Source organism: Cannabis sativa, chromosome 7 (assembly GCF_029168945.1).
Source record: "Cannabis sativa cultivar Pink pepper isolate KNU-18-1 chromosome 7, ASM2916894v1, whole genome shotgun sequence".
NCBI classification, from domain to species: domain Eukaryota; kingdom Viridiplantae; phylum Streptophyta; class Magnoliopsida; order Rosales; family Cannabaceae; genus Cannabis; species Cannabis sativa.
In genome coordinates, this window is record NC_083607.1 from 12,592,036 (window position 1) to 12,659,118 (window position 67,083).

The 67,083-nt window shown below is 37.3% G+C and overlaps 2 protein-coding genes across 2 annotated transcripts; both read left to right on the top strand.

Annotated features, from left to right (window-relative positions):
• Positions 1-35,898: 35,898 nt before the first annotated feature.
• Positions 35,899-38,619, top strand: LOC115697646 (L-type lectin-domain containing receptor kinase S.4-like). The gene has a single exon (XM_030624730.2). The coding sequence runs from the start codon at positions 36,163-36,165 to the stop codon at positions 38,326-38,328; it is 2,166 nt and encodes a 721-aa protein (XP_030480590.1). The 5' UTR covers positions 35,899-36,162; the 3' UTR covers positions 38,329-38,619.
• A 1,388-nt stretch (positions 38,620-40,007) lies between these two features.
• Positions 40,008-40,679, top strand: LOC133039632 (uncharacterized). The gene has a single exon (XM_061118537.1). The coding sequence runs from the start codon at positions 40,008-40,010 to the stop codon at positions 40,677-40,679; it is 672 nt and encodes a 223-aa protein (XP_060974520.1).
• The last annotated feature ends 26,404 nt before the right edge of the window (positions 40,680-67,083 follow it).

Genomic DNA, 67,083 nt, shown 5'->3' on the forward strand with positions numbered 1-67,083 from the left:
AAACCTGACACCTCGCGGAGACGCCTTAGCGTTATATGAGCTTCCGAGAGCACCTTGAGTTCCATGTGCCTTCTCCGGGACCTACGTCCGGGACGTTTCCTTATGGCATAAAGACTTAGCAAATATTGTGAATTGCTTGATCCACGTGTCCCTGTCTGATTGGTCCACCTATATTGGGCAAAATTAGGGGCAACACTTCTCTACACTTAATTATTTATTTCTTAAATTTAATACATTTAATTAATTTGAAAATTAAATATCTAAGTTGATTTTCATCATGATACTTAAATGTTTCTTTTTCATGACACTTAATTAATAGAAAATTATTTTTAGTTGAAATTTATTTTTTCAACTAAATTTAAATAATTTTCAAAATATATTTTTTCTTTATTTTATTAATCAAATTTCGAAATTGCATTTCTTAAATGCTGAAATTTCGAATTTTATTTGAAGAATAGATTAAAGTTGTAAATTATTTATTTTAATTTTTTTTTGATGAATCAGTGAATATTATTTACTCAAAAACCATTTTTGTACAAACAAATAGCGCCTCAATGGCATAACAAAACTTAAAACTATACACTTAATACTTGTGTAAACTTCCTTGAGCTATACAGACTAAACATCAATACAACCAGTTACAGGTGTTGAGACCAGTTGGTGTCTTCAGTTGATACATTTTTTGGCCATACTGCAGCAGTCCTGTTAAGGACCTCTTTTTTTACTCCTTCAATCAACTTCTCTGCATTCATTTTAGTCATCTCCCACAAACTGAGATTTCGGGCTTTCCACAGATTGTATATCAAACACACAAGAGCAACAACAAAGAAATTCTTCTTAAACTTGCTCATTTTTGATCTCCCAATCCACCTGGTTAGAGTGGAGATGTTATCAGCTGCAACATGCCATGACAGCCAATTCTTTATCTCTTGTAGGCAGGCAGCAGATACACTGCAAGCAAAGAATAAATGGCCTGCATTTTCATTCTGTGTTGAGCATAGCTCACATTGTTCCTCAATGTTCATCCCCATTCTCCTTAATCTATCCTTTGTTCTAAGCCTCCCCTGAATTGCTAACCAAGAAATGAAACAATGTTTTGGGGAATTTAATCGACCCCAGACCTGCTGAGACCAATACATTTTGGTCTAAACTGGACAGAGCAATGAGTATCCTATTTTAACCTGATAATGCTGCAGCTGTGTACCTGTCCCTGGCCCAACCAACTCCTTAAAAAGATCCTTTAAGTTCACAAGACTCCTCCAATACCAGCTTCCCTGGGCAGGGGCCTTGTAACTCCACCACTCTTGATCTTTTAAATAGACACTGCTGATCCATTTTAGCCAAAGACTGTCCTGTTTTTGTGCTACTGCCCATATGTATTTCCCCATGGCCGCTTTATTCCATTCTCTGATTTTCCTAAACCCGAGACCTCCAGAAGCTTTAGGTTGGCAAAGAGACTCCCAAGCGATTAGACCCGGACCTGTTGCACAAGCTTGACCTTTCCAAAGAAATGCTTTGCAAATAGATTCCAAACGTCTAATCACTTTCTTAGGCACGATAAACACTTGGCACCAATATGCATGAATAGCCAAGAGCACAGAATTAATTAAGACTACTCGGGCTGCAAAGGACAGATTCCTAGAGCTCCAAGTTCTTATTCGTGCTGTCATTTTTTCAGCCAAAGCAATGCATTCATTTTCAGAAATTCTTTTAGCACAAATAGGAACGCCTAAATAAGTAAAAGGCATTTCTTTCAGTGAGAAACCAGAAGCTAAAAGGACTCTACTAACCTCCTCCTGTGGCATATTGCTGCAGTATATTGCTGATTTTTGGGGATTCGGTTGAAGACCAGATGTTAATGAAAACAATTTCGGCCCCTGAAGTAAATAGAAAATACTTTTAAAGTCTCCATTGCAAAAGAGCATAACATCATCTGCAAAAGCCAAATGATTGATCTTCAATTCTGAACACCTCTCATGAAAGATGAAATCATTTTTGTCTCCAACTTCCTGCAATATTCGGGATAAGTATTCCATGCCAAGCACAAACAGCAAAGGAGACATAGGATCTCCCTATCTCAATCCCCTTTTTGCTTCAAAGAACCCATGAGTCGAACCATTAAACATGATGGAAAATCTGGGGGATCTAACACAATTCATTACAGTTTGAATGAAGAGGGAAGGAAACTGAAGTCCAATGAGCATCTCCTCTATAAACTCCCATTCCACTGTATCATAAGCTTTCTGAAGATCCAGTTTGAACATACAGTTTTCCTTGTTCGATTTCCTCCCATAGTGCCTCACAATATCCTGACAGATCATAATATTGTGCCCTATAAACCTGCCTTGAATGAATCCTCCTTGAGATGTTGAGATCAGATCAGGGAGAATCCATTTGATTCTAGAGCACAATATCTTAGTTGCAATCTTATAAATAACATTGCAACAAGCTATTGGCCTAAAATCTTTGACAGTGTTAGGACACTTTACTTTAGGTACCATTGTGAGAAATGTTGAGTTTATCTCTTTGAGAATCTTACCAGAAGAGAGAAATGAGGAAACTGCCCAGTACACATCCTCTCCAGCCAGGTCCCAGTTATCTTGGAAGAAAAAACTTGAAAAGCCATCTGGACCTGGGGCTTTATTCCCGGAGATCTCAAAAACAACTTTCTTGACATCCTCCTTAGTGATTGGACTAGTAAGCAATTTAGCTTGTTCAGGAGTAACCTTTGGGCCTCTGTTCAGAATCTTGTTAGAAACTGCCTTCCTGCTTGCCATTTTTGATCCCAGGAGAGACTTGTAGTATGACAAAAATGCCTCTGTAACCTGTTCTGGTTCAAAGACTCTCACCCCAGATTCATTCTCAATTGAGAATACTTGGTTTTGCCTATGTCTTTGCTTGATACTTGCGTGAAATAATGCAGTGTTGCTGTCACCATCTTTAAGCTAGTTAATCTTAGCTTTCTGCTGTAGAAAAGAAGAATAATGCTGTTGAGCTGAGATAAATGAATTTCTAGTAACAAGTTCTTGTTGCTGCAACTCTTCATTTAGTGGATCCACATGTAGTTTGTTCTGAGCTTCATCAAGAGACTGTTTAGCTTGAGTCGAAACTGCTAGTAAATCAGAAAAACCTTTCTGATTAATCTCTCGAAATACATTCTTCAAAATCTTCAACTTTTGCACAATTTAATACATACTGGTACCATTTATTTGCTGTTTCCAAACTGCATTAACTCTGCCATCATACTCAGGGTGTGATTTCCATTTATTTTAATTTTGGACCAACTTAAATCAATGATTTTTTCATTTAATGATTAATTAAAATAAATGAAGTAAAATATATTTTATTAAAAATTTAATTAATTAGTCAAAGAAAAATCTAGATAGGTGATATTTTTGCTTGAAGTATTTTTCTAGTGTATTTAATTAAATAGAAAATTAATATTTAAGTTGATTTTCATCATCATACTTAAATATTTTAAATTTTTCTTATATATATTTAATTAAATAGGAAAATTATATTTTTTGTTGTAAATTAATTTTATTAATTAATTTTGGGCCAACATTAAATTAGAATAATTTTTTCAGGATTTATTTTTATTTTAACATGCATTTTCGAAAATTGTATTCTTAAATACTTTAATTTTTCGAAATGCAATATATATTTATAGAAAATTAAATTTGAGTTGTAAATTAATTTAAACTAATTTTGTAACAACTTAAATTAAATATTTTTCTAAATATTTATTGGAAATTATTACTAAGATGGAAATAATTCATGTTATTTTCATATCCATCTAAGTAAAATTTATAAATATTAAATTAAAATTTATATTTAGAATTTTTCATTCTAAATTGGAAATTTTTATTAAATAAATATATATTTAAAATAAATAGATTAAATAAAGAGAATCAAAGAAAATACAACTCTCTTTAAATAATGAGCTTTATTATTAAGATATTCGATCTCCATTGTTGGTTTTACATCGCGTTTGTTTTAGTGAGTAATCCTCCCTAATGGAGGAACGTTCATTAGCAATTTCGCACCGTTTAATCTCGAAAGATAAGTAGTTTGTAAGTGTTTTATATGGTATGGATCACCCTAATGGTGGCGACCATATTTGACTTGCAAATTATGAAACAATGGTGGAAGCTCATAAGATAGAATTGCCTTGACTCTCGCCTAAACGGGACAATGCTGAATTCCAATCTTGATCGAATAAAAGGTTGCTAGAATGTTTAACATTTTAGATGAGCTGACAACTCTATTCAATGGATGGTAGCTTTGACTCTCGCATAAACGGGACACTGATATCAGTTTGTTGAAAACCTTGGAAATTATTTAGGATTGTATGTTTTAGTATTTTCACTTGTCATTCCTACTTGCTATATGTTTAATAATTTCTGAATTGTGTATGAATTTATATTGAACCATGTTATTTTCTGTTATTAAGTTGTAGTTTAATTTTGAATCTTCATTGTTGGTCTAACTTGGTTTGTTTATCTAATGAGATAAATCCCTAGTGGATTTTCACCATTAGACATACATAATAGTGTTAGATCTTAAAAGATAAATATTGTATATGCGACATCTAGCTGTTCATCAATTGATGACACCTTAGACTAGTATTTTTACGATATGAAACAAGAAGATTATATAAATAAGATTACTTTGACTTTCGCTAATCGAAGCATCGTTTGATTCTTATTTATAAACGAAATTATCCTAATTCCTCTTAGCTTCTTCATTTCGAATTAGCTCAATAACATATCATTGGATGAATGGTCTATATATCATATCATGTCATTGTATATTTTCTCTTAAGAAATTAAATGACGCATATGATTATAATCCCGAAATTCTATTTCCAATTGATATAAATCCTCAATCTTAGAAATCTCCTGCTTGTATAGGCAAATCAGACTTAAATTTAAATTAGTAGTGGTGGTCCAAGATCGAATTACTCATAATATTTGGTATAAATTTAAGTCTTTGACTTTAATTTTAGATTTCAAACAGAAATTTTCTTATATTTCTAATTCCAGAATACAATACAGTTACACTTTCTCAAGTGTTTAATATCCATCTTCTATTAATGGATTCAAACTGTATGGAATATGAGTTTAGTATTTTGTGACCAGGATCCACTTGCAGTATTCTAAGAACTCTTTGATGTAACTATACCTAAGTCATCAAAAGACTCAACCACATTTTTTTTATTAATCTATGGCATTTGTATCTTGATCACAGTGGATTTGACAAGATCAATCTCTGCAAAGAGTTAATATGCCTATATCCACTGAAAGTAGTTCATCTCATTCGCAGATGGATGTACATTCAGGGGTGGATATGAGTTTTTCGTTGTATTCTTAAAACAATAACTCTAGATTATACCTTATGCAAAGAAATTTGAAATGTTTGACAAATTTCATTAATTTCTAGCAATGGTTAATACCATTAAGGTAAGTGGTTAAAGATCTTGCGAACTGATAGGGGTGGAGAAATAGTTAGTAGATATGCCGTTCAAAGATCATTAAATTGATTTTTGAATTATATCCAAACTTACCTCCCCAGAAATTTCGAATCGCATGTTGATGATTAGTTACCAGTCGTTGCCTAAATCATTCTATGGTAATACAAATTCAGAATGATGTAATGGTTGGGTACTTAATGTAAATCATTACTAGATTCATGGATGACCTAATCAAAATCTTAAGAAAAGCTAGAACTGTTAACCATGGTTTGTTAGCTATTCTAAGTGATTAGGGGTGGACCATCCCATTGTCAATAGATAAGAGAGTGTTTGTTCAAACAAATACTACTTTTCTAAGAAAATGATTTAGTCTGAAAATAAAGTAGCAAATAAATGAGATATTTTTCTTGATTCCAAAAGTGTTCTATCATCTTATATGACATATGATGATTCCACTGCCTCTGTTTTCTTGTCACAACCAAAGAGGTTAATACCATTTAGTTTTCTTAGACATAATTCACGGTACCTTGTCGTAGTGGAAGAGTTTCTAGGAACTCACCTTCTTATGACTTGGGAGACACTAGTGATTAAAATCCATTGTGAGTTTAAACAAGTAATGGATTGTCAAGATAAGAAACTAAGAAGAAAAGCCAATAGAACTATGGTTTAATCCATTCACATGGAGTAACCTAAAGTTTTCTATTACAAGGACATAAAAGGAAATTTTCGTGTATAAGTCTATTCAATTGACTTAACAAAACTTCCTGTTCCTAGTATTATAGGTTTGAGTTTATCTAAACCTATGGCTTATGGTATACCTGGTAATTACTTACTCTAATGCAAGCAACTTACTTTAGTAAGATGCTGAAGCATTTTCTTTCTAATGGCAATCTATAGAAGCTTCACAACTTCTTAGGCATAGATTTTATTTATCTAAGGAAAATTCTCAACTATTCCAGAAAAGATAAAGCCATGAAAGAATTTCTTAAATCAACAGTGAGAGGTCTTAGATATGCTTTTGTATGCCTTAGACCAGACACCTGCTGTTGAGTGGGAGTAATGAGTAGGTCTCAGATTAATCCAGGAGAAGAACATTGGAAGACAATCAAGTAAATCCTAAGATTAAGAAGAGGAACTATATGTTAGTCTATAAGGGTGTGTTTAAAACTCTTAGACTACACCACATCAGATTTCGAAATTTGCCTTTGTGCTAGAAAATCTTTCTGATAAGATGGTGATTACTCTGGGGGAGGAATAGTGATTTTGGAGAAGTGTAAAAACCTATCTGAAGTCTCTAGGTCTACCAGGAAGGGACTAAATGTTAAAGTTGCAGGAAAGGTACTTATTCAGTCTAAGGAAAGTTCTATACATTTTTTGGCACCATTCCAAATTGCCTAAACTACTAGTGTTAATTTCCTGATTAACCAAAAGTAGTTGCCAAAGATATAGAATCCAGTATCCCAAAGAGAGTAGACATATGGAGAGGAATTTCACATTATCAATGATTTTGTGATTAAGGAAGAGTAATGGTGGAGAAAAGGTTGTGTTTAATTCAACCTTTCAGATCCTATTACGAGGAGTTTACTGCTACTACACTTGATTTGTATATCAAGGTGTTGAGATTATTTAAAATGCACTTTTTTGTTTTATATTAGTGCAAGTGGGAGTTTGTTGGGTTTTATGCCCTAAATAAAACTCATTTAAATATAATCGGATTTACTTATTAATATAAATCAGAAATAACATTTAATGTTGCATGGTTCACATAATTTATTTCATGATTATATGTACATAATGTATGAATTCATCTGAAACCCTTTTCACATACTTGATCCTGTTTATTGTGCTGTCAACACATTTGAAAGTAAACATGACTATGTGAATATTCCTAGATTTATCAGACACGGGGTTTTACTGATATGATAATCTACAACAGAGTTTACTTGCATTTGGAGAAATGCTATGTTCTTTCCAGAGCATTGGTTAAAGTAAAGCTCAGGTTGGATGCATGGAGTATGCATCGGAAGGGACCGATATTGAACTTTGACTTAGATTTATTAAACTTACCGTAATATCTATTCAAGTCAATATCGCCTAGTTGATCCTAGATCAAATGATCTTAATCCTGTTATGATTAGGCTCGATCTCGAGAGGCTATTCGTGTTCTTTGATTTGTTAGTTAAGCCTACTTTTGGGTCAGGGTGATAAGTACATTTTGGGAACACGGTAGTGCAATTGAGTGGGAGCGCTAACATAAACATGGAATCTATAGCTTCTATCTGGCAAATAGTAACTAAAGGATGATCTCCTTCGAGCTTGACCAAACGAAAATAAATGGTGGAGATCTCATTTCACATAAGCTGAAATATCATTTATACGGGGTTAAGTGTTTTAAGGATTAAATACATTGTAGGGTGTAACGGTAATCTAATCCCTTTACAGTGTAGATCATTCATATAGAGGATCATTGATCAAATTAGGATTATAACAATGGATAACTAATGATGTGTCTATATGGTGGAACATATAGAGCATTCTATATACTGAGAGTGCAATTCTAAGTTCTATGCGTGGATTCAACGAAGAATTAATAAGTCAGTGAATTTAGGTTTATAAATTCTTGATCTGCTTATTGGAAGCTCGGTTATATAGACCCATGGTCCCCGCACTAGTTGAGATAATATTGCTTGTAAGACTCATATAACTGGTTTTGATTAATCAATTATAATTCTCAAATTAGACTATGTCTATTTGTGAATTTTTCACTAAGTAAGGGCGAAATTGTAAAGAAAGAGTTTTAGGGGCATATTTATTAATTATGATACTTTGTATGGTTCAATTAATAAATATGATAAATGACAATATTATTTAATAATTATTTATAGTTATTAAATAGTTGGAATTGGCATTTAAATGGTTAAATTAGAAAATTGGCGTTTTTGAGAAAATCAGATGCAGAAAAGATAAAACTGCAAAATTGCAAAAAGTGAGGCCCAAATCCACTATGCATGGCCGACCACTTTTGTAGGGAATTTAAACTGATATTTTCATTATTTTAATGCCAAATAATTCAAATCTAACCCTAGTGGAATGCTATAAATAGATAGTGAAGGCTTCAGGAAAATTACACACTTAAATTTTCTACTTTTTCCTTCAGGAAAACCTGAGCCTTTCTCTCTCCCTATCTTTAGCGGCCACTTCTTCTCTCTCTTTCTTCATTGAAATTTCGAAATTCTTAGTGTTAGAGTAGTGCCCACACACAGCAAGTGATACCTCAATCATAGTGAGGAAGATCGTGAAGAAAGACTTTCAGCAAGAAGGCGTTTCAGCACTAAAGAATCAGAGAAAGAGATCCAGGTTCAGATATTGATAATGCTCTGCTACAGAAAGGAATCAAGGGCTAGATATCTGAACGGAAGGAGTCATATTATTCCGCTGCACCCAATGTAAGGTTTACTAAACTTTATATGTGTTTATTTCATCGTTTTAGAAAGTTCATATTTAGGGTGTTAATCAACATACTTGTGAGTAGATCTAAGATCCTTGTAAAATAATTTCCAACAGAAGCCCACCAAGCCTTTTGGGACGCGAAAGGCACGAAGCCTTCTAGGTGTGCTAGAGGACACATGGAAGCCAACCGAAGAATAAAAGCTGGATGTTTCCCCTAACATGTTTGCTTCTCTAACACAGGACTAATCTTGTCTCCTATGGCAAACCATGGTAGTGCACGACCTCCTCTACATGCGTTCTTTTTTTATGGCTCATCTGACGACTTTGTCTACCAAGGGTGACTTCCACATGACACTTGCCCTGCACCAAACGTGGTCCTAGATGTACGGAACCATCATCCAACAAAAGGAAATCTCTTATTGGGTAGAAAAGTCATGTATATTGTGCATTTTCCCTCAATAGTGGACTTGCTTTTGCATAAAACCTAAATGGGTCATGGGATGCCTAGATCTGAACTCTAGCCTTTATAAAGTCCATCACACCTTCATGGAAAGGGGTGAAGAAAAACCTAGCCGCAAACTCTGCTACATTATTCTCTAAGCTATCTTCTTTCTCAAGAGAAACCTAAAGATATTTCCTTATAGACTGAGTTAGGGTTTTCACTATAAAACTTATTTGTAATACACTTTCAAGTCTAAAAGGCTAATATACACACACTTGTTCACTAGGGATTTTTAATACCCGAACCACATAAAAATCTTCATGTCATTCATTTAATTTCTTATTTAACTTTTTAAGCTCTCACCTAATTTTATTTTTGAAAATCTCGATAAACATTTTTGTGCTTTCATTGAGAGTTGTAGAAAGAATCTAAGTTGCCTATCATCTTTAACTATGGTGGCTACAAGGAAAACTATTGTCGAAAAACCTCTCCCTACTGGCTAGGACTTTGCCATGGATGACATTAATCCACCCCCTCCAAAACATGATTAGCCAAGCCTGGTGAGTGATGGAGAAGTGTCTGAAACTAATGGCCGGATGCCTGAAACGAACACACGAGAAGAGAAGTTTGTTGAGAAAAACCTTGAAGAAGAGGAAGATGGAGAAGACGATGATGAAGAAAATTATAGGTTTAAATCAAAGACAGAAACTATAAGGATGTATAGTATTATGAGAAGGATCTAGGTCTGCTCTGAGTGTCCAGTGAGTTACTTGCAACTTAGCAAAAGTTAGGACAACAAGAAAATTTCTCTCAAACGATAAGGAAAATGATGGCTCGCCTCCGGTCTAAACTCATTGACCTAGACAAAGACTTTGAGGAAGATGCCTTGAAAGGACCTGTTGATGGAGAAAACAGAGCAAACCCCGCCAACGTTGGAACCTCAGCTCTTACAAAAGATAAGGGGAAGGCAAAGGTGGGCGAGCCTCAGACTAAAACGACCATGTTTTCTCTTCTAAAAAATGTGAACACAACCGACCAGCCCTTACGGACGGAGAAAGAAACCAATACCTCTTGGCTTTGACGCCCTTTTGCTCCACAATGCAAGGTTGCGCCACACAAAAGGCCTAATATGAAAGTACCAAAGCCTAAAGAAAGAGAAAACCACCCTAGTTATTCCATTAACCAGGACGATGGGGTGGAGGAAATTCTTTCTGAAGATAGTTGGTCCACGGTAGACCTTCAGAGGAGTCTCGATGTCAAATATGAGAGGCCAAAGGAGAAAAGGAAAAACCCCAGGAGAATGACTTTAGGAACCATTTAAATGATAAGGTTTGCGGATGCGACCTTCTGGATAGTGACACCAAAAGATTGGAACAACAAATTGCTGCTCTTACCAAGTTGGTCAAGAAGAAGAGTTGTGCCCTCTTGGATTCGAAAGATGAAGATCCGGAGCCATGCGTCAGACGGATCATAGAAGCCCCACTACCTGACAACTTCAAAATGCCACAGATAGAGTTGTATGGTGGCTGGACAGAGCCCAGGATGCACCTATTCAAATACAACTAGATGATGCAAGTGGCAAAAGTAAGTGACGATGTCAAATGCCTTTGTTTTTCACTAACACTAACCATGTCCATGGAAGACAAGTGGAAGAGATTTCCCCCAAATGGGTTCATGGATGGAAAGAGTTGCAGTCAGCCTTCCAAAAATAGTTTATAGTTGTCAGAGACTATGATATGGAGGTCGGATCTCTGACCAACCTCAAACAACAACCTGGTGAAATCCTGAAGAACTTCATCCAGTGGGTGATGGAAGTAGTTTCAAAGACAAAGTTCAGTGACGATATGAAACTGGTAACTTTCGAGTCTGGATTAATAGTAGGTTCCTTCTTGTGGAGTGAAACTCAAGGAAAAAGAGCTGAGACGTTGTCCTAGTTCTTGTCCAAAGCTCAAGGAACTAATAACTAGGAAGACACTTATAAACAAGCTTTTGGAATCCCTCTAACACCTACTCCACCAGTAGTAACGCCAAGTTTTACCCTGCCAGTTCTATCTCCAGTAGTCACACTTCTAGGAACATAATATACTCTGATTATCTACAAACTCGCAGCTTCCGGACAAGCACCCACACAAACCCATTTCTCTAGGTATGGAGCGGTATAGACTTGATGCAATATCTCTCCCAGACACTTGATGCAACATACGTAAGTTCCAAAAAAAAGTGTAAGCCATTCCAAGAGCAAGCTAGGCAGAAGAAGTTAGAATAAGAATGATGCTCCAATTAAACCAAGGAAAGAGTATGAGCCCAAATTTTTCGAGTACACAATTTTGGTTGATACTCGAGAAAATGTATATAATGAAACCTCCAACATGGTCCATTACCGGAAGCCTTCGAGGATGCCCTAAGGAGGAAAATACAAAAGAGATCAAAATAAGAGGTGTGAATATCACAGAGACATGGGGCACACCACCAACGAGTGTGACAACTTAAAATATGAAATCAAAACGCTAGTCAGAGCTTGACACCTAGGCCAATGGATCCGAATCCTGATTATCATTTCTTGACAAGGGATGGTCCATGAACAACTTCTCATTTTGGGACAACAAAGAACTGTAAAATCATTCACAAGGGGTAGGTCTTCCTCAAGCTCCCAAAACACAGCTTCTGATCCTACCTGCTCCGCCAGCACATGTTGTAGTAAAAGTTTTAGCTCTAGGACCAAATAATCCACATCCACTAGGTTTAGCTCCGCCTTTTGTTGATGGTCATGTTGCCACCATTTCTAGAGGGCCACACATTGCAGGAAGCAAACAAAACTCACAAAAGAGATATTTAAAGGAGTTAGAGCCTAAAGGATAAATGTGTGCTTTAGTGCAATTGTAACGCCATAATGATTAGGCATGTTATAGTGATCTTTTGATTACTGTGTATTTCTTCGCTAATCAAAGGGTTTTCTTTAAAATTGTGATAAATTAAAACTTTTTGAATAATATTAAACTTTAATAACTATAACTATATAATCATAGAACTAAGTCAGGATCCTCCTTTTAAACTTGCTTACATATTCAAAATAAACCTTACAACCATGCCGCACAGCAACTTCAAAATAAGCCTAAGTTGTCCCAAGACTGAACTCTCCAGGTCACACCATCATGACATGTACAATCATCTTTGACCTCTAGACTCATTACTAATCAGTGTTAGCCTTTCTTTTACCTACACATGCAAGCAATAACTATGAGTTGACAGACTCAATAAAAAAAGTATATAACATACAATATACTACTGACTTATATTTAGGCGCCCATACACATATCCACAAAGCTTAACAAATGATTAAGAACGTTCGTAACTAAGGCACGACCTCTGTACCACATGCACTACGTACTGCTACTGTAATAGTGTTGGTATGGTTTGAACCATACTCCGAGTACCACTAAGTGTTGTACCACATGCACTATGTACCCAACTGTACTAGTATTGGTAACACTGGATTATACTCTTAAAATTAATATATTGTACCACATGCACTCAATACTGCTACCATGCTAGTGTTGGTAGCAGATGAGTCATATAACAACATGCATATAACATACATACATATATACATATATATTCTATGCTAGTCTTACCTCGTTTCCAAATTCAAGCGTGCCAGTCAACTTGAATAGAAAATCACTTACTGAACGGAGGCCCTATGTCACAATCACGTAAAATGAGTAAACAACTTTCTAAACCTTTTCGGTGATCTAAACTCGAAACTAAAAATTTCCACATCAATAAATAGCATGGCAAAACCCTAAGTATCGAGGAAACACGAGAAAAATAATGAAATGGGGAAACTGCCTGAAAAATGGCAGGCTATTTGTATAAAAATAGGAGGCTTTTTTTTTGGGCTTTACACCAGTACGAAAACGGCCTGCTATTTTTCACTGTAGAAAAACAAAGAGCCTCAAAACATGCTCAAAACAACCCTAAACTCGAATCTAAGCTTTAGAACCCCTAGTATCATCAATATAAACCAAATTCAAGCAACAAAACCAAATATAACCAAAAATTTCACAATTCACCATTATTTAGGAATGTTTTTGACTTCATGAATCAAACTTGCTCAACAACACAACCAGCCCCTAAAAAAACCTAACAAGCTTATATCATTAATTACAAACTGCGAAAACACAAAAAAAAAAAAACCAAACCCTAATTCGTACACAAAAAACTCATCATTTTGCATGCTTAAACCAAAGAATACTTTCCAAAAACTTAAGGAGAAGAGAGGCCTAGTGTTGCGCCCTGATACTTAGGTGCGACACAGTGATTTTCTAATTAACGTACTACCTTTGTTAATCAAAGGGTTTTCCTCAAAAGTTGTGCCTAAATAAATTTTTGATTTAAATTATTAAACTTTATAAACATATATATATATATTTACATAAATTAGGATCCCATGTTTAAACTCTTACAATCTTTATCAAAATACTTTTACAAACGTGTTGCACAGCAACTACAAAATACAGCCCAAGTTATCCCGAGACCGAACACTCCAGGTCGCCACGTCTCGACATGTACAATCATCACCCGAGCTCGGAACTCACTCCTGTTCAGCTTTCACCTTTTCTTTACCTACACACGGAAATAATATTTGTGAGTCAATAGACTCAGTAAGAAAAGCACATAACATACAATATATTCCTGACTTGTAACTAGGTGCCCGTACACCTATTCACAAGGCTTATTAGATAAGTGAGAACGTTCTTTACTAAGGTACGAGTATTATACCACATACACTACGTACCGCTACTGTACGAGTGTTGGTAGGGTTTACTCCGTACCTCGAGTACCCTTAACTATTATACCACATACACTCTACATACTCTTACTAATGTGGGTAACACCGTACTGTACCCTCTAGATCCATCAGACACTATACCAATGCACTCAGTACCTATACCGTACTAGTATTGGTAGTGCACGAATCATAAATAAAATGCATATATCACACATACACATATTCGTATATAAATACGTTCTATGCTAATCTTACTTTGTTTCTGAATTCAAGTGCACTAGCCAACCTAACGGAAAATCACGTGCTAGATGAATGCTCTATGTCACATTTACGCAAATAGTTAAATAACAAGCCAAAACCTAATATGAGAATCTAAACTCACAACTACAAGTTTCGCTATCAATAATTAACATGACAATATCCTAATTATCAAGGAAATAACAAACTATGGCTCTAAAAATAACATGAATTGACAAAATAGATTTTTTTGGGAATCCTGCCCTTGATCCGGTTAATCGGTTCTACAATACCTCTAGAACCGGTCAACCGGTTGATAGCAAGTTCCACAAACAAGTTCGACACTCCCTCAAATCAATTCCAAACTTCATTAAACTTTTCAGAACACTTGTACCAACATCCAATAACAGATACTAACAAAAAACAGCAGCCAAAATGCACAAAAACTCAATATGCCATTGTTGAGCCAAGTTTGAGTTCTTAAACTCAAGTTACTCAACACAAGAATCAAGATCAAGACAACCTCAAACCAACTCTAATCAACTCAAATTAAACCCGGAAAACAAACTTTAATTAAAAAATTTACATGCTAGAACCAACAACTCTACTAGAAAACTATTAAGAAGAATTTAGGGCCATACCTCACTTTCCTCCTTCCAAAGGCTACTAATTTCCCAGCACGAATCAACCACAACAAACTGAATTGAACCCTAATTCCTTAGTTCCTTGTTGGTTCTAAAAGAGAAAGAGAAAGGGAGAGGTTCTAGTTGCTTCTTCTCTTTCTCTAATTTTTTTTATTAATCCATTATATACTACAATAACTTAGGCTGAAAACACCAATGGTCAGCTATCACACAACTAATCATCCACCTAAACTTAATAACGAAATTCCCAAAATTTTGTTCTTCCTTCCAACTTAAGTAGTTTTAAGCTTAGGGATAAAATGGTCCAAAACTATAACCTCGCTTAAACACGGCATTCTAAATATCTCAATAGTTTGTCCCGCTAAAAACAAGGTTCTAAACTTACTCATGTGACTCTAACGACCATCCATCACATTTTCAGCCGTCGCCAAACAAAAATCATAAAAATTGCACAATTCTCATTTAGCATAAATAATACTCTAAAAGTTTAATAAAATCTCTGAAATTGAGAAATTATAACTCTAATGCCTATTTCTAAAAATGGGACCCACAACAAATATAAAATCATATATAATTATAAAATGTCCATAACTAATGCTAATTGTCTTTACTAATCCATGATCTAACATGTGGTCATTAAAATTATCCCCCCATTAAAAGGATTTCGTCCTCAAAATCTAACCTGAATAACTCTGGATATTGAGCCCTCATGCCGGCCTCTAGTTCCCAGGTGGCGTCTTCCAGAGTACCTTGACGAAAGCTATAGTCTTTCTTTTTTCTTTACATTTCGCATACTTCCTCCCTACTTAAGACACTTTTTATTTCTTGCATTTACTCTTTATTAGGTAAGGGGTGACTATCATGGCCCGTCCCCAGGCCTTTTGTTATTTACATTTTGAACAACTTTTATCGTAAGTTTATATCTATTTTTCTTCTCTCTCTTTTTTTTATCTGGCCTGTTGTTGCGCGTACTTTATGCCTTAGTACCCCCATAAGTGACATGGAAAAGAATTTTTCGGGTCACTTAGCTTAAATATATATGGGATAACACGCATATTTAGTCCGTCACGGGTTAACTTATAGAATAAAGAAGAATGTAATTACTGAACTCCTAACTATTGATAGTACTTGCGGTGATGGTCAGCATTCCAGGCTCTAGGTATTGCGAATCCATCCATCCTTTTGAGTTTATAATTCCCAGAGCCTATTTCATCGTCAATCTCGTATGGGGCTTCCTAATTTGGCCCAAGTACCCGAACTCTTGGTTCTTGGGAGGCTGAGAAGACCCTCCTTAGGACTAGATCACCAATGAAAAATTTCTTATTTTTGACCTTGGAGTTAAAATATTTTGCCACCTTCTTCTGGTATGCTCCTATGCGTATTTGAAGAATCCTCTCGGAGCTCGTCTACTATATCTAGCACTTCTTCTAAAAGGGCTTAATTTTTTACCGGATCATAGGTGGCTCTTCTGTGGGACGGGATTATAGCTCCAACCGGGACCATTGCTTCACATCCGTACACCATTGATAATGGGGAGTGTCCGGTTGTAGTTCTTGTAGTGGTCCGGTAGGCCCATAACACATGTGGCAGTTCCTCATGAAAATTATTTTTACAGACTAACAACTTTTTCTTTAGGGTGACCTTTAGTATTTTATTAATAACTTCTGCTTGTCTGTTTTCTTGTAGCCTTGCGACTGTAGAGAAACTTTTGATGACTCTTTGTTGGTCACAAAAATTTGTGAATTCATCACAGTTGAATTTTTTTTCATTGTCTGAGACTATTTTGTGAGGCAGCCCGTATCGACATACAATGCTTTATACGACAAAGTCCAAGGCTTTCTTGGCAGTTATGGTCTTCATGGGTTCGGCTTCTGTCCACTTTTTGTAATAATCCACCGCCACTATGGCATATTTTACCCCACCCTTTCCCGTAGGTAGGGAGCCAATAAGATCTATTCCCCATACCAAAAAGGGTCAGGGGCTAGTCATCAAAGTAATTTCATTGGGTGGGGCCCTTGGGATATTTCCAAACCTCAGGCTTGGATCACACTAAAGGATGTAGTCTATATCTTTCTTCATTGTGGGCTAAAAATACCCTTGTCTTAATATCTTCTTTGAGAGGCTTGGGCCTCCGGTGTGGTCTCAACAAAATCTCTCATAGACCTCTTGCATAATCCGTCTAGCTTCAGGATCCGACACACACCTTATGTATGGCATGCTGAGCCCCTTTCGATAAAGAACATTGTCGATCATTAAATACCAATGAGCTTGGTACTGTAACCTTCTGGACATGATCCTTTCTTGAGGCAGTTCTCTTGTTATTATGTACTTAATGATGGGGTCCGTCCAATCTGACCTTTGTTCATTGGTGGCCATTATTTCTTTAGTCGTGATGCTAGGTTCCGCAAGTTGCTCGACAGGTACCACCCCAACCTTTCTATCTTGCTATCTAAGGCTATCTTGGCTAAGCAGTTTGCATGAGCATTCTTTTCTCGTGGGATTTGCTCCACCTTATATTCCTTCAACTCTTAGAGCAACTGCCTGACAGCTGATACGTAAGCGACCATCTTTTCTCCCCGGGTCTGGTATTCTCCTGACACTTGGTTGACCACCAGTTGTGAATCACTATAAACCTCTACTCTGTTGGCTCCTACAGCCTTGGCCAATCTCAATCATGCTATTAAGGCTTCATACTCGACTTCATTGTTAGAGTGTAGCCTCGGAAAGTTGTGCTCCTGTTACATATCTTGACACTCCTGTTGAAAAATATCCTCTGTAAGCCATTATTTGGGCCTCCTGCAGGTTAATGTATTTCTGGACTCTCTTCTAAAAGTCTTGGAGGCTAGCCGATCCTTCCTGTTGTAACTTGTTCCAAAAGAGGGTTCTGTTCGGATCCCGGCTTGGAGTAGGGCCAACTATTGTCCATCGTCAACCTTTTTTGTTTTTGAGGCCTCCTCCTTGAACCTTTGTATAAAATTCTTCAAAGTCTCCATGGGAAATTGTTTTATATTTGTCAAGGCACTCACTGTTAATCTTCCATGCTACCACAAATTGTCACTGAATACTAACTTGTAACTAGTTCCAACAGTCTACCAATCCTAGCTCCAATTTCTTGAACCATTCCTCGGCAGACCCGTTTAGCGTCAGTGGAAAGCATAGACACTTTGCATCATTGCTAACTCTCATGACGGTCATTACACTATTGAATCGAGATAGATGATCACGGGGCTATGAGTCCCCCGTGTACATTGCCATTTCGCGCATTTTGAAATTTTTGGGAAGTTCCGCTTCCAGGATGTTCCTAATGCAAGGCTCTTTTTCCTCGCAATCAGACCCCGAGTCATCTCCCTTCTGTCTCCACGAGACTCTAGCGATGTCTTTCCGAAAGATTGCCAACTCAGCCAAGATTCCCTCATTCAAGGCATCTCCCGACACCGGTATTTCCTGCTTCTTCCTTTCCAGGTGCTTTCTCAAGTCACCATGTTTATCATTAAGTTTTTGCCTGAAGTCAACGGGGGATGTTTCCAACTTTTCCTCCCTCTTTCCCTGGGTTCCTGATGCACTGATACGCTCTTTTGGTCCTCTCAGTCTTGAGGGCCAATGCTCTCTCGAAGGAGCTTGCCCCTCTGCGGACCTTTCTCTTTCGGGAAATCAGAGCTAACCTTTCACAGATCTTGGGCCTTTTTGTTCTTTTCAGGGAACAAAGTAGGGTTTTTCTTAGGTTTCCCCTCAGAAGGATACAGTATGGTGCTTGGCTCCTTAGTCTTGGGCTTTTGGGTGCTTAGTGAGGACTCTTCTTGTGTTTCCTCTAGTCCTTGAGGCACACCTTGGGATGCACGTGGATTTCAACTGTCTCCATGGCTTTCTGCATGGTGACCATTATTTCTTACATCCTTCTATTTTGCTCTTTTTGAGCAGCCAGTTTGGCCTCATGATCAGCTGCTTTGTGCCTTAGGGCCAGTAACTCGGTATAGCTACCATCGTCATAAACACCATACCCTTATGGGCTTTCTTCATATTCTTTGTAATTTGATTTGTCTCGTTCGTCAGAACCTATATTTACCCGTGAGGCTTCTTCTTCGTCCTCTGGGTTTCAAGATCCAGGGGAACGAGGTTGTCGCGTGTGGTTTCGAGTTTCTACCATTGTAGCTGAGATCTTTTGTTGTCGTGTTTCGAACAATGCTTCCTACAGCTCTCAATGAAAGCACCAAACTTTCGACCGAGATTTTCAGCAACTAATTAAATAAGATAATAATGAGGGCTTAGGGATAATTAATGCAGGTGATTTTTACGTGGTTCGGGCATTAATGAGTCGTAGTCCACGAGTCTCTGTTATTAATGAGAGTATTCCTTACAAAGAATGTTTTTTGGTGGTCTTTTTTTCGATCCCCCTCTCAATTTTTATCAGTGGTATTTATAGAGATTTGTGGGAAGAAGAAAAGGAGAAACTTGTCTTTAAGACCTAACTATGGGCGTGCACAAGTTCCCAGAAGGTACAAAATAGGGCATGCACCACCTATGTAGTAGGTAGCATAGGTGTTAGGTGAGATTAGCCATCATCCCTTCTTCATTGATGTGATTCTTCATGATGGAGCCGTCACTAGCTCCTTCAATTATCGTGTAATCGTCCTAAAGCAGTTTTATGATGTTTGACACGTCTTCTTATGGGCGTTCCCAAACGTTTTCTCCATGCTGCATTAAAAGCAAAGTGACTGTTCAACTCAAGCCTTTCTGGCCCTGAGACGCCCATCTGTGTCTTGACTCTCGGAGGAGAAGATAGATCTTTTATTCATGTCTGAGAGCTAGCATCATGAGCCATACTTGTTGCTTCTTTAGTCCAACTCCCAACTCATCTCCGGATGATTTGCCTATGTCGACCACATGTCACATACAGCAGTTGCCACGTATATTAGGAATAAACTAGGAAAACAACGTCGAATAAGGCAAAACGAGGCTTAAGAGGAAATAAACAAGATTTAAAGGAAAGAAAACAATAATCTTCAAAAATAATGAAAATAGCTAGAAATGACGCGTGTCGACCAAAGACGTCAAAAAGAAATACAAGACGCGTATCATTCGCACAAATTAAAAATGGACGATGCAGTCATACATACAAAGAACGTAATGCAATAAAAGGAAAAAGCCTCACGTAGAAGGAGCATGTATTAAGAAATGGGAGGAAAGAACCCCACTCAAAAAAATTCTTTGACTGAAATTTTGATCAAAGTGGCTTCCCATTTTTGGTCAAAACTACTATCTAGCAAAATTGACTAAATTTTAGAGTTTCAGACCTTACAAACAATTGCGGAAATAATAAAAAAAATTATGTTATGATCAGTTTCAAAATGTTTAGATTAAACTTAAGGTTTAAGTTCTTAATCATAAAAAAAAACTATCATGTGTTGTTGTTTTTTTTGTTGTCTGCATGAAAGTTACATTATCATGTAAGAAACAGAGGAAAGAAAGATATAGAAAAGTATTAGTGAAAGTAAAACTGAATTGTCTTTATTAATGAACAAAGGGTATTTATACAGAGTGAGATGAGGACATCAACAACCAACTAAAAAACAGAGTTGGTTATGAATATAACTAACTGTAGCTAACATGACATCATGATGACTAACAGTGTCTAAAACTTCCCCTCAAGATGGAGTGTAGAGATTAGAGACACTCATCTTGGACAATAAGGTTTTGAATTGAGTAGGGAAGAGAGCTTTGGTCATCATATCTGTAATATTATGCCGAGAAGGGACATAGGAGAGCTTGATGTGATTTTTGTTGACCTGTTCTCGAACTATATGGCAGTCGATATCAACATGCTTAGTACCCTCGTGGAAGACCGCATTCTTAGATATATGGATGGCAGCTTGATTGTCACAATGAATGGTTGTTGGTTGAGATGAGGAGATACTGAAATCAGTCAAGATGTTGTGTAGCCATATGATCTCACAGGTTATATTGGCAAGAGACCGGTACTTAGCTTCGGCAGATGACTTGGAGAGATTAGATTGCTTCTTTGATTTCCAGGAGATGAGAGACTGCCTGAAAAAAATACAAAAACCAGTGATGGGAAGTCGTGTATCCAGGCAGGTGCCCCAATCTGCATCAGAGAAAGCTTGGAGTTGAAAGAGTCTATCTACAGGAAGCTGGGAGATGTTGTTTGAATATAACATGAGTCCTTGGCCAGGGGTGCCTTTGAGGTATTGGATAATTCGGTAAGCGGTCTTGAGATGTGGTTGTCGAGGATCACTATTGTATTGGCTGAGTCTATTCACGGCACAGGCAACATTAGGCTGTGTGATAGTGAAGAATAAGAGCTTGCCAATGAGGCTGCAATAAGAGGTGGCATCATTGACAGGAGGACCAACATCTTTGCTGAGAGAAAGGTTGGCATCCATAGGAGTGGAGATAGCCTTTGAGCCAAGGAGACAAGTTTCATTTAGAATTTGTATTGTAAAATGTCTCTGAGAAGCAGACATTCCTACCTTGGATCTTGCAATCTCGAGACCAAGGAAAAACCTCAAGTTGCCAAGGTCTTTGAGCTTGAATTTTGAGTTGAGAAAAGCTTTAAAAGATGTTGCCTCAGCAGCATTGGTATTTGCAATTACTATGTCATCTACATAGACTAATAAGGCAAGGAAACTTGTGGTAGATTTTTTGATGAATGGGGAGTGATCATAGGCAGATTGATGAAATCCATGCTCAAGGAAAGTGGTGCTTAATTTTGCAAACCACTGTCGATAAGCTTGCTTGAGGCCATAAAGGCTTTTGTGTAGTAGACAAAAAAGATTTGGAGGCAGCTCCCCCTCATGGACATATCCTTTAGGGAGTGTCTTGTAAACTTTTTCATTAAGATCCCCATGTAAAAAGGCATTATCGATGTCCATTTGGCGAAGAGTCTAGTTGTCAATGGCAGCCAATGCTAAGAATAGTTTAAGGGTATTGAATTTTGCAACAGGGGTAAAAGTTTCAATGTAATTAATGCCATGCACTTGAGAATACCCTTTTGCAACCAGACGTGCCTTGTATCTATCAACTTCAGCTTGTTCATTGTATTTTATTTTATAAACCCATTTGTTTCCAATAGGTTGACAACTTGGTGGTAAAGAGACAACAGACCAGGTGTTGTTTTTCTTGAGTGCAAAAAAATTATTATTGATGGCTTTCAACCATTGTGAGAATTTAGATGCTTGTCTGAAAGTAGTAGGCTCAAGTTCTGTGTAAGCATGAAATATGACATTCCTAAAGGCAACACTTAGCTTGTCATAGTTAAGATATTTCACCAGAGGATGATGAGTTGAAGACTGCAGATGTAGTCTTTTAGATGAGCAGGTGGGAGAGATTATCGACCTACTTTGGTGATTGATGAATGTTGTGTGACCTTAGGGAGAGTATCAAGGTCCTGTGTTGATGGAATTGTAGCAGGTGCTGCTACTGGTTTAGGATCAGCAATTACAGTTGTTGGTGTGGTATCAGTAGGAGCATTGGCTGGTATATTTCCATCAGTAGTGTTTGATGGTGTTTGAGGAGTGGTGACAGGTTGTGTTGGAGTATTAGAATTTATGGGAGATTTGGTAATTGAGTAGAAAAGAAAATGTCCAGTTGTTGGGTGTTTAGAGACCCTTTAAGTGGAAAAATTGCTCATAAAAGACAACATCTTGAGAGTGAAAAATTTTGTTAGTGGCTAAATCGAGAAGTGTGTAAGCTTTCATGCCATTAGGATAACCTATGAATATTCAAGCATGAACCCGAGGAGAGAATTTGTGTTTAGTACTAACTATAGATGAAGCATAGGCTAGACAACCAAAATTCCTCAAATGCTCATAAGCTGGTAGTTTATTATGCAGCAATTAATAGGGTGTTAAGTGTTGTAATAAGTGAGTAGGTGTTTGATTGATCAAGTATATTGCAGTATGTATAAGATAGGGCCAATAGGTCAAGGCTATAGATGATTGAAAAGCCAAGGCACAAGCCACATTTAAGATGTGCTGATGTTTTCGCACAACAACTGAATTTTGTTGAGGTCTTTCAACACAAGAATTGTATACTTGAATACCTTTTTGAACATAAAAGGACTTTATATTAAGTTACTTTGCATTAACATACCTTACAACTTTAATATTTTTAGAGAATTGAGTGAAAACAAGGTTATAGAATTGTGGAATTAAATGTTGCACATCAGATTTGGATTGTAACATGTAAACCCAAGTATATCTGCTGTGGTCATCCACAAAAGTTAGAAATATCTATAACCTTCAATGCTATGAACATGAAAGGGACCCCATATGTCAAGATGAATTAAATCAAAACAAGATTCAACAATATGATTTTAAGAATTAAAAAGTAATCTTCTTTATTTAGCTAAATGACATATAGAACATGGGGAAATAACATCATTAGCAGAATGTAATTGTTTATTGAGTAATCTTGTTGCGGACAAGGAAGGATGTCCAAGTCTAGAATGCCATGAAAAGGCATTGTTACAAGTTTTATTAAACTGATTACAAGGAAAAGAAGATGTGGGTTGGCAAATTGCATCAGAAAGTATAAATTGCCAATGCGTTTAGCTATCTCAATCTTCGTGTTCTGAGTACCCTGTAATGTGCAAGAGTTAGTGGTAAAATGAATATTGTTAGATGTACTAGTGAGAAAACTGGAAACACTAAATAGGTTGAATTGAAAGCTAGGGACATAGAGTACATTAGAGATGAAAAGATTCTGTGATATGTTGATGTCACCCGAGTTATGAACTCTAATAATAGAACCATTTGGAAGAGTAATAGTATGAGCAATAGTATTCTTATGCACAATAGAAAATAAAGAAATATGACAACATATGTGGTGTGAAGCACCACTATCAACAATCCATAAACAATTATTAGAAGATTTACCAGAAACATGAGATGCAAAAGGTTTAGATGCATCTATGTAGGTATTGGCTGGAGCTTCTGTGTGAGCAGTGAGATTATGGCCTGAATATCTTCTTGCTTTGTAAGATTAACAAGAACACCATATTGATCGACTTATGCGGAGGCATTATGGACAGAGGGTTGATCAGATTTCTTTTTGTCACCATAACCAGGAGGAAAATTGATTAGGAAAAAAAATTTCTTTTAAATGGCCTGGTTTGTGACAATTAAAGCAGTAGAGTCTCATCTTTTTATTGGGACGTGGATTAGTAGATACTGCAGAAGCAGAGGGATTTTGAGCAAGAGCAGCAGGGGGTTGAGTGGATTCTTGGACAGAGGCCAGTAGTGGGAGTTGAGGATTTTTGAGTTTTCTTTGTCTTTCTTCATGGACAACCATGAAGAAAACTTTCGACAAAGATGGAAACGGATCAATGAGAAGGATTTGTGCACGAATAGGGAAGAAAAATTCATTTAACCCTATGAGAAATCGGAGAACATGTTCTTGATTCAGGAAAGCCAAATGATCAACAGAGGCAGCACAAGTACAAGGAATCTGAGGTCTCAATTCCTGAATGTCATCCCACATACACTTAAGTTTTGTAAAATATGAACTAACAGACCCATTGCCTTGTCAGAGAGTGATAAGAGTTTCTCTAACTTCAAAGATTCTAGGGCCATTACCTTGATCAAAGTAGGATTTGAGCTCAGTCCACATCTCAGCCGAAGTATCAAGAAACATGATACTACTCTTGATTTCAGGGGTGACTGAATGGTGAATCCAAGACATCACTATTTGATTGCAGCGGAGCCAGTGATGATGAAGAGGATCTTCGATTGGAGGTTGAGGTAATGTACCCTTGAGAAACACAGTCTTGTTTCTTAGTCCAACAGAAAGCTTGAAATCACGTCTCCAAGCCTAAAAATTGTGATCAGACAATGGAAGAGTAACCAAGATTAATCTAGGGTGATCTCCTGAACTGAGGTAATAAGGACTCGAACTATCTACATGAGTAGGGCGATGAAGAAGATTCTGATTGTTGTTGTTTTCTCCAATAATTGCAGAAGCTGGAAGAATGATCGGATCATCGTTTGTTGGAGCATCTGGGATTGTCGATGAAGTATGAGGTAGAGGATTTTAGCCAGAACTTCGGGAACCAGTAGCACGAGTTTGAACCATGGTGAATATCAATGGCAGAACAGAGTTTGAACAATGAAGATGAAGAAGAAGAGAGAAAATTTTAAGCATTTGATACCATATTAGTGAAAGTAAAACTGAATTGATCTTTATTAATGAACAAAGGGTATTTATACAGAGTAAGCTAAGGACATCAGCAACCAATTAACAAAAGTTAGTTATGAATATCACTAACTGTAACTAACATGACATCATAATGACTAACAGTGTCTAAGAGAAAGGGGTAATGAAAACGAAAGGGATGAGACTCGGTGGTGATGGTCATTACGTTGACCACATGAGAGAGAGAGGATGAGGAGATTGGGTTAAAAGGAGAAAGGGGAATAGATATAGCATTATTAATCTTTCGAAACAATATGAATAATTAGGATAAAATTAATATTAGTGCTTTGTGATCTTTTCAAATTAATGTCATACAAAATCATATGAACTCAATTTTCACCTTGCGAAAAAAGAAAAATATGTACTCAATTTCCTTATATTGATAAAGGTGAAGGTAATGCTAGTTTAGCATATAATGTAATCATGTTATCTCTTATTTTTACTTTAAGCATAGAAATTTCCACTCTCTTATATCCCACTTTATTTTTTATAAAATATACATTTATATATTGGTCAATATTCCATGGACAAACATGTCTCTTAATTCTCGTGCTCCATAATTGTCTACACTAAAAAGACAATACCCCCCATTTTTGATTCTCATAAAAATATAATTAATATTAGAATAAATATCACATGCTTCCAAGATTTTCAAATATATCATTTTTGTCTCCAAATTCTTTTATACAAGTGTTGGACTTCAAATTTGTATTTTTTTTTTTATAATTCTTCAAATTTGTATTTGTCTATCAAGTTGGCTCGGAGCTGGAGATATACATCTATAGTATATTACTAGATTATATAAAGAATCAATAACGACTTGTTTTTGTCGTTGATTTTTTTTTTTTTTTTGTGTATTCCTTTTCTCTTCTTAATAATAATCTCTCTATTATAATAATAATAATAATAATAATAATATTTTCCTCAAAAAAATAATAATAGTTTACTCTATCGTTTTTAGTCTTTTGTGCATCTTATTTTTTTCATTTAAATTTTTATACTACTCTTTTCTATCCTTTTTTTTTCCATTATTCTGCACTTTTTTTTGTTAATAATAATCTCAGACTTTTTTTTATAGTCTTTTGTACACTTTATTTTTTAAAATAAGAAATTATAAAAATATTTTTTTCTTATACTTTTATATTTTTATCCATCAATTTTGTCTGTTCACTATTTTATCTACTAATATAATCGTACATATTATTATTAATCTCTTTTGTTTTTATTGTTCCTTTATCATCAATTTTCTTTGATCGATGTTTTATTTTTATTTTTATTTTTATTTTTATTTACTTATTAATAGATAAATATTGGAGATTCTACCAAAAATAACTATAATAATAATAATAGTGAAAAAATAAAGTTAAAAAAGCGTAGTGTACTCCTTTTCTCTCTCCATGGGGGAAGGAAAAAGGAATACCAAAAACTTGATATTCAGGTAATAGGCCATGTTGGTCAGAATCTTAAGCTTCCTTCGATCCAGAACTGTGTTGTGGAAGCACCGGTGGCTAAGGATTCTCATGACTCTCGTTCAGAGCTCGAAGTTGATCTTGCTATGGAGATTAGGGTAGAACCAACGTCGTTTTCTAGGAATAGATATGAATAAAGATGGCAAAACCTAGACTGAGGAGGTTGAAGGAAAGGATTTTCAGAACTCGACTATGAATATGTGGAGTAAATTTAAAGCAAACTAGGTTTGTACTCTATCCACGAAACTTGAATTTTCAACCCCGATGAAACGTGGAGACCAATTGATAGCTAAAATTGATTTAGTAAGAGGTGGCATTGAAACATCTCATTGGAAAAACTCTGTTATATGTGTGGTGTTGGGTGCGAATCTTCCCTTCCTGGTGTTCGAAGGATTTATCAAAAGAGTTTAGGGGAATTTAGGTTGTTATCCCATTTTTTGCACTATGACGTAGCAAAATACACAAATGAGACGTGTCCTACATTCCTCGCATTTGGGTGGAGATAAATGTCCCGGGCAGACTTCATATTATACATCTATATGTATAACTTCTAATTACCCGAGCAAGGTGGAAGGTGGACTATCCGAGCAGGCACAAGTTTGGCTTTCCGAACTACTTATCAGGACTTAGCTACTTCAGAATGATCTCGTGAAGTCCAAGCACGAATACAATCCCTTTAATCATGGGATTGAATCAGGGGAATATGGCAACCTATTCTAATTTCCTATTTTGTGTATCATAATTATGTAATGGATGTTCTTTCCTATTTTATACATTGTAAGCAAAAAGGAAACATTTCCTCATGCATTAAGGCCCTATAAATAGTGATCTAGCTTCACTGTCAAAGGGATCGAAAGAATTGCTTCAAAGAGAGATCTAAGAAAATTACTCAGAGATTTCATTGTAAGAGCTTTGAGAGAGAAAAACACTTTGTTCTTTGTCTCAAGTTAATACAATCTAAGGGGAGTAGGCTATTGCGACACTCTCTCGGTCGTACCTCTTTAAAATTTGGTAACTTTATTATTTATTTAGTTTTGCTCTATTTATATTATATTCTTAATCACTTAATAACTGACTCTCTGTCGTTGGCTAAAAGCGATGTCAATATTTTGGTGCTTTTCATTGAGAGCAAAAACCCAAGTTTGTTATTTGTCTTAAGTGTTAACAGGCGTACAAAATGGTGGTGCAAACTCGCAGAGGCCTGGTCAATCAGAACGACCCAATGGTGACGGATCCTAACATACAAACCCCAGGGAATACGAGAGGACCACCAGGGACAAGTCCCGAACAGACCAATACACAGCCACCTACTGTGTGCCATGATGTGACTTCCCCTTTAGCTGGGATCACACCAGGTGTGCAAGAGACTGGGAATACCTATTTTGCAGCCGATCAATCCACTCCTAACACTGGAGTCCCGTCCACCACCAATGCTCAGAGGAGGGTGGGGGATGATACTGAGATCCAAAACCTCCGTACAGCTCTTGGACTCATGCAAGGCCATAATAACGCTTTGCATCATGATCAGGAGGATCTCCGTGCTGCTATAAACCTCGCGTTTGATGAGTAGCGATGCTAGTTTATAGAGTGCAGGGACAGAGAGATAGAAACTTTGAAGGCTCAGCAAGCAACTCTCGATGATCGCACGAGGCAGCCCACCGTACTAATACGGAGGGCCTACCAAGTCACTAATAAACAACCAGCTATCGGGCCTAGTGTCCCACTAAGCGGTATAGAAGACTATGCTATTGGGCATACCGCCCAAACTCATAATGGTCAACCGTTCAATCCCCCGCCACAGGTCTAACCTGTGGGCCAAGCAGTAGACGGCCAGATCCTACCTGACCGCTCTTTGGGTGGAGTTATACCAAATAACTTCATCCAGGCTAAAAATTTTGGCCAACCCACCGGCCAAACAAATCAGACATCGAGACCACCTGGTACCTCGGTATTTAACAGATTGGGTGCTGCCCACGATCTCAGGGCTGACCTGAACAGAAGGAGGGTTCTGGACGAACAATACGTCCAACCAACTGCCCAACCAGGTATCCGCATCCAGGACCCAGCACTAAGGGATCCTGATGTGACTCAGGTCGGTCAACATGCCGAACCAATTCATTCTTTCGTGCAAGCACAATTGGATCAACTGAAAAATATGGTACAAGGCCTGACCAGCTCAAAACTCACTAATCTCGAGCTGGACTGAGCACGCGAATCACCCTTCTCCCCAAAGATTGAAGTCCTTAAATTACCCCTAAAATTCAAGATGCCTACTTGGAAGATGTATACAGGGAAAGAAGACCCCTTATCACATCTTAAATATTTTGAGATGTAGATGGATTTGTAGGGGGTACAAGGTGATGTGCGATGTAGAATATTCCCTGCTACACTTGCAGAGGCCGCCCAATATTGGTACTTCAAGCTATCATCAAGAAGGTTTAATCGTGGAAAGCCTTCTCTTTAGAACTCCACGCATAGTTCTCCTCTTCCTGTCAACTCCCCTCGCACCTAGAAGACCTGGTCGAGATAAAACAAGTACCAAGAGAACCCCTCAGAGCCTACATAAGCAGATTCATGTTAGAGGCTACAAAGGTTAAGGGGTTAACCGAGGAGGGAAGGCTGGCCGCCATACTGGGGGGCCTTGAGCCGCTCAGGGAACTGTGGAAAGACATTAAAAGATTTGGTCCCATGGGGTCCATGGCAGAATTTCTGGATCGAACAAATGGATTTATTATGCTCGAGTAGGTTGTTCGGTGTGTGGACATAATCGAGCATAAGAAAGGCCAGTAACATATCTCCTCGGTGGGGGCACCTACCCAATGTCCACAATATCCTAGTAGCTCAAATCTGAGCGGGAAGAGGTCTAATAACAGTGGCAGGCAAGGCAACAGAAAGAAGGGAAAGTTCACTGGAAATGGCAAACACAACCCTAGAGAAAGTGCCTCAAAGTTTACTGCCTTTTCTGTCCTGACTGAAGACCTAGAGACAATTTATGCAACAACCCAGTCTATCATCCCGTACAAAAAACCCACTCCCATGAAGAAGGACGTAAGTAAGAGAGATATGTCCAAGTTCTGTTGTTTTCATGCAGATTACGACCATGACACAAACGAGTGCAATAACCTGAAGGAGGAAATTGAATTCTGGATCAGACTAAATTACCCACATTTGCAAAAGTATGTCAAGACCGATCAGAACCAAAGGGCTGCGTAAACAGACGATAATCAGAATCTATTAATGCCTCCACCAGTAGATGGGCATTTACAAGTCATTATTGGGGGCCCACATCCAGCAGGAGACTCGGGCAAAGCTCGGGAAAAGTATGCTCGAGCTTACAACACAAACAAAAGGAAACAGTTCTTGTCGTAGAAGAGAGAAAGCCAAAAATACCACGGGTAGGGGAACCCACTATAAGTTTTATTGAAGCAGATGCTATTCACATCCACTTCCCACACAACGACCCATTGGTCGTGGAAGTACAAATAGCAAACAAAACAGTGGCCCGGACTATGATAGACAAAGGAGCCTCCTCAAATATCCTGTTTAAGACAACATATGAGAAGATGGGGCTCCAAATTAAAAATTTAATCCCCTACACCCAACTTGTGTATGGTTTCTCTAGCCAGAGCGTTGCACCTCTGGGGCAAATCTGTCTACCCCTCACTGTTGGACAAGCTCCAAGGAGCATAACTGTAATGGCACAATTCTTGATAATTACTGTCCCATCAGCTTTCAATGTCATGTTAGGCCGACCGGCCCTATATGACTTAAAAGCTATCACATCAGTTTTTCATTTGTGCGTGAACCTCCCAACAAAGAATGGGGTAGGGTGCCTCAAAGGGAATCAAAGAGTAGCACGGGAATCCTATAACCTTGCCCTAACTAAGGTCAAAAAGGAAAATTCCTCCGGCCACTTATTTGAAAAGCATAGTAATCAGTATTGTGTATGCGTATGGTTGGAAATGCTTATTAGCATTGATCATGAATTGAGATGTACTAAATGATGGAAAGTTATGGTCGCAGGTGTATAGATCATGCACCTGAGGCGATTTAGTAGGGGTAATTGTGAGCTTGTTGGGCTCGGGGTTAGTGGTGAGGGTGTGAATCCTGCACCACCACCAAATTGGGAAGAGTTGTATGCCACGATGTAGGAGACCATCCAATAGCAATGCGATCAGATCCAAGAACTGAGGGAGCAGCGAGCTCAACCTGTTCTAAATCCTAATCTCGATCCTGCGGCACCTCCTGTAGTGCCGCAGATACGGGAAATCGTCTGGAACCATTCTATGAGCGGTTTAGGAAGCAGAATTTGACAATATTTGAGGGTGGTGCTAATCCACTTCAGGCAGAGCAATGAATAAGCATGATAACATCCATTTCTGAGTTCATGCGAGTTGAGGGTAATGATCGGGTCAGATGTGTCATTTACATGTTGCATAAGGATGCCCACATCTGGTGGAAAATTGTGTTATAAGGTCATGATCTCAATAACATAACCTGGAATGCTTTCTGGACCTTGTTCCATGAAAAATACTATAATGAATCTATCCGAGCGGCAAAAGTAGAAGAATTTATATGGATGACCTAGGGCAATATGACGGTGACAGAGTATGCCACCAAGTTTGGCCGGCTGGCAAAGTTTGCCTCAAATTAAGTGGCCACTGAGGCGGCTAGAAAGGCCAAGTTTATTTGGGGATTGGAAGAACATATCATTGAGATGTAATACTATTTTGAACCATGTGTTTTGTAAAAGTTATTAATTGAAGCCTCTGTTTTATAAAATGATAAATTATATCCTGTATTTTTCAAATTAGTACTAAATAGTATCTTGGACTGATTTTTTGTCAAACTAAAATTTAATAATAACCCGATATAGAGGTGTTATGACAAAACTGGTTATATTTTCTACATCTGTTCGTGTTACAAATTATTTTCAAGTTGGTTATATCAAAAAAAATTGTCAAAAATTGAACTCAATGTCTTATTTGTACTATTTTAGAAAATACAAGGTTTTTTTTATTATTTAATAAAAAAGATGGTCCAATCGGTAACTTTTACAACATACATGGTCCAAAATAGCATTCACCTTTAAAATATAATACTTAAATGATATAAAGAAAAAAAAAATAGAGAAGTTGATATATGATGTAATATAAATGTGTAAGGTAAAATAGAATAAGTAAAATTTTGGTGAGGTATTTTAAAGAATAGAGTAGAGAAGTTGATGTAAGTGCTTTAAGAGCGTAAAATTGATCTTATTTAGTGTTCCAAGCCAAGTATTATCCCAACTCTGATTTTCTTTCTGCAGAGCTTGGCAACAATCCAAGTTTTGTTTGGCGTAGCATCTGGAGTGCACAAAGCTTGGTTAAATTGGGTTGTCAACGATTCATTGGTAATGGAATGTCAACAAGTATCTTGAAGCACCCTTGGCTCCCCGATCCCGTCAATCCTTTTGTGACTTCCAATGCTCTCGGCCTCAACAACCAAATGGTCAACTCTCTTATGGATATTCATGAGACATCTTGGGATATCCCCCTAGTTCAAGATATGTTTAATTCTCGAGATGCTCACTTGATCCTTGGAATCCCGTTGAGTTCTACACCAATTGAAGACTGTTGGTCCTGGAGGGGTGAAAGATCTGGTTCCTTCTCTGTCCGTAGTGCCTATGATATGCTGCAGATTAGTAAACATGGTCAGCAGAATCAACCAAACTCAGGATTTTGGCACAGGTTTTGGCATCTTAAAATACCACCAAAAGTGAAGAACTTCATGTGGCGCGCTGTCACCAATACCCTCCCCACATGCCTTGAACTGGCTTCAACGAATGTCGATCTATCCTCCTTATGCCCTGTTTGCCGCAATGCGGGTGAGACTGCTTCTCATGTGCTATTGAATTGCTCATTTGCTTTCAGCTGTTGGGAGCGTTGTGGGTTCACCATCCAATCTGATACTTATTCATCAACTATTGGTTATTGGCTTGACTCTACATTCGCATTGTATGGTGATGATATAGCTTGCCGTGCCATCATGATATGTTGGGCACTTTGGAAGTCTCGAAACAAGCTTGTTTGGGAGAAGAAGACTTCCTCTCCAACTCAAGTCATTCATTCAGCATGGACTACACTTGACCACTGGCGTACTGCTCAAGATAAAACTAGTTTATTATCATTGCCACTCTTGCAACATGATAATAACATTGAGCGTTGGACTAAACCCGATTCTGATACAGTCAAGTTAAATGTTGATGGAGCGTTATTTGAGAGAGAAAGTGCTTATGGTTTCGGCATTGTTGCTCGAGATTCGACGGGCCACATTGTTGATCTCCGAGCCACATATCAGGGAGGAAACTACCCAGCTGAGGTGGTCGAAGCTCTTGGTATCAAAGAAGCTCTAAGTTGGTTGAAGGACAAAGGATGGAATAAAGTTGACATGGAAACTGATAGTATGGTAACGGTGCAAGCAATTTTTAGTAATCAAATTATGTCCTCTACTTTTGGTTTGGTTATTAGAGATTGTAAAAGTCTATTGTCAGCTTTAAATAATGTTAGTATTCGTTTTGTAAGACGATCAGCAAATCGCGTTGCCCACTTTGTTGCTAGGCGATCCCGATTTTTCACTGATTTTAGCATTCATAGGATTGATTTTCCTGATGAGCTTCAAGCTCTTTTGTATGATGAATGCTAAATTTCAATGAAGTTGATATTTCATTTTCAAAAAAAAAAAATCTTAACTATTATACATCATTTCAAATTCAAAAAAATATTTTTCTACCTATATCTCAATGAATAGTAGAGAGCTAAACATGTAAATTGTCTGATTCATTCCTTTAATTTATTTTATTCTCTCTTACTTAGAGCATTGATATAAGAGACTCTAAAATAGAGAAGTTTTAAAATATTTGAAAAACCAAACTAAAAGCACATTATATTAGATGTTTTAAACTTATTTATTTTAAAGTTTTTTTTAAAAAATTAATTATTCATGTTTTATATATTTATAGAATACTATTCATTGATCTAAATATATTTTAATAATTGTTTTAAATTTGAATAATTCTTTTCATAAAGAATATATATGTATTAATATTATATATTTGAAATAAATAAAATATATAAAATTTGGAAAAAAAATAATTTTTTGGTAATATATTTTAAAGAAGCTAATGTATAGTGTAATATAAAAGTTTGATGTAAAATAAAAAAAAATTTAATAATATATTTTAAAGATAGAATTGAGAAGCTAATGAGAGTGTTTTATTTTTGTTTTAATTAATAAAATATATATAAATATATAACATTTAAATTATGTAGAGAAAATATGAAAAAAGAATATAATGTAATAGGGTGATTCTACAATGCACTCTTTAAAAGAGATGTACTGATACACCCTCTACTTGTTTCGGCATTCAAAAAAATAAATTTAGTCTATTTTTTTTTTCATATTCATGTACGTTGAAGGTATTTAAGATATCCTATAAAATTTTGAGAAATTTGGAATAATTTACAATATAGAAAATAATGTTCAAACAGTCTATTTTACACTAGTATAAAATAAAATAGTCACGTGCAACATACTGCTTGAACGCAATTTTCGACGAGTTAAACTTTTTTGAATTTCTTAAAAGTTTGCCGGATGTCTTAAATAACTATAATTTACATGACCATGAGAAAAAAATTGACTAAAAAATTATTTCGAATACTAAAATAGATATAAATGTATCGGTGTATCGGTGCATTATAAAATTTCCCTATAAATTGTGGGGTAAAATATAAGAAAAAAATAATTAAATATTTTAAAGAACAAGTTGAGAAATGAGAATGGTTCCGAGTGATACATTAATAGAAAGACTATTCTTAAAGTTATATTATAATTTATCCAATTTATTATTCTTTTTCTTTTATTTTGGAAAATTTTATTTACACTTTAAAAATTTCTAAAGGCACTTCATTTTAATAATTTTTATTTTATATAAAATTTAGGGTGATTCTACAATGCACCCACTCAAAGAGGATGCACTGATGCAGCTTTACCTATCTCGACATCTTGAAAAAAATTTAGTCTAATTTTTTTCATATTCGTTTACGTTATAGTTATTTAAGATATCTTACAAAATTTTGAGAAATTCGGAATAATTTACAATATAGAAAGTAGTGTTCAAACAATCTATTACACACGTGTATAAAAATAAAATAGTCACGAGTGCAACACACTTTTTGAACCCTATTTTCGGCGTGTTAAATTTTTTCCAAATTTCTTAAAATTTTGCAGAACGTCTTAAATAGTTATAACGTACATGACCGTGAAAAAAAAAAATTGACTAAAAAACGTATTCCGGATACTAAAACAGATAGGGGTGCATCAATACATCCATTTAAAGGGGGTGAATTGTAGAATTATCCTAAAATTTATATCTTTAATTCTACTAAGTTTTTTTTTAGCTTTTTTCTTCCAATTCATATACTTAAAAAAATATACCTATCAAACAAATTAAATCATATTTTAAATATTATGACAAAAAAAATTAAAATAAAACATTATATAAATTTTTTTTAAAAAAATTAAAAATATATATATATATATATATGAGTTAGAAAAAATTATGAAAATAAAATTAAAATAAGTATTGAAATTAACATAAAATAATGAGAGAAAAAAATTTAAAAAAATATTAAAAGTAATTTTTAAAAATTATTTAAGTTTATATATTTTTTAATAATGAGGTGTATATATAATTTTCAGGGAAGTAATTTGTGGCATAAATACATAAGTTTAACTCTCAGTTGCAAATAAATACCTAAGTTTAATTTTTTGCGGTAATAATACTTAAGTTATAATTCTAGAACTTTTGTAGGTAACTAGCTGTTAAGTATTAAATAAATTGCCACGTGTCAATTTGTAATTGGTGCAAGTCATCAAATTTTTATTTTTTTAAAAAAAATAATTTAAATATACCAAATAAGAAAATGACACGTGGATAATGACTTAAAATTTAACGATCACAAAGTTCTAAAAATATAACTTAGGTATTTATTTGTAATTAGGAGTTAAACTTAAGTATTTATGCGTCAAATTATTAAAGTGTAAATAAAACTCTTTTATTTTTAGGAAAGATGTAAAATTACTTATTACTTTATTTTTAAAACATGAATTTAAAATTCTATGAATATTAAAAAAAAAACACTACTGACACATAAAAGAAAAGATAGTGTGAGCAAGTGACCCCATTAATGGTGTTTTTAGCAACTCACCTCCATTAACTCAAGTAGACCCTTCTCTTCAAAACCTCTTTTTTTCTCCACTACCCTCATCTATTTCAGATCTTCTTTACCAACCTCAATAAATAAAAACGTCTTACCATATTTTCCCTTTCTTTTTCTTCGAAACAACGCCTATCCTACCAACTTTTTCTTCTCATTCTTTATGGAGAAAACACAAGAGGCCTTTCAACTTTGATGAATCAATCAAAATCTAGTATGGAAATCATAACCATCACCTGGGAAGTTTTTCTTCTCTCACTCTTTTTCGTCTCAGCTTCATCTCAATTCACCGACCTGTTCTACCCGGGATTCAAAGAGGTTGCCCGCACTACCACTACTGCGACTACTAACAATCTAACCTTAACAGGAGTTGCACAGATTCAGAAAAATGGTATCTTGAAACTGACAAACGATAGCAGAAGACTCATTGGTCATGCCGTTACAAGCTCTATGATTCGATTAAAGAACTCCACAAACGGTAAAGCTTTCTCCTTTTCGACTTCTTTTGCATTCACCATCGTTCCAGAGTACCCCAAGCTCGGTGGCCATGGCTTCGCTTTCACCATCGCACCATCCATTGACACAAAGGGTCTTCCGAGTCAGTATCTTGGTATCTTCAACGCTAGTGACAATTCTGGAAACTCCTCCAACCATATCTTCGCTGTTGAGTTCGATACAGTTCAGGATTTTGAGTTCGGTGATATCAATGATAACCATGTCGGAATTGATATCAACAGCTTAAACTCAACTTTTGCTGGTGCCGCTTCGTATTTTGATGATAAGGATCCCTCCAAGACAACTAATTTCAGTCTCAATGGGAAAGCGATTCAGGCTTGGATTGATTACGACTCTGCTGACAATCTTCTCAGTGTGACGGTGGCTCCATTTTCGAAGAAACCCAAAAAACCGCTTCTTTCGGTTAAGATGGACTTGACACCGATTTTTCAAGAGTTTATGTACGTGGGTTTCTCTGCTTCGACGGGTTTACTCGCAAGCTCTCATTACCTCTTGGGTTGGAGCTTTAAAGTCAACGGTCAAGCTCGAGCTCTTGACATGGCTGATCTTCCTTCCCTTCCCGGTCCAAAGAAAAGCCACACAGCTATAGCGATCGGCACCGGAGTTTCAGCCACGGTATTATTAATTTTCTTAATCCTTGTCGCCGTATACCTCTTTTACAAGATCAAGAACGCGGATCCAATCGAGAAATGGGAATTAGAGCTCGGTCCACATCGTTATTCCTACGAAGAACTCAAGAAAGCAACGAAAGGTTTCAGAGAGAAGGAGCTTCTAGGATATGGCGGATTCGGGCGAGTTTACAAAGGAACCATTCCGAAATCAAAAGTCCAAGTGGCAGTGAAGCGAGTTTCGCACGAATCTAAACAGGGTCTCCGTGAATTCGTGGCAGAGATTGCCAGCATCGGTAGGCTCCGTCACCGGAACCTGGTTCAACTTCTGGGGTGGTGCCGTCGACGTGGCGATCTCTTATTGGTCTACGATTTCATGTCGAATGGGAGCTTAGACAAGTACATCTTCGACAAGCCCAAAACGATTCTGAACTGGGAACAGAGAATGAAAATCATAAAAGGAGTGGCTTCAGCTCTGTTATACTTACACGAAGGCTTCGAACAAGTGGTGCTTCACCGAGACGTAAAAGCCAGCAATGTATTACTAGACAGCGAGTTAAACGGCCGACTCGGCGATTTTGGACTCGCCAGGCTCCATGACCACGGCTCCAACATGAGCACAACACGTGTGGTGGGTACATTGGGGTATTTAGCACCGGAGCTACCCAGAACGGGAAAAGCCACGACGAGCTCAGACGTTTATGCATTTGGGGCTCTATTGCTCGAAGTGGCTTGCGGGCGTAAACCCATTGAGCCAAATGCTCCACCGGAGGAGTTGGTGTTGGTTGATTGGGTATGGGACTATTACCAAGCTGGGAGAGTCCTTGATGTAATAGACAAGAGACTGAATGACCAGTACGACGTCGTTGAGGCAGTGATGGTGGTGAAGTTGGGTTTGATGTGTTCGAACAATGGGGTGCTGGCTCGGCCTAGTATGAGACAGGTGGTGAGGTACCTTGAAGGAGAGGTTATGGTTCCCGGAGAGTTGAGAGCCCCCGATGATGAGTTAGAAGGGAAGAAATATCAGATGGGTATTGGTGGTCATGACGGTTTTGATGATTTTCTGCACTCTTTTCCATCATCTTCGTTTGATAATTTAAGTGGGTCTTATTCGTTTAAAGGGAATAATAATAATAGTCACAGAGATGGTATGGACCAGAGTTTTGCTTCTCTTTCTACTTCTCCTCTCTCTCTTCTCCAACATGGTAGAGGTGATACTACTAGATTATCAGAATAGTTTCATTACATGGAAAATAATTATATAATACGCAATGTAGATAGAGAGACTCGTTGGAGAGTTGAAATCAATTGATAACTATAGTGTTAATTTGTTTTGTTTGTTTGTAACACCAATATTGGGTTTTTAAGTTTATTTAGAGTAAACCAGACTATGATTAATCATATACAATCATGCTGTAAGGGTTTAGGGGTTTAGACCTTGTTTGATGTAGACCTCGATTAATGTCTTTTTTGTATTGTTGTATTTCTCCATTTTCCTCATATTATTTGAACAAGTCTTCTTACTTTTTCCTCATATTATTGGAGGTCCTGGGACTCGAACCCAGGACCTCCAACACTCACACACCCACCTATGGCCACTTGAGCTAGCCCCAAGTCTTCTTACTTTTGTATATATTTAATGTAGCTTATTAGTTATGACTATGAGATTTTGTCTGCTTTTAATTAATTTCCTTTCAAATTAATGAGTGTCAGTAATCGTAATGTCATGTAGTGCAGTTGTTTCTTTTTGAAAGGGTAGTGAAGTCGTGTTTGGTAAACTGTATAATGGAACCAATGAAAACAACAGCATATATATTATTAACTGTTGTAATGACCCTTTATTTATTACGTGCTCCATTTTACAGCATTCTACTCCTACATATTTATAGGTTTTGTTTGTAACAAAATTGATTGTATGCTAATGAGGTAGGCCTTTAATCTTGTTTGGTATTTAAGAGAATTTTTTTTTTTTCTACATTGTAGTTATTTAGTATAACTTGTCAATTTTTAAAAACTTTTGAATACTTTACTACGTTGAAAATAATACTCAAATATTTTTTCTACCAATCTTCAAAAATTTACATATAATTTTAAATAACTACAACATACACAATTATAATAAAAAAAAAAAAACTAAAAAACTCTTATAAATGTCCCAAATAAATAAGGACTACCTAAACACCTCTATAGAGTATTATAAATTTTTCCTATACTAACTGAAAATACAACATGTTATTAAATGCCAAAAAAATTAAAAAAAAAATAGGTGGGGGCACCATTTTATTTATTTATTTATTTTTTAAAAAAAGAAATTAAATTATAGTAAAATATCGAACCTTTTATTATATAAAAATTAATAATATACCCAAGATTTTTTTGTATATAACATAAAACACAATAATAATATATAATGAGCCATTCGCATTACTCTGGTTCCTAAATGCAAAAGTCCTAACTCTGTTAAAGATTTTAGGCCAATTGTTTATTGCAATGTTATCTATAAGATTGCAACAAAGCTGTTGAACTCTAGAATTAGCAACATCCTTCCTGGAATAATTTCCCAATCACAAAGGGGATTTATTAAAGGAAGATTCATAGGACACAATATCATGATTTGTCAAGATTTGGTGAGACATTACTGCAGGAAAGCCAATAAGCCAAGCTGTATGATCAAACTTGACCTCCAAAAAGCCTATGACACAGTTGAGTGGGAATTCCTAGAGGAGGTTCTGATTGGACTCAACTTCCCCAGCACTTTTATTCAACTCATAATGAATTGTGTCTCTACCCCCAAAGTTTTCTCTTATGTTCAATGGGACCCTTCATGGTTTCTTTGAATCTAGGAGAGGACTTCGACAAGGAGATCCCATGTCTCCTTTGTTGTTTGTACTGGGTATGGAATACTTTTATAGACTGATGGGGAAGATTGGAGAGAAGGAAGACTTTCACTTCCATGACAGATGTTCGAGTCTCAAATTAAACCATCTGGCTTTTGCAGATGACGTTCTATTATTCAGTCATGGTGATCCCAAGAGTGTACTATATATGCTACAAGCCTTAAAGCTCTTTTCACTAACATCAGGTTTGCAACCTAATGCCTCTAAAACTGTTGTATATTGTTGTAACATGCAACATGAATATGTGGATAGAATTTTGCAACTCTCAGGCTTTCAGAGACATGAGCTTCCTTTCACATACTTGGGAGTCCCAATTTGTGCTAAGAAGATATCCAGGAAAGAAAGTGAGGTTTTAGTGGAGAAAATGACAGCAAGAATCAGAACCTGGACCTCAAGGAACCTATCTTTTGCTGGGAGAACAACACTTATCAACTCAGTTTTGATTACTATTCAGGCATACTGGAGTCAGATCATAATCATGCCCAAAAGAATTCTGAATTCCATAGAAGCTATCTGTAGAGCTTTCTTATGGAAAGGCCAAGCTATGTTTCATGGAGCAGGTGCTATGGCCTGGGACAATGTATGTCAACCTAAAGCTACTGGGGGTTTAGGCATTACTAAACTTGAAACTTGGGTATATTTGGGCAATTTCGAACAAACAAGAGAGCTTATGGCTGCGGTGGGTGAATAGTGTATACATCAAAGGTCAAAGTTGGTGGAGTTACAATGCCTCTATCCATTCGAGCTGGTATTGGAAGAGACTTGTAGCTCTGAAAAACCAGATATTATCCTTGAATGGTGTCGCTGATTTTCACAGGGATAAATATGCTATCAAGGCAGGTTACAAGATGTTCAGCACTCCAAAACCGAAAATACATTGGAGCAAAGAAGTATGGTCAAGATTGAATACACCCAAGCACTCTTTGATACTTTGGCTTGTGATGTTGAATAAGCTAAAAACCAAAGACCGACTACTCAAAATGGGCATAAAGCTTCAAGAGACATGCAATCTGTGTGCTGACTGTAATGAAACTATACACCATCTGTTTTTTGAATGCAGGATCACCAACCAATACTTGATTGAGATCAAGTCATGGCTGAACTGGAATGCTGTTACTTACAACATTCAGCATCTAGTTAAGTGGATTGGGAAGGCAAAAGTATCAAGATTCAAGAGAGCTGTCTACAGTGCTGCGGTTGCAGCAATGGTGTATGCTACCTGGAAAATGAGAAATGTTGTGTTGTGGTAGGGGGTGCAAGCTGACACTAATCGGTTGATTGAAGAGGTGAAATGGAGTCTAAGGACTCGGGTTCAAAGTTTTTTGCCAAAGAAACTTTCAAGTGTAGATAGAGAGTGGTTTTGTGCTCTATAGACATCATAGAAATCTGATGTATGCAAATTGAAAAACAAAAAACACACAGCAGCAAAAAGAAATTGTATAGATTGAGGCCCCTTTTTTGGGGTGCTCTTAGATTGTAAAGTTAGTTTGTGCAATACATCTCATTAATTAGGTATGTGTACCTGATTGATCCATAACATTTATCTCAGTTTGATCCACAGCAGTTACTCCACTTTGATAGTGCAATACTATCAACTAAGTCTTCCTCCCTGGATCTCTAAATCAGCAGCAGTTTATTTATCTGATTATCAAAAGGTATACAATTGTGATGAGACAATATGTATTTATAGAGTTAGGGAACGGACTTAGCTACAAAACCCTAGTTGGGTTAGGCCTGCTCATCAAAGGCTTCAGTCAACTAGAAAAGCCCACACTTCTGCTTCACCTAGACTTTACACACAGATGCTAAGCCCATTAACAATTGATCACCAACAACATGGGCTAACACAGCAAAGAACTATCCAATCAACCCAAGTTTTAATAAAACCAATAAAATTTAATGTAAGCCCAAATAAAAGTCTAACATTCTCCCACTTGGGCTACATTAATTTTAATACATATATATTATATATCAAAATAATTTTGTTTGAAAACGACTCATGGGTTGAACAACATGAAAACATTTGTGGCCACTTTAAAAAATGATAGTTCTCTAATAGCATCTCAACATACCGGTCCAATTTAACCTTTGATAATGAACTATGACAATCATATTGTTTTTAACTCAGCAAAAGACATTCATAATCACAAATACCAAAGTATTAAATCGACATGGTCAATAAGTCTAGGAGTGTGGTAAGGAATTATGTTCAACATGTGATCAATTTAAAATAACATAATATCCTTATCAGTCCTCAATTTCACTGATACCGTGATGCTTAATAAATAAGTCAGTGAAATTAAACATACACTACTTAATAAATAAGTAAGTGTCACTAAACTTGCTTAAAATATTAAGCCAACAACATATCATTGTCATTAAGCAAATAAATTTAAAAGACAATGATCACAACAATATGAACCACATGCTTTCAAGTCAATCATTCTCGAGAATATAACAAAACATAATTGAAAACATATCCATTCAATAATAAAATATTGAAACATAAAATGTAGTTCATAACTTTATTCAGAAAATTATAAATAATAATTTCTAAAAACAAACAGAAAACAAAACTCCCACTAACCCAAAAGATCAAAAGATTCTAAAATGCCCGTATTAATAATATGTTTATTAAACAACACGGCACTTAACCCTTTGGTTAGAGGATCTGCTAACATCGACTCGGTCCTGCAATTTTCAATGATAATGTCTCATTTCTTGACCAAGTCTCTGACAGTGAGATACTTTATTTCCATATGTTTAGAAGCACTACTAATCTTGTTATTCTTTGAAAAGAAAACAGCAGCATTATTATCACAATAGATTAGCATAGGTGTGGAAATAGAATCAACCACTCATATCTCTGAAATTAAATTCTTCAGCCACAAAGCTTGCAAAGATGCCCCATAACATGCAACAAACTCAGCATACATAGTAGATGATGTGATCAAAGTCTGTTTAACACTCTTCCAAGAAATAGCAGCACCTGCCAAGGTGAAAATATAGCCAGAAGTTGACTTTAAATCATCTACACAACCACCAAAATCTGAATCTGAATAACCAACAACTCGAAGATTGTCAACATGCTTATACACAAGCATAAAACTCTTCGTTATTTGCAAATATCTCAAAACTTTCTTGGCTGCAACCCAATGATCATGGCCAGGATCAGATAAATATCTCCCAGGAACATTGACTACGAAAGCTATGTCAGGTCGAGTGCAAACCTGAGCATACATAAAACTCCCTACTACACTTGCATAAGGGATGTTCTTCATTGCTCCTCTTTCCAAGTCGTTCTTAGGACATTGTTGCTTAGTGAACTTGTCCCCTTTCAGAATAGGAACAGAACCAGCTTTACACAAATCCATGTTAAACCTTTTGAGCACACGATTAATGTAAGCTTCTTGAGATAAGCCAAGAACTTTTCGATTCCTGTCACGATGGATCTCAATCCCCAAAACATAAGATGCCTCTCCAAGATCTTTCATATCGAGATTGGAAGACAGAAAATTTTTGGTCTCATTTAGTAATGACAAATCACTGCTGGCAAGTGAAATGTCGTCTACATAAAGAACAAGAAAAATATAACGACTCCCACTGATCTTCATATAAATACACTGATCAAACTTGTTCTCTACAAAACCAAACGATGTCACAACCTAGTCAAACTTCAAGTACCATTGGCGAGATGCCTGTTTGAGACCATAAATGGATCGTTTTAACTTGCAAACCAAGTGTTCTTTTCCTTTCTCCTTGTAGCCTTCAGGTTGAGACATATAGACTTCCTCATTCAATTCTCCATTCAGAAAAGCAGTTTTAACATCCATTTGATGCAACTCTAAATCAAAATGCGCAACTAAGGCCATAATAATTCTGAATGAATCTTTAGTGGAAACAGGTGAGAAAGTTTCAGTGTAATCAATACCTTCTCTTTGAGTAAAGCCTTTAGCCACTAAACGCGCTTTAAATCTTTCAATTTGTCCCTTTTTATCCCTTTTAGCCTTTTAAATCCACTTACAACCTATTGGTTTAAAACCATCAGGTAATAAAACTAGCTCCCATACACCATTTTTCTTCATGGAGTCGATCTCATCATCCGTAGCTACTAACCATTTTGAAGATTGTGGATTATTAAGTGCTTCACTAAAAGTGACACGATCCACAAAATGATCAATATCATATTCTCCTTCTCCAAGATATAAACAAAATTATCATGACACTTTGTTGACTTCTTTTGTCTCTGAGATCTTCTTAGAGGAGGTACTTCTGGAATAACTTCTCTTTGTTGATCATTGTTTTGAATAACATCTTCCACAACTGGAATTTCTTCAATAACATGATCTTCATTAACAACAGGATCTTCATCATTAATAGGCCCTTCATCAATAATAGGACCTTCATCATCTTCGATATCGGGAGGAATGTATTCATCAACAATGGGAGCATTACCAACTGGAGTAGGATTGAGACTACTATTATCATCTCTTGAAAATGACATAGGAATACAAATTCCTTTAGATGACTCCCCCATTTCAAGAGATGTTGAAGGAAAATTGTCAGCAACATCAAATTCCAGAAATTTAGCAGTCTGAGATTCAACAATTCGCGTACCACGAGTAGGACAGTAAAAGTGATAGCCTTTTGAGCGCATTGGATAACCAATGAAATAACAACGATTTGTTCTCGGATCTAACTTTTTCAAATTAGGATCATAAATCTTTACTTCAGCTGGACAACCCCATACACGAAGATGATTCAGACTAGGCTTCCGCCCAGTCCACAACTCAAAAGGGGTTTTGGGAACAAATTTACTGGGAACACGATTTAAAATATAAGTTGCAGTCATAAGTGCTTCACCCCATAAAAACTCTGGAAGATTTGTTCTACTCATCATACTTCTAACCATATCCATGAGAGTGCGATTTCTCCTTTCAGCAACGCCATTTTGCTCAGGTGAACCAAGCATAGTGTATTGAGCAGCTATACCATTTTCTTGTAAATATTCTGCAAAAGGCCCCATGTGTTGTCCAGATTCTGTATAACGACCATAATATCCTCCTCCACGATCAGAATGAACAACTTTGATGACTCTTCCTAATTGTTTCTCAACCTCATTTCGAAAAATTTTGAGTTTCTCAAGGGCGTCAGATTTTTCTTTAATTAAATAGGTGAATCCATAACGAGAAAAATCATCGATGAAAGTGATAAAATACTTGTTTCTGCACAACGTGGTGGAATAAGGACCACTGATGTCAGTGTGGATAATTTCCAATAAAGATTGACTGCGGTTTGCAGTCTTCTTTCTTGTTTTAGTCAATTTTCCACGAGTACAATCAACACAAGTATCCCAATCAGAAGCATCAAGAGGAGGAAGTATTTCAGATTTAATTAACCGATCAACCCTTTCTCTAGAAATATGACCCAATCTTTTGTGCCATAACAATAAGGATGTTTCTTTAATATGAGGTCTTTTACCCACAGTATTCACAACATTAAAAGAGGAATCTAAATGAGCCAATGACAACTTGTAAAGACCATCAGAATAAAAGCAATTTCCAATAATTCGAGAGTCAAGCATAATGTCAACATTATCATTTGCAAAATGAAAAGAATATCCTTGTTTAACCAAAAGCGGAAGCAAAACTAAATTCCTTTTAAAAGTAGGAACATAAAAAGTATTGTTCAAAATAATCTTAACACAAGACTGTAATTCAAGAATAAATGTTCCAATATAGATAACGTCAACTCCAACATCATTGCCCACTTTAAGCTTGGACTCCCTTTCACTTGGCTTCCTAAGATTCCTTAGCCCCTGTAAGGAAGCAGAAACATGAACAGTAGCACCACTGTCTAACCACCAAGAATCAATAGGAACATCAACTAGATTAGATTCAAAACAAACACATGCTAATGAATTATATGATTGTGCTTGCTTCTTTTCTAACCAAGTCTTAAATTTGTGACAGTCCGTTCTCCGATGCCCCAATTTTTCACAAAAGTAACACTTCACATTAGAGTATTTGGACTTTCCATTGTTATTCTTCTGTTTATTCTTATGCTCCTTACCATTACCATTCTGTTTAGTAGCACCATCATTTTTATTCTTGAACTTTCCTTTTCCTTTGTTGGGCTTGAGGTAAGAAACATAGTGAGCAGATTCATTCTTCTCCCTTTTAAGCTTGCTTTCTTCAGCTACACACTGAGAAATTAGGTCGCTGATAGTCCATGTTTTATTGTAAGTGTTGTAGGCTGTCTTGATAAGGCTGAAAGAGGCAGGAAGTGCATGAAGAGCTCGATGAATAATGAAAGAGTTAAGAAGAGGAATATTATGATCTTTCAACTTGGACTGAATATTCACCAACTTCAGAATAAAATCTCTCACTCCATTTAATTCATCATACTTAATGGTTGTCATTTCATCCATAAGATGTCCAGCTTCAGCGTTTTCACCAGTGTCATATAGTTTTTCTATAGCATTGAAAAACTCTTTGGCATTTGTAGTTTCTGGCAAACCACTCAATAGATGTTTAGGAATGGATCTTTTCATAGTAAGAAGACTAAGACGACTTGACTTCTCCCATTGTGCATGATGAGTTCTCTGGGCAGCTGTACTGGAGTCAGTAAGATCAGCAGGTTTTTCTTCTCGTAGGCACAAGTCCAAATCCATTATGCCTAAAGTAAATTCCACATCTCGTTTCCATGTCTTGTAGTTGGAAGCATTCAAAATATGGATGGAAGCATTATTGTTGTTCACAGAAAAGGAGACTGAAAAATTAAAAAAATTAAAACTTGAATAAGTAATATGAGCAATGCATTAGAAAATATTGTAGAATCAACTGGTTATTTTAAACTCCCCTTTGGGGTGAGAATATAACACACACATGATCTACCTTCATGAAGTCAACAACAAAGAAAAAATACATATCATTTAAGAATTTTATTACCTTTGGGCAAATAAATTTCTTAAAAATGTGTATTAATTCAAGCAAAAAATAATAATAAATTTATATATTTAAATTATTACCTTTGGGCAAATAATTAAAACCTTTGGGAAAATAATTAAAATATATACATTTAATATTAACTCACTTCATGGAATGTGAACTAATATATGTAAATACTACCTTTGGGCAAGTAATTACACATATAGTCAACCAAAAAAAAAATAATATTTTCTTCAACATGTGAAATTTGGTGATAAAACAATCATTGAAAATTAATAATTTTCAACCAAATTTTCAAAAGAGATATATAATTGCTTTTATTATATTGATAATCAAAAAATAAAGTGTCCACCATAACACACTATTTTTGTATCAAACAACCAAGTTTTATAACTTTAGAACAACAAATAATCAAAAGATGTGAATATAAGAAAATTGGTGGAGACTACATAGTCAAGATAAATTAAATAAGAGAGTGACTATGTCATATGGAACGAGAAGAAACCCAAAAAAATTTCTATGATCGACAGATCAAAAAATATTTTTATTAATTTTTTAACTACATAATTATTATTAAAATAATAATAATTATTAAACGGAGTCAAAAAATTAATTAAAAATCATAGAAAAATCATAAATTAAATTTTAAGGACGTTGGTAAAAAGAACGTCAAAAAACGACGTTGCATGTGGCTTCACACGCCCCCACGCGCCGGCTGCGCGAGTGGGCTTCGCGGCTGGACTCCTTCTTCCTCCAGCGGGTCCTGTGAAACAGGTCACGCGACCCGGTTCGTCCAGTTCGGGTGTGCAGTGAAAATCTAGCGAAAAACCGACGGAAAACATCGGGAAATAGATGGGTTTTGTTCAGGAATCTATTTCTAGTCGATCTACGCTACTAATTTTGGGTATTAAAGGCTAAATATGTAGATCTAATGGCAAAATCAATCCGAAAAATTAAGAACATAAAATAAAATAATTGTAATTCCAATCTTGGGCAAAATACGAAATTAATCATGTAAGAACATTCTTAAACAATTGATAATGAGATATCTATAATCAATTTTAGATCAAAAACAATAAAATCAAAATACACAAATTATAATTTCATAATATAATTATATAAAGCCTAAAACTTTAAACTTAAAATTCTCTTAGTATACACAATGATTTCATACATATAATATATCAATGGAAAGAGAATTTAACGATGAATAAAACCCCTAAAGTTTTAAGATTTAAAAACAAAAAATTCAACATAAAATAATAACGAAATTGATATGTAATTATTGATAATTAACATATACAAATTAATTATACTAATTATAGGTTATAAATCATATACAATAGGCAATCTGATACCACATGTTATAAAAATTAATAATATACCCAAGATCTATTTGTATATAACATAGAACACAATAATAATATATAATAATTAGGTATGTGTACCTAATTGATCCATAGCAATTATCTCAGTTTGATACACAGCAGTTACTCCACTTTGATAGTGCAATACTATCAACTAAGTCTTCCTCTCTAGATCTCTAAATCAGAAGCAGTTTATTTATCTGATTATCAAAAGGTATACAATTGTGATGAGACAATATGTATTTATAGAGTTAGGGAGGGGACTTAGCTACAAAACCCTAGTTGGGCTGGGCATGCTCATCAAAGGCTTCAGTCAACTAGAAAAGCCCACACTTCTGCTTCACCTAGACTTTACACACAGATGCTAAGCCCATTAACAATCGATCACCAATCACATGGGCTAACACAGCAAAGAACTATCCAATCAACCCAAGTTTTAATAAAACCAATAAAATTTAATGTAAGCCCAAATAAAAGTCTAACATTTTATACATTAGATTCTTTTAATGGGCTTCTATGGTAATTCAAACCAGACTTTAAGGAAGGATTCTCGGAAGCTTTTGAGACTTATAAAGGATTCTATTGTGGGAGTGTGTTTTTACACCAGGGATGTCAATGAAATTACGGAAAATAATGAAAAGAGAGGGGGCAAAGATCGTGGTTGGGCGACTATGGAGAGGTTTTGAAGTTGTGTTGATTATTGTGGTCTTATAGATTTCTGTAAGGTAAAACAAGAGTTGACATGGAGTAGTAATTATGAGAAACGGACTGTAATGGATTTTAGACTATAATATAATATGAATGATAAACTATATATAAACGATATGTAATGCGGAATTAACTGTAAATATATCGAAACTGTATATGCAATGAAAGGATCGAAATACCTCTAGCAATTGATGTTTGAGCTTCAATCCCTACGATATCTTCGGTATTAGAGTTCGGGCTTTCTCGCTCTCTTAACTCTCTTTAGATGGAATTTCATTGTTTTGAACAGAATGAGTGAAGAGCTCAGGGACCGAGACCCTATATTTATAGGTGAGATACTCCATCAATATCTGCGCCACATTAATTGTCAGAATATTTTGACAATTAATTCAGAAAATCAAATCGCGTAATAAATATCAAAATCTAACCATATATAGAATATTACATAATTAATTTTGTCTAAATTCAATGAATATAAATATTTATTTATCACAGAATCAATTCTTTATTTTTATTCCATAATTAGAAATATTTTAATATTCTCCCACTTGGTCAGTATTTAGACTAAAACATTCAAACACAATGTTTCTCATTATATAAAAAACATATAAATCATAGCGATATGTCCTCATTATGATTCGAGTATTATTTTCCATGTATTATAATATATTTACTATATAACGATGTACTTTATGTGGCAATGTACTTAAGCGAATAAACCGTAAAATTTATGTTTATTCAGGTCCTCTAAAATTTTCTCTAATGTAAAATTAAGATGCGCATAAATATGAGAAAATATCAAAATAAGAGTGTCATTAAAAATAACTTTATTTGTACAAATTACAAGGGAACCAAGTCTCATGTTCTCTACATGATCCTTGAATTTATGAGGTGGCAAGTCTTTTGTCATAGGATCGGCAATCATCAATTCAGTTCTAATGTGTTGAATGACCACTTTATTTTCTTTAACACGTTCTCTTATAGCTAAGTACTTAATGTCGATGTGCTTGCTTTGACTTCCACTTTTATTGTTCTTAGCCATGAAAACAACAGCTGAATTGTCACAGAACATCTTTAATGGTCTTGCTATGAAATCAACAACTTTAAGGCCTGAAATGAAACTCTTTAGCCATACACCATGCGATGTAGCCTCAAAACAAGAAACAAACTCAGCCTCCATAGTAGAAGTAGCAGTCAAAGTTTGTTTGTTACTCCTCCAAGATATAGCTCCACCAGCAAACATAAACATGTAACTAGATGTTGATTTACATGAATCTATACAACCAGCTAAATCAGAATCTAAGTAGCCAACTACCTCTAGATTATCAGTTTGTTTGAACATTAGTTTGTAATCCTTAGTGCCCTGAAGATATCTCATTCCTTTTTTTGCAGCTTTTCAGTGGTCTATCCCTGGGTTACTTTAAAATCTTCCTAACACTTCGATAGAATAAGTAATGTCGGGTCTTGTGCACACCAGAGCATACATTAAGCTTCCGACAGCAGAAGTATAAGGAATGTCTTTCATTTCTTCTCTTTCAAAATCATTCTTTGGACACTGTCTCAAATTCAATTTATCACCCTAAAAAAGTAGGAGCAACGCTCGGTGAACAATCTTTCACCCCAAATTTTTCTAAAATTCTGTTGATGTAGGCTTCTTGAGATAAACCTAAGATACCTTGGTATCTATCTCTATGAATCTTAATGCCTATGACATAGGATGCTTCACCCATGTCTTTCATCTTAAAGTTCTTTGAAAGAAATTGTTTCACTTCATGTAGCAACCCTTTATCATTGGATGCAAGAAGAATATCGTCCACGTATAAAATAAGAAAATAAATCTTACTCCCACTTTCCTTTAGGTATATGCATTGATCCATGACATTCTCTTCAAATCCAAAGGAAGAGATGACATCATGAAATTTTAAATACCATTGGCAGGATGCTTATTTTAATCCATAGATGGACTTCTTAAGCTTGCATACCAAATCCTGACCTTCACTAGAGGAGAATCCTTCTGGTTGTTTTATGTATACCTCCTCCTCCAGATCACCATTTAGAAAATCAGTTTTTACATCCATCAACTCTAGCTCTAAATCAAAATGAGCAACTAATGCCAAGATGACTCTAAGGGAATCTTTCTTTGATACTGGAGAAAAAGCCACCATATAGTCAATTCCTTCTTCTTGAGTGAATCCTTTAGCAACAAGTCTTGCTTTGTATCTCTCAGTGTTGCCAATGAGTCTTTTTTAGTTTCATAGACCCATTTTCATCGAATGGCTCTCGCCCTATTAGACAACTTTACAAGTTCCCAGACTTTGTTGCACTTCATAGAATTCATTTCATCATCCATGGCATTAAGGTATTTAGCACCAGAGCTACCCAGAACGGGAAAAGCCACGACGAGCTCAGACGTTTACGCATTTGGGGCTCTATTGCTCGAAGTGGCTTGCGGGCGTAAACCCATTGAGCCAAATGCTCCTCCGGAGGAGTTGGTGTTGGTTGATTGGGTATGGGACTATTACAAAGCTGGGAGAGTCCTCGATGTAATAGACAAGAGACTAAATGACCAGTACGAGGTCGTTGAGGCAGTGATGGTGGTGAAGTTGGGTTTGATGTGTTCGAACAATGGGGTGATGGCTCGGCCTAGTATGAGACAGGTGGTGAGGTATCTTGAAGGAGAGGTTATGGTGCCCGGAGAGTTGAGAGTCTCAGATGATGAGTTAGAAGGGAAGAAATATCAGATGGGTATTGGTGGTCATGATGGTTTTGATGATTTTTTGCACTCTTTTCTATCATCTTCGTTTGATAATTTAAGTGGGTCTTATTCGTTTAGAGGGAATAATAATAGTCACAGAGATGGTATGGACCAGAGTTTTGCTTTTCTTTCTACTTCTCCTCTCTCTCTTCTCCAACATGGTAGAGGTGATACTACTAGATTATCAGAATAGTTTCATTACATGGAAAATAATTATATAATAAGCAATGTAGATAGAGAGACCTGTTGGAGAGTGTTATGATAGAAACCACTTAACGGTTTTACCGTTAATTCTGTTAAAAGTTTGTTGTTCTGTTATTTTTTAGTTTCTTGATTTTGTACTTTACTTGGGATATAAATAAAGCTTTTCCTCAGTTAGTTCAGTAGGTTCTTTAATACCACTGTTCTAGCTTGTGTATGATTTCAGATACTCTCTGTTTCATCTTCTTCCTCTATTGTTACATGGTATTAGATTGCCTCTGACTTGCGTCAATGGAGTCCTCCTCGATTGATCCTACCACCAACTCAGCTTCAACTATACCTTCTGCGTCTCTGGCTCCAATGATTCCTTCTTGGAATCCATTTTCGAATTCTCTATCCTCTTCCCTCACGATCAAGTTGGATCGTCTCAACTTCTTGGCCTGGAAATCACAGGTGGTGCCCACTGTGATAGGCCATGATCTCGACGAAATATTGTTCTCTGGTGTTCCTCCTCCCTCTACCCAAGTTAATGGAAATCCTAATCCTCTGTTTGCTCAATGGAGAAAGAAAGATCAACTTCTTCTTTCTTGGCTTCGTTCATCCATGTTCGAAGGTATTCTTGCGTCTGTTGCGAATTTCTCATCCTCTTACATGGTGTGGAAAGCCCTGGAGCAACGATTCAATAGTCAATCTCGTGCAAGGCTTCTTCAACTTAAGAACCAATTCTCTACAATCCGCAAAGGTAATCTCTCAATTTCAGATTATGCTAACAAAGTTCAGAATCTTGCAAATTCTTTAGCTGTTGTAGGCTCTACAATCAATGATCAAGATATCATTTTGCAAATCTTGAATGGATTGGGATCAAAATATGATTCTGTGGTGTCTGGCATCACTACAAGAAGTGATCTTCTCTCTATTGAAGAGCTTCATGCTCTTCTACTCATGAAAGCAGGTTGGAAAATCACAATGCTGTCAATGAATTGGCCATGAAAATGCAAGCAAATTTGACATATGGCAACTCAAGACCCAATGTCTATCACCCACCTCAAGGCACCAGAAACATGGGCCGTGGATATCCCAAACCAGGCACTCAATCTACACGGCCCCAATGCCAAGTTTGTCTACGTTTTGGTCATACAGCACCCACATGTCATTATCGATTCAATAAAAGATAGGTTACTCCCAAACCAGGCACTGTTCCCCCCGTGCCTTTGTTGCTGAACAAGAATGTGACTATGATCCTCAAGCTTTCTCGGCTTCTTTTGTCCCAGACTTTGGGGATGATGATGGCTGGTTTGTGGACACAGGGGGCACTCATCACATCACCAACAATTCTCAGTGTCTTAAAACATCCACCAGTTACCATGGCCCTGATTCTCTGGCTGTAGGAGATGTTAATAAGCTGGTCATTTCTCACATTGGTACCACTTCTCTACCCTCTTCTTCTAATTGTCCTTTAAAATTACATTATGTTCTTCAAGTGCCTGCTATCACCAAAAACTTAGTTAGTGTGTCTCAGCTAAGCAATGATAATAATGTTTTTCTTGAATTTCACAAAACTTGTTGTTTTGTAAAGGACAAGCAAACAGGGAAGGTCCTTCTCAAAGAGAAACTTAAAAACAAGTTGTACCAGTCAGGAGACACAACACAAAGCCCCAGCTCCCAAGAACCAACTCAGTGTCATCATACTTTTGTTGAGTCTAACTGTTGTATTTCGAATTCATGTCAATGTAATGTTTTGCAATCCTTATCTTGTACTGAATCTAAAATCAATAAAATAGATAACTACTCTTTTGATTCCTATCCTTCTGTGTTTCATACATTCCAACAAAATGACATCAATTCTTGACACTTAAAACTTGGTCATCCAAATCCCACTGTTTTTTCTAAAATCCTACCACTAGTTCCTCACACAGGAACTCTAAACCAGCTGCAATTTTGTACAACATGCCAACTAGGAAAAAACCATAAATAGCCCTTTCCTTTATCTCTTAGTCGTGCCTCTAAACCACTACAGATCATTCATACTGATCTCTGGGGACCTTTTCACATTACAGCAGAAGATGGCTATAGATATTATTTTCATTTCCTAGATAACTATAGCAGGTACACATGGATTTTTCCTTTGGTTCAGAAAAACCATGCCTTTGACACCTTTATTAAGTTCAAAAGCATGGTTGAGAAGCAATTTAATTTGCCTATAAAAAATGTTCAGGCAGATTGAGGAGGAGAATACAGGACTTTTGCTTGATTTTTGAGTGATCAAGGAATCCTTTTCACTCATTCATGTCCTCATACACATGAACAGAATGGCCGTGCTGAGAGAAAGCACAGGCATATCACTAAAACAGGTTTAACCATTCTTGCACAATCAGGGTTGGACTTCACTTACTGGTAGTTTGCATTTCAGTGTGCTGTTTACACTATTAACAGGTTGCCTACACCTGTTCTTGGCCATATGTCTCCTATTGAATGTTTGTTTGGCAATATCCCTGATTACACTATCTTGAAGCCGTTTGGTTGTGCCTGTTTTCCATACTTGTGACCCTACAATCATCATAAAATGGAGTACAAATCTCAACAGTGCATCTTCTTAGGGTACTCCAACAATCACAAGGGATACTTACGTGAAAACAAAGATGGTCGACTCTTTATTGCTAGACATTTGGTGTTCAATGAATCTTGCTTCCCTGCTCACTCTTCATGTATCCTCTTTGTGTTAGTTGACCTAAGCCGCACCATTACTGCTGGGGTAGGGCTCGGCCTCCGAACCGTACGTGAGACGAGTTTCTGAACCTATTATGCATGCTTCTGCACCTACTGCTGAGCCTTCTGCACCTCAAGATACAGCAGTTATGCCCAGACATGATACCATTATCTCCACTGCTCCTCTGCCTACTGAACAACATGTTCCAAGCAGCACTCCTAACTCGGCACCAGCTCCTATTAGTAATGCTTCTGAGGTAGATGTTGTTCCACACCAGCAGCCTATTGTTCCCAGTCTTCCTCATGCACAAATTTCTGAGGGCAATGAACCATTAGCTGCACCACATGTTATTTTACCTCCCCACATATCCCCATCTATAAATCCTACTACAGATGATTCTCTTAATCATTCTTTGGGCCCTACTGAGAACAACCATAATACATCCACCTGTGCTGCTGCCCCTGCTACTTCACGCACACATCATATACCACAAGATCTCAAAATGGCATTGTCAAACCTAAATCCTATCTTGCCACCAAGCATCCTTTACCCGAATCCCTACTTCCAAGTGAGCCTAAATCCCTCAAAGCTGCCTTAAGAGATCCAAAATGGTTAGCCTCAATGAACTCTAAATCGGCTCCCTCAAAAAAGCTGGTACATGGCACTTGGTTCCATTTCGAGAAGGTATGCATGTTATTGGAAATAAGTCTGTACACCGTGTGAAACTCACGTATATGGCTCATTAGATAGATTCAAATCAAGGTTGGTTGCCAAGGGGTATCTTCAAACACCAGGGATCGATTTTGAAGAAACCTTTAGCCCAGTTGTCAAGCCTGCAACTGTTCGGGTTGTTCTTTCTATAGTAGTCTCAAATAATTGGCCTGTGCAACAGTTAGATGTCAGCAATGCTTTCCTGAATGGTGAGTTAGAAGAAACAGTTTATATGTCCCAACCACAAGGTTTTGAAGATGAAAGGTATCCAACTCATGTATGTAAACTTGACAAGGCCATTTATGGGCTCAAGCAAGCACCCCGTGCTTAGAATGACAAGCTCAAAAACACTGTACTACAGTGGGGGTTCCGTAGCAGCCGGTCTAATACTTCTTTATTCATACATGGGCAAGGCTCCAATCTTGTTATTTTGCTTGTCTACGTTGATGATATACTCATCACAGGCCCAAGTTCATCATTGATTTCTACAATCATAGAGGGTTTAAACAAAGCTTTTTCTTTGAAAGATCTAGGACCGGTTCATTACTTCTTGGGTGCTGAAATTTTCAGAGATGGTTCAGGGATGTTTCTATCTTAATCGAAGTACATAACTGATTTGCTTGTTAAGCTACACATTGAAGGAGCCAAAGCCAGTCCTAATCCCACAAGTGCAGTTGCAAAATTAGCCTTAAACGATGGGGAACCACTCGAGGACATCACTCTATACCGAAGCACAATGGGTGCACTTCAATATTTGTCCCTCACAAGGCCTAATGTGGCATACATAATGAATAAACTCAGTCAATTTTTACATGCTCCTACATCTACACACTAGGAAGCCTGCAAAAGGGTGCTTAGATTTCTCAAAGGGACACTCCCTCATGGTCTTCACCTTAAACCAAGTTCCTTTCTTTCTCTCACAGCCTATTCCGATGCAGATTGGGCAAGCTACATTGATGATACGCGTTCGATAGGAGGCTACTTAGTCTTTCTAGAGGAACATTTGGTGAGTTGGTCAGCTAAGAAGCAACATGTTGTTGCAAGGTCAAGTACAGAAAGCGAGTTCAGGACCCTCGCAAATGCTGCAGCAGAGATTCAGTGGCTCAAATCTCTCATATCTGAACTCTATGTTACTATGCCTCACTGTCCCATAATTTGGGTTGACAATTAGAGTGCAACTGCACTAGCAGCCAACCCCGTGTTTCATGCTCGTTCAAAGCACATAGAGATGGATCTTCACTTTGTTCGAGATCAAATTCTTGCCAAGGAACTCTCAGTTCGATATGTCCCTGCTACATATCAAGTTGCTGATGCATTGACAAAAGCTTTAACTACTGAACGATTTCTTTATTTGAGATCCAAACTGAACATGGGGATTACCCCATTTCGTTTGAGGGGGATGTTAGGATAAAAACCACTTAACGGTTTTACCGTTAATTCTGTTAAAAGTTTGTTGTTCTCTTATTTTGTAGTTTCTTGCTTTTGTACTTTACTTGGGATATAAATAAAGTTTTTCCTCAGTTAGTTCACTAGGTTCTTTAATACCACTGTTCTAGCTTATGTATGATTTCAAATACTCTTTGTTTCATCTTCTTCTTCTACTGTTACAGAGAGTTAAATTAATCGATAACTATAGAGTTAATTTGTTTTGTTTGCTTATAACACCAATATTGAGTTTTTAAGTTTATTTAGAGTAAACAAAACTATGATTAATCATATACAATTGTAACACCCTAACTAACATAGGCGTATTACGTGATTTTTAAACATGCTGTGCAGCTCGTTGCTAATCAATGAGGTTTATGGAAAACGTGATTAATTAAAATTTTTGCTTTTTAATTAAACTTGTAAAAATATAATTTACAAAAAGACTCGGGATCCCGATTACAAAATCATTTACAAATTTTAACTGTTTATACAAAATAAATGTCGCCTAGCGACTAGTTACAAAATCAGCCTCGCTGTCCCGATGATCGTACGCTCCAGGCCTAACCGCCCCGACATGTACAACCTTCATAAGCTCGCTCACGGTCCATCAGCTCTAGCCTTGCCTTTACCTACACATAAACGTAGAACTGTGAGTCGACAAACTCAGTAAGAAAAGCATAATAATACTCATACATAAATCCCGGACATGATCAGACGCCCATACCCCTGATCATAATCCTAACTGCCGTGTCCAACACGATACTGAGTCCCGCTACTACCGTGTCCAACACGGTACTGAGCCACTACTGCCATGTCCAACATGGTACTGATTCTGAACGTTCATAGGGACGGTACTATTGACACGTAACAGCCTGATCGGTCGAACCGGTCATACTCCGGCTGCTGGTCATACTCCAGCCTGTACCGACGTGTTACTATATCCACCTGATCGGTCGAACCGGTCATACTCCGACTGCTGGTCATACTCCAGCCTGTACTGACGGGATACGTCAATAGTACGGAACCACCAACCAAGTGTTAGCCTGATCGGTCGAACCGGTCATACTCCGGCTGCTGGTCATACTCCAGCCTGTACCGACGTGACAGGGTTGGATGGTTCGAAGCCAACATACATAACTAATGTAATCTAACAGGCTTCCTACATGCTCGCTAAACATGTAATCTACATATGCATACTGTTATACTAATCTTACCTGGATTCCGAATTCAGGTGTGCCGGTCAACCTGACTGGAACTTTAACTGCGCGGCGGATTACAGGCTCCTAAACCATAAAAATCACAACACTATAAGTGACACGCTAAATCACTTCCTGGGGACTTAAACTAGGAACTAAAAGTTTCCCTATCGATAAAAAAAGCATGGCAATACCCCCTAAAACACAAAATCGAGAAAATCTAGGGTTTCAGAATTTTCCCCAACCGGCAGACCGGTTGCCCAACCGGAATTCCGGTTCTGGGAAAATTCAGAACCCCATCCGGAATTCCGGATGCACAACCGGAATTCCGGTTCCTCGCAGGCAGCAACATCAAAAAATCATATCTTGCACAAATCAACCCCAAATCACATGAAACCTTCCAGACCTGTTCTATACCTCCCCTAGAACATTTCTAAAGCTTCAAAACCACCCAGAAAGCACAGAAACGAAAAGTGCCATTAAAGCTCAAGCTTTGAGTTCTAAACTCAAACTTGAGTAAAATCACCTAACATGCATTCAAACCAACTCAAATCCTCTTAAACAAGCATAATATAGCCTCTGAAAATGAAATCTACTAACTACAGCAAGCAATTTACAGATCCACACATTTCTTCAAAAATTCATGTTCTTGAGCTAAAAACTTCAAAACTTAAATCCAAGCAACTATCATGCATACACTAACTCTGAACCACTTAAAATAGCAAGATTAAACCATTGAGAACAACAACAAAACACAGCAGCAAGTATCACAACAATTCACATGCAACAATCATCTTTTAAACATTTTCTTCATAAAATACAAGAGGAAGAGATTAAAGACCTTACCAAAGCTTGAAGAATACTTAGATTGGAAGAGAGTGGGTTTTTTGAAAATTTTCTTTATTTTTTCCTAAGTGTTGATTTTTGTAAAAATGAATTAAAGCCACTTAACATATAACAATTCATTTCAGCCAAATAAAGCATAAATAAACATTTATTTTTCAATTACTAAACTCACTAAAAGACAAAATACTAATGGGGCAAAAAGACCATTTTGCCCCTCCACACTAAAGCCACATAAATCACACTAATGGGGTATTTTTGGGAAATTCTAAATTCCCGGCCATTCCCGACATTCCCAATGTCTAATAAACCGTCCCAAACTACTAACATACTAAGTTGTGATTTCTACTGAGCCAAACGCAAGGTTCCAAAATACCGGGCACCGGAATGCAAAATTATGCAAACTACTACATGACATAAAAATGCATCTCTGAATTCAATAAATAACAGTATAATAAATTATTTAAATAGCTATAAATAATTTTCATAATTAAACATAATTAACTGCTAATTTCCAAATTAAACTAAGCGGTCTTTACAATTATCCCCCCCTTAAAAGGATTTCGTCCCCGAAATTTAACCTGAATAACTCTGGATATTGAGCTCTCATATCTGACTCTAGCTCCCAGGTGGCTTCCTCCACCTTGTTGTTTCTCCAGAGAACTTTGACCAACGCTATGGTCTTATTCGGAAGGACTTTATCTTTTCTATCCAGGATCTGCACTGGCTGTTCCTCATAAGTCATGTCTGGCTGCAGTTCTAGGCTCTCATAACCGAGTATATGAGAGGGATCTGAAACGTATTTTCTCAACATCGAGACATGGAATACGTTGTGAACTGCTGATAAAGCTGGAGGCAACGCTAACCGGTATGCCACTTGACCTATCTTCTCGAGAATCTCGAAAGGTCCCGTAAATCTAGGGCATAACTTGCCTCTTTTCCCGAAACGTTTGATCCCCTTCATCGGAGATACCCGTAAAAACACATGGTCCCCTACTTGGAACTCAACATCTCTGTGTTTCGGATCTGCGTAACTCTTCTGGCTGCTCTGTGAGGCAAGCATTCTAGCTTTTATCTTCTCTATTGCCTCATTGGTCCGCTGCACTGACTCTGGACCTAGGTATTTCCTCTCCCCTGTCTCATCCCAGTGGATGGGAGATCTACATTTCCTACCGTATAACAGTTCATAGGGAGCCATCCGTATCGTACTCTGGTAACTGTTGTTGTAAGAAAATTCTATCAACGGTAGATACTTATTCCATGAGCCTTCAAAGTCCATAACACAGGCTCTCAACATGTCCTCCAATATTTGAATTGTCCTTTCGGACTGACCATCTGTCTGAGGATGGAATGCTGTACTGAATTTCAGCTTTGTACCCATTGCTCGCTGCAAACTCTGCCAAAATTTGGAGGTGAACTTCGGATCCCTGTCCGAAACTATAGACTTCGGTACTCCGTGAAGTCTTACTATCTCTCTGACATACAACTCTGCCAACTGATCCACTGTAAATGTTGTTCTAACCGGCAGAAAATGAGCAGATTTCGTAAATCGATCCACCACTACCCAGATGGAATCAAATAAACCCGTGGTCCTAGGTAACCCGACCACAAAAAGCATCGTGATATCTTCCCATTTCCATTCTGGTAGGGTTAGAGGCTGCAACAACCCTGCTGATCTCTGATGTTCAGCCTTAATCTGCTGACAATTGAGGCATCTCAATACGAATTCTACCAAATTCTTCTTCATACCGCTCCACCAGAAGTACGGTTTCACATCTTGGTACATCTTAGTGGTGCCGGGATGTAGAGAATACGGGGTAGAATGAGCCTCCTCAAGGATCTCATTCCTAAGTTCCACACTATTCGGAACACAAACCCTGGCTTATACAAAAGTATCCCGTTGTCTGACACTGAAAAGTCTTTGGCTTGACCAGCCAACACCTCATCTCTGATCTTCACTAACTCTGGATCCGTCATCTGAGCGACTTTTATTCTTTCCAATAGGTCAGATTGCAGCGTTAAGTTGTGAAGCTGACCTACCACAAACTCAATGCTGGATCTAACCATATCCTCTGCTAGCTGAGGTGAAATCTGAACTATACTAGCTACTTGCCCGGGACCCTTTCTGCTCAGGGCATCGGCCACTACCTTGGCTTTTCCGGGGTGATAGAGGATCTCACAGTCGTAATCTTTCACTAATTCCAACCAACGCCTTTGTCTCATATTTAAATCTTTCTGAGTAAAGAAATACTTGAGACTTTTATGGTCGGTATAGATCTCACACTTTTTCCCGTAAAGGTAATGCCGCCAAATCTTCAATGCAAAAACCACTGCGGCCAACTCTAGATCATGAGTCGGGTTTCGCTGTTCATAATCCTTTAACTGACGGAAGGCATAAGCGATGACCCGATCGGCTCGCATCAATACACACCCCAAACCCTGTTTGGATGCGTCGCAATAAACTACGAACTTCTCCTTGTCTGAAGGCAAAGCTAGCACTGGAGCGGTAATTAACCTTTGTTTTAGCTCCTGAAAACTAGCTTCGCACTTATCTGAAAAAATAAATCGCTGATTTTTCTTTGTAAGCTCGGTTAGGGGCATTGAAATTTTAGAGAACCCTTCGACGAACCTACGGTAGTACCCAGCTAAACCCAAGAAGCTTCTGATCTCTGTCACTGTCTTCGGTCTCGGCCAATCCCTGACGGATTCAATCTTCCCGGGATCCACCTTGATCCCTCCTTTGCTCACAATGTGCCCTAGGAAGGACACCTGAGATAGCCAGAACTCACATTTCTTGAACTTGGCATAAAGCTCATGTTCTCGAAGCTGTTGCAGTACCATCTGACGATGTAACTCATGCTCCTCTTCTGATTGAGAGTACACGAGGATGTCGTCGATAAACACAATCACACAGATATCGAGGAAATCCTTGAATACTCTATTCATCAAGTCCATGAATGCTACAGGAGCATTGGTTAGTCCGAATGACATAACCAGGAATTCGTAATGTCCATACCTAGTGCGGAAAGCCGTCTTCGGAATATCCTCCTCTCGGATTCTCAACTGATGATAACCCGAACGGAGATCAATCTTAGAAAAGACTATCTTCCCCGGAAGCTGATCGAACAAATCATCGATCCTAGGTAATGGATATTTATTCTTCACCGTCAGCTTGTTCAATTCCCTGTAGTCGATGCACATCCTCATAGACCCATCCTTCTTCTTGACGAATAAAACCGGGGCTCCCCAGGGTGACACACTGGGCCGAATAAACCCTATGTCAAGCAACCCTTGGAGCTGAATCTTTAATTCCTTAAGTTCAGCTGGAGCCATTCTATACGGGCTTTGGAAACCGGTTCCACCCCTGGTGCCAAGTCTATCACGAAGTCAATCTCTCGCTGAGGTGGTAACCTTGGAAGTTCTTCGGGAAAAACATCCAAAAATTCCCGAACCACTTTGATGTCTTCTGGCCGAATGGTATCTGACCGAATGGTATCTGGCCGAATGGTGTCCACCACCACGGCCAGAAACCCTAAACAACCGCCATGCAATAAATCTCTAGCTGACATGGCCGAAATCACCAGGATCCGGGATCCCTGAACTGAACCAAGAAACACAAATGGTTCTTCACTTTCCGGTTGGAAGATCACCATCTTCCTTTTACAATCAATGCTCGCCGAATATTTAGATAGGAAATCCATTCCTAAAATAATATCAAACTCTACTAGACTCATCTCTATCAGATCAGCACTTAACTCTCTACCATCTATCCTGATCAGCATAGACCTAATCCACTTGTTGGAGATAACCAACTCTCCGCCAGGTAATAGGGTTCCAAACCCCGATTCATATCTATCGTACGGTCTATCCAATTTACTAAAGACTCTGGCCGCCACATAAGAAGAACCTTGACCCAAGCACTCACCCGGAGGATGCCTCTTACTAATGAGACACGCCAGTAGGAATAACGGGTCTCCACACTACCTTGACGACCACCTTAATTCTGGTTCCCCCGGAACCTCTTGTTCTGCCCTGAGCCACCAGATGCAGTGGATGATTTTCTCCTCTAGTCCATGGCCGAACCACTACCTCCCCTGCTGAAACCTGACGCAGGAGGGGTAGGAGTCCCGCCACATACTGGAGTCCTAACTGATTCCACATACATCTAACTGCGTCCTCAGCTTGCACTGCCTTCTCCACTATCACAGCATAGGTGGTCTTGTCGTCGGTAGTAACCATAAGGTCATACTTGATCTTCACATTAAGTCCATCAAGATATTTTTCTTTCTTACTGAAATCGGTTGACATAAATCCTGAGGCCAACCACGCCAACCGATCAACCTGAGTAGTATATTCCGTCATGCTCATATTCTCTCGCTGGGTCAGGTGGGCGAACTCTTTCCTCTTGGCGCTTCTGACCGCCTCGTTATAGTACTTCGCGTTAAAGAGTTCCTGGAACCTTTCCCAGGTCATGGTGGTGACGTCATGAATCTGAGACACCATGTCCCACCAGACTAGAGCGTCCTCCTGGAACTAGAAAGTGGCACACACCACTCTATTCTTACCGGTGACACCCATGAAGTTCAAGATCTTGGTGATCACCGTCAGCCACTGTTCGGCCTTCATCACGTCCGGACTTCCCAAGAAAACCGGAGGTGCTTGCTCCCAGAACCGTTCATACAAGGGTTCCATTCACCTTGCCGCTACCACTACCTCGGCCTGAGCAGCAGGGGCGGGTGCCACTAGAACTTCTGGCACCGGCACAGCAGGAGCACCCTGCTGCCTCAATCTCTGAATCTCATTATCTTGCTCCTCTATTCTGTCTTGCATTTCAGCAAACCTAACTTCCCAATTCTGGGCTTCCTGATTGACTTGGGAAGCCTGCGGCGAGTTAACATCACCCCGACCGCGAGCCCTGCCCCTGGGACCTCTACCTCGGCCCATAACACTTGAGGGGAACTGAGCTCCTCGACCCTGATCTGACCCGACTGAGATGCCCTGACTCCTAATATTTCGTCTGGCGTCCATCTAGTCTGAACCGCCTCGAAATCCCGAGTTGGCAATTCAGGTCACGATCATCAAGAGCTTACTAATGCCGCTTAATTTGGAAATTAAAAACGAAACATGCGCCTATTCTACTATCAGGCTACTAACATGCTTCCTAACAGGCTTTTCTTTTTCATAACTGAATAAAATAAACTACTAAAGCAATAAAGGCTTACTGAACCGTGAAACGAGCTAACTGCTGATGATGATTGTACATGTCGTGACGATCTTCGGAAGACAACCTGGCGGCTCTGATACCAAATTGTAACACCCTAACTAACAGAGGCGTATTACGTGATTTTTAAACATGCTGTGCAGCTCGTTGCTAATCAACGAGGTTTATGGAAAACGTGATTAATTAAAATTTTTGCTTTTTAATTAAACTTGTAAAAATATAATTTACAAAAAGACTCGGGATCCCGATTACAAAATCATTTACAAATTTTAACTGTTTATACAAAATAAATGTTGCCTAGCGACTAGTTACAAAATCAGCCTCGCTGTCTCGATGATCGTACGCTCCAGGCCTAACCGCCCCGACATGTACAACCTTCATAAGCTCGCTCACGGTCCATCAGCTCTAGCCTTGCCTTTACATACACATAAACGTAGAACTGTGAGTCGACATACTCAGTAAGAAAAGCATAATAATACTCATACATAAATCCCGGTCATGATCAGACGCCCATACCCCTGATCATAACCCTAACTGCCGTATCCAACACGATACTGAGTCCCGTTACTGCCGTGTCCAACACGGTACTGAGCCACTACTGCCATGTCCAACATGGTACTGAGTTCTGAACGTTCATAGGGACGGTACTATTGACACGTAACAGCCTGATCGGTCGAACCGGTCATACTCCGCCGTCGGTCATACTCCAGCCTGTACCGACGTGTTACTATATCCACCTGATCGGTCGAACCGGTCATACTCCGGCTGCTGGTCATACTCCAGCCTCTACCGACGGGATACGTCAATAGTACGGAACCACCAACCAAGTGTCAGCCTTATCGGTCGAACCGGTCATACTCCGGCTGCTGGTCATACTCCAGCCTGTACCGACGTGACAGGGTTGGATGGTTCGAAGCCAGCATACATAACTAATGTAATCTAACAGGCTTCCTACATGCTCGCTAAACATGTAATCTACATATGCATACTGTTATACTAATCTTACCTGGATTCCGAATTCAGGTGTGCTTGGTCAACCCGACCGGAACTTTAACCGCGCAATGGACATGTGCTCCTAAACCATAAAAATCACAACACTATAAGTGACACGCTAAATCACTTCCTGGGGACTTAAACTAGGAACTAAAAGTTTCCCTATCGATAAAAAAAGCATGGCAATACCCCCTAAAACACAAAATCGAGAAAATCTAGGGTTTCAGAATTTTCCCCAACCGGCAGACCGGTTGCCCAACCGGAATTCCGGTTCTGGGAAAATTCAGAACCCCATCCGGAATTCCGGATGCACAACCGGAATTCCGGTTCCTCGCAGGCAGCAACATCAAAAAATCATATCTTGGACAAATCAACCCCAAATCACATGAAACCTTCCAGACCTGTTCTATACCTCCCCTAGAACATTTCTAAAGCTTCAAAACCACCGAGAAAGCACAGAAACGAAAAGTGCCATTAAAGCTCAAGCTTTGAGTTCTAAACTCAAACTTGAGTAAAATCACCTAACATGCATTCAAACCAACTCAAATCCTCTTAAACAAGCATAATATAGCCTCTGAAAATGAAATCTACTAACTACAGCAAGCAATTTACAGATCCACACATTTCTTCAAAAATTCATGTTCTTGAGCTAAAAACTTCAAAACTTAAATCCAAGCAACTATCATGCATACACTAACTCTGAACCACTTAAAATAGCAAGATTAAACCATTGAGAACAACAACAAAACACAGCAGCAAGTATCACAACAATTCACATGCAACAATCATCTTTTAAACATTTTCTTCATAAAATACAAGAGGAAGAGATTAAAGACCTTACCAAAGCTTGAAGAATACTTAGATTGGAAGAGAAATGGCTTGAAAATCAAAGGAAAAATCTAGCTTCATGCACCCACATACCCAGCCGAAAGAGAGAGGAAAAGAGAGAGTGGGTTTTTTGAAAATTTTCTTTATTTTTTCCTAAGTGTTGATTTTTGTAAAAATGAATTAAAGCCACTTAACATATAACAATTCATTTCAGCCAAATAAAGCATAAATAAACATTTATTTTTCAATTACTAAACTCACTAAAAGACAAAATACTAATGGGGCAAAAAGACCATTTTGCCCCTCCACACTAAAGTCACATAAATCACACTAACGGGGTATTTTTGGGAAATTCTAAATTCCCGGCCATTCCCGACATTCCCAATGTCTAATAAACCGTCCCAAACTACTAACATACTAAGTTGTGATTTCTACTGAGCCAAACGCCGGGTTCCAAAATACCGGGCACCGGAATGCAAAATTATGCAAACTACTACATGACATAAAAATGCATCTCTGAATTCAATAAATAACAGTATAATAAATTATTTAAATAGCTATAAATAATTTTCATAATTAAACATAATTAACTGCTAATTTCCAAATTAAACTAAGCGGTCTTTACAACAATCATGTTGCAAAGGTTTTGGGGTTTAGACCTTATTTGATGTAGACCTCGATTAATGTCTTTTCTGTATTGTTGTATTTCTCCATTTTCCTCATATTATTTGAACAAGTCTTCTTCCTTTTGTATATATTTAAAGTAGCTTATCAGTTATGACTTTTGAGATTTTCTTAGCTTTTATTTATTTTCCTTTCAAATTAATGTGTGTCATTAATCGTAATGTCGTGTAGTGCAGTTGTTTCTTTTTGAAAGGGTAGTGAAGTCGTGTTTGGTAAACTGTAATAGGAGTGTTGGCGGTGGGGGTGGTGTGGATTGTAGCTATTTATTCAAACTAAACTGCAAATGCGGTTTTAATAATTTTTCAAACTGCAACTGCACCACGATCTTAAAACCGCTAAAATCACACTGCAAAAATGCGATATGGTGCAGTTTGAGTGGTTTAAACTATCATAATAATTATCAAACATTATAATGAAAATTTAAAAATTAAACTAATAAAGCTTTAACAATACAAAACAAAAAAATCTTATTAGAGTTTTAATATCATAACATGTATCATAAT

Excerpts from the sequence above, each read along its gene's own strand:
- LOC115697646 (XM_030624730.2), top strand. The coding sequence starts at position 36,163 with ATGAATCAATCAAAATCTAGTATGGAAATCATAACCATCACCTGGGAA.
- LOC133039632 (XM_061118537.1), top strand. The coding sequence starts at position 40,008 with ATGGGGAAGATTGGAGAGAAGGAAGACTTTCACTTCCATGACAGATGT.